We start from the raw sequence: 60,948 nt of genomic DNA, 5'->3' as shown, positions 1-60,948 counted from the left end.
GAGGAGAAACGACAGCGAGAACGCGTTGAAAAATATTCATCAAACTTGGTATGGTGGTAAATTAATAGCAGCAGAGAGGGTACCTACCAACGTTGGTCGTCAAAAAAATAAACAAGAATAAATAAACACGTAGAGTACTTTATTTTTCAGCTACTATTTCGAACTGGGGTTTCATTAGTATAATCGGTCATTACAGAAATAAAACATCTCAAGGAAACGTTAATTTGTAAAAATCTGGACCTTTTTACGAGATGATTTTATTTGTTTTTTTTTATTTGTTTTGTCGGAATTCTATGGTCTGTTCACCCTCTCTGCTGCTCAAAGAATTCAATCGAATCACCGCTTTGCTTTATTAATCTGTAGAAAATACACTGTACTACTTATTTTCTTCAGGTTGTTACCAAAAGAACGCATCAAACTATTTCAATTCCTAGCAAAATATTGTAGCTTGATTTCAGTTTCTTTCTTGTTTGTTGGTACAACACGTCCTTATGAAGCAAGCATTCGTATCTTATATGCTGTTCATAAATTGACTGAAAAGTCAAGAATATATACTCAAGCGCACAAGCAAATATGCATGTTATTATATTTAAGTCTTTAATATAACACACGGGTCATAAACAGATGCAATTAGCTATTTCGCCTATTTTTCCAAATGGCTCACCGCGACGACTGGTTCTAGAATGAAGCACTGTTCACTTGTAATTTCGCTCTTTTGTTCCATTTCATTCATTCATTCATTCATTCATTCATTCATTCATTCTCAACTTTATACACAATGTTTTACACTGTAATGTGTCGAACTTTGAATAAGTATTGAACATTAAAAATGAATACATTTTGCATTAAAAGTTTAGTACAGTCAAGCCAGCAAGGTTTTATGTTAAGGGTCACTTCGACCTTTTCCAGTGTCAGTTGTTAAATTTCGTGGGAGAAGGAGAGGCCAGCATATATGGCTAATTGGGAATTGACCCGGGCATCGCAAAGCTGTCCTGTGAAAGTAAACATTAAGATGCCAACCGTATCCACTTAATGGGAACGCCATGTCGAATAGTCATTTAACAAAAAGAAGTTGGTATGTGTCGTACTTCTCAGATTCGCTAAGCTCTCAAAATCTGAAGGAAATAATAATTACATCGGGGAACAATTAGAACGACTGATTACGATTGGTCAGTTTAACTTAAGGCGTACACCCTGGAAGAAATGCTGAATTTAAAGTAACGACTTTGGGCGAATTTCCTCTTTAACATCCTACCCAACTCTAGTGTGATAGTATGTTTTATTTTTCTTTCTGAAAAAAGTCTTCTTGTAAAATCAGAATTTGTGCATTGCGTCAGTGTCAATGTTAAATACCACTAAAATAATCAAGATCAAGAAGATTTATTTTTGTTGAACTGAAAAGAAACAACGTCAGTTTCACTAATATTAACTCTATATGTCCAAAAAATGTTCGAAATTAAATAACAAAATTTCGCTGACCTTTTGTGCTAACACAATTGAATCCGTACTGGAGAGGTGAAATTCTTGCTTGGATAACTACATTCGTCCTGGAGAAGTGTATTTCGTGCTGACAAAAATGTATCCGTATTGAGAAGTTGCTGACCTATCACGCAAACTTAATTGTATCCGTACTCAGGAGTTGCTAATTTATCTGGCGAACATAACTGTGTTGGTACTGGAGAGGTACTGACCTAGCGTGCTGACATGTATTTTAAATCTAGAGGAACAAATTACTTTGCGCAAATGAAAAGCGATGTGACCGTATTTGGTTTCCTAAATCTGTGCCAGATCGGTAAATAATTGTTCCACAATGCGTTTAGTGATATAGCTATATGTCCAAGGGATGTAACTCTTACGTTAAAATGGGCGTTGAAAGTGAAGCTGAAGTTTAAAGAAGTGAAACATCATTTTGTATGTTGATCAGTTATCTAAAAAAATAATTTCTTTATATTTTATGATGCCAACACTTCAACGTTACAGTATTTGATCTGGGATTTATAAGACTTGGAATTTAATTCACTTCCATTCGCTTTCATTCACGTCGTAGCTCTCCAAAACAATACTATAATGTGGTACGTCTTACGTTAGGTCTAATTTGAATGTAGACCAACACGAATTCCTTGGTTTTGATGCACTCGAGCTCATCTTTTCAGAAATATAATTCTTTCATAGCCATTTCTTACATTATATTAGAATTTTTTTTTTATATTTTTTTTTAAAGGAAAGAAAACAAATGATGATATATTCACTTAACGAGCTGTCGTAAAGACTGTATAGTATTCCCACACCATCCCGTTTGTTTAGTACCCCCTTACTGATTTTAGAAGCAGAAGACATCAATCATAAAAAAATGCACAAGTTTAGTCATTGCATTCACTGATTTATAAGTTCAAACTGTTTTCGCCAGGGGTCCCAAATACTGTCAACTTGTTAGCATTTCGAATCAAATGGGACTTTCTATAGCAACATGGTCACATCTTTGAAAATGTCAATAATTCTGTAAATTTTGGATTTACATCTCTTGGAACACATGTATACAAGAGTTCTTATTTCTTTATCATTATATTTTTTTGTACAAATATTAAAATTAGACGTTTGCAAATATTGGACACAGCTGGCAGTTTGTTCTGAAATAGACTATTCTAGAATCCAGAAATCAACAGTGAGCAGTCTGTTTCCTTGTTTACATTGGAAATGCCAATGCTTTGAAAGTGTTAGGGACCCCTTGGTATTAGTCAGGTTAGAAATTATAAATCAGTGAATGAAATTTCTAAGTTCTGTGCACTATTTATATTCTTGATGCCTTCTGTTTTAAAATTGGTAGGGTGTTACAAACAAATGCGAGGGTGTGCTGTCTATCTTCTTGGTAGTCTCTCGAGCTGAGGATGATAAGTGCATGATCTCATTGATGGTGGATGCGCATGTGGCTCTGGAATCCAAATTCCGATGCACACAGGTGGTTGCAGGTGGGGCATGGGACATCGGTGGTTGAGGGTGACGTCTCTGAGGGGTGTGTGCTAATACTATAGTATATCATCCATTTCGATGCACTTCACAGAAGTCTGTTTCATCCTGTCAAATTACATTAAAAAATTAATCTAGCAATCCTAAAGTTTTTCTTATATTTATGATAATCTTCACTGCTCCAGTGGCCTAAGTGATTAGAGTATCCCCCCTTGGATGTTGGAGGTAGCTGGTTTGAATCCCAGCCAGGTCATACCAAGGACATAAAAATGATAGTAGCAGCTGCTGTGCTTGGTGCTCAGCATTAAGAGGTTGGTATTAGGACTGTTCAGCCTGGTGCCAGAAGAATGTGACTGGGTGGGGCATGGTGCTATATATCTGAGGCATGATACCCCAATGTTAGACATCACTGTAAACTGCCACACTGTAGGCATCATAGCAATATGACTAAAACTAGAGCCAAATTTAAAAAAACCCACAAAGACAATCACTTATTTTGGGGAAAAATTATGTTTGTATTATGATAAAATTGTTTTAAAAAAATAGATTTAATGTATGACTTTTCTGGTGCTTAATCAGCATTGTGAATATATGCAGTGCCTCACTCTTTGTCTTGTTTCTGGAACTTTAAAACTCTTTGATCCTTTGTAACTATCATTTCTAAAAGTGCAAATAATAGACAAAAGACATAATGTTACAGGAGATGGTTTTATTTTAATTCTTACCATTATCAAATCAATGTTATAAATCATAAATTGGTCAGAGTAGGTTAAATATTGAAATTCTCTTAAAAGCTAATTGAAACTTTACTGTTAAAGTAAAATTGCTTATTTATTAGCTAAAAAATCATATTACATGTTTAATTTTTTTAATTAAGAAATATTAAACAGGATGCTGATTAATTTATGAGATTTATAATTTGATTATGTTATATACAGATGTCTACAAATTATAATATTAAACAATAAAAGCACCTCAGAATATCAATAGTGACAGATTCTTATAAAACTTTATAACATGATGTATGGTTCAAAATGGTTTTAATGATACAGTTATCAGCTCTGAGTCAAGTGGCTAACACAAGTTTAATAGCAGACTTGATGTGTATTATTGTGGGAAGTTATTTTGCCCTGCCATAATAGCTGATAAGGATTTTTATGAGCACTTACTAATTAGATAAAAAAATAGAATTAGTGAAATGTAGTTTTTTCATGGTATGTATCTTTTTTTTCATTCACAAATGATAATAACAGGATTTTTTACAAATATTTCTGTTTGCATGATGATGTTGATCTGTGTAAACAAATGTTATGGCTGTGATGTTAATGAAAGACAAATTCTCTTGAGAACTGTGCATTTATGACCCTTCATCAAAGCAGTGTAGTGTCAGAATTTAGTGGGTTTTTTCTTTCATTTTTTGCACTTGTATACATTTGCCAACTGGTCATATACTTTATACATTTATAAAATAGCCATGTACTGTATACATTTATAAAATAGCCATGTACTGGATATTTTTACCAAATAGCCATGAACTGTATACATTTACCAACTAGTCATGTACTGTATACATTTATAAAATAGCCATGTACTGTATACATTTATAAAATAGCCATGCACTGTATACATTTACCAAATAGCCATGTGCTGTATACATTTATCAACTAGTCATGTACTGTATACATTTATCAATTAGTCATGTACTGTAGACATTTATGAAATAGCCATGTACTGTATACATTTATAAAATAGCCATGTACTGGATATTTTTACCAAATAGCCATGAACTGTATACATTTACCAACTAGTCATGTACTGTATACATTTATAAAATAGCCATGTACTGTATACATTTATAAAATAGCCATGCACTGTATACATTTACCAAATAGCCATGTGCTGTATACATTTATCAACTAGTCATGTACTGTATACATTTATCAATTAGTCATGTACTGTAGACATTTATAAAATAGCCATGTACTGTAGACATTTATAAAATAGCCATGTACTGGATATTTTTTATCAACTAGTCATGTACTGTATACATTTACCAAATAGCCATGTACTGTATACATTTATAAAATAACCATGCACTGTATACATTTATCAACTAGCCATGTACTGTATACATTTACCAACTAGTCATGTACTGTATACATTTATCAACTAGTCATGTACTGTATACATTTATAAAATAGCCGTTTACTGTATACATTTATAAAATAGCCATGTACTGGATATTTTTTACCAACTAGTCATGTACTGTATACATTTACCAAATAACCATGTACTGTATACATTTACCAACTAGCCATGTACTGTATACATTTACCAACTAGTCATGTACTGTATACATTTATCAACTAGTCATGTACTGTATACATTTATAAAATAGCCGTTTACTGTATACATTTATAAAATAGCCATGTACTGGATATTTTTTACCAACTAGTCATGTACTGTATACATTTACCAAATAACCATGTACTGTATACATTTACCAACTAGTCATGTACTGTATACATTTATCAACTAGCCATGTACTGTATACATTTATCAACTATTCATGTACTGTATACATTTATAAAATAGCCATGTACTGTATACATTTATAAAATAGCCATGCACTGTATACATTTATAAAATAGCCATGTACTGTATACATTTATAAAATAACCATGTACTGTATACATTTATCAACTAGTCATGTACTGTATGCATTTATCAACTAGTCATGTACTGTATACATTTATAAAATAGTCGTTTACTGTATACATATATAAAATAGTTATGTACTGTATACATTTACCAACTAGCCATGTACTGTATACATTTACCAACTAGTCATGTACTGTATACATTTATCAACTAGTCATGTACTGTATACATTTATCAACTAGTCATGTACTGTAGACATTTATCAACTAGTCATGTACTGTATACATTTATCAACTAGTCATGTACTGTAGACATTTATCAACTAGTCATGTACTGTAGACATTTATCAACTAGCCATGTACTGTATACATTTACCAACTAGCCATGTACTGTATACATTTATCAACTAGTCATGTACTGTATACATTTACTAACTAGCCATGTACTGTATACATTTACCAGCTAGCCATGTACTGTATACATTTATCAACTGGTCATGTACTGTATACATTTATCAACTAGTCATGTACTGTATACATTTACCAGCTAGCCATGTACTGTATACATTTATCAACTAGTCATGTACTGTATACATTTATCAACTAGTCATGTACTGTATACATTTATCAACTAGTCATGCACTGTATACATTTATCAACTAGTCATGTACTATAGACATTTATCAACTAGACATGTACTGTATACATTTACCAACTAGCCATGTACTGTATACATTTATCAACTAGTCATGTACTGTATACATTTACCAACTAGTCATGTACTGTATACATTTACCAAGTAGCCATGTACTGTATACATTTATCAAGTAGTCATGTACTGTATACATTTATCAACTAGTCATGTACTGTATACATTTACCAACTAGCCATGTACTGTATACATTTATCAACTAGTCGAATACAGTATACATTTACCAACTAGTCATGTACTGTATACATTTATCAACTAGCCATGTACTATATATTTAATGGCCGTAAGGAGTTAAATTCACACGTGCACTCAAATGCATGTTCTGGGTCATGTAAAAGGACTTGATCCTGGTAATAATGTGGAAGATATCAAAATCCCCCCCCCCATTGTCATATTCTACATACACAATTACTTGGTATGAAGAGGCTAATACACATTCACTGTGTTGCTGCATTGACCCCTGTGTCAGGTCTTACCCCAAAAGTAAATTTGCCCCTTGGTCAGACCTTACCCCAAGAGTCATTTCTTGCCCCTTGGTCAGACTTTACCCCAAGAGTCATTTATTGGAAACGTATAAAATGCTTGCCATTGACTTATTTCTGGTTTTTTCTTTGGTTACCTTCATAAATGCAAACTTAGGTGATTGTGCCATCTTGTTCTTTTTTCAGAAAATTCTACTGAAGCAAGCTGCCTATCAGGTTTTCCTATTCTTAGAAATAAAGAAGAGGGAATAAAATGGAAACTACTGTTGAAACTGTTCCAAAAGAGTCATCATTTGACAATGGAGTGGTAGAATCTGGTAATGGTCTTTAATATAGCTGAACATTTATTTTCTTAGAACATGAAAATCATTGTTTTTTATGTAGTTTAAATGATGTTTAACATTGATAACCAGGTGACTGGCTGGTTTTGATTCGCTGTCATTTTATACAGGTCACAGTTAATTAAAGCTGCATATCCTACCAACCCCATTTAGAACCTTGATTATGTTGTATGTAGTTTTACATACTTTTCTTAAAAATATTACCTGCAGATTCCACCATGATTGTCTAGTATTGTTAGGTCACGTGGCTGTAAGGTCAAATGGACTTATGGTATAGTCCAGCATCCATCATCTATCCATCAACATTTGCTTGTTACCACTTTGGATACCATGTTTCTGATCCAGTGAGATCAAACATGGAATGTAGGTTTATATCATCAAGATCTCGGATACATTTGAGTAAGAGTTCCATGAATATGATAATGTTTATCATCTGTCTCATTGGCTGAGCTTGTTTCAACTCTAAAGACTATATTTCGGATCCAATTTTGATAAAACTTTAAGTTCACAGAGGAATTCAATAATGAATAAGATTTCAAACACAAGGCAATCTTGGATCAGAATATCTGACCTTGTTTTCTCTCTAAAGGCCATATTTAAAAAACCTTTGACCAAAGTTCAAACATAGGCTCATTTAATAAATAACTCATATGACATAAACAAATAACAAGATCCACAAATCTTAAATTGAGGGGATTCTCATCCAATCTTAAATTGAGGGGGTTCTCATCCAATCTTAAATTGAGGGGATTCTCATCCAATCTTAAAATGAGGGGATTCTCATCCAGTTGGATGAGGCCATTCTGATCACAACACAAAGACTTTCTCAGTCAGGCCATTCTGATCAAAACACAAAGACTTTCTCAGTCAGGCCATTCTGATCACGACACAAAGACTTTCTCAGTCAGGCCATTCTGATCACGACACAAAGACTTTCTCAGTCACATCCTTTACTTCAAGCAATAAATATCAGTAACACCAACATTAAATTCACAGTCAGTACGAAACCTAGGTGTCAATTTGGACAGTACTCTCACGTTGCACCAACATGTCATGAATATATGCAAGGCTGCCTTTCTTGAGCTGAGACGCATCAGCTCCATTTGCAAATATCTTTCAGTTGATGCCACTAAAACACTTGTGTGTTTATTAGTACTTTCAAGACTGGACTATTGTAACTCAGTTCTGTCTGGTTCATCTCAATATCTACTTAAGAAACTTCAAAAAGTTCAAAACACACCTGCTTGGATCATACTTAGATTGCCATGATCAAAGCACACCTCCCCATTGCTCTATACCCCACACTGGCTATCCATTCGATCCAGAATCAAACACAAAAGTTGGATGAGCTCTTACTACTCAAGGCACTGTATTTCTGATCGGATTGTTAGTAAATTTGGTAATATAGTCTTAAATGCTCAAACATTAGATGGGTAAAATTATGAGTGTTGATCCACACATGTTATTGAGGTCCTCTTGTGTCTGATTGGGTGATCTTGTCAACATTTGAGCAACTATTTCTGATAATGTTTTTTTTGTTGTCAAACTTGATAAGTTGGCTTATATTATCTAATTATGTGTATTTTAATTATTTTATGAGATCTTGCATCAGGTTGGCTGAGCTTCTTACAACAGTGGGATTTCTGACCATGAAACATAAGACAAATAGAGTAATAGACTAATAGATAAGTTGACTAATAGACATATAGACAAATATACTGATAGGAGGCCCTAAGCGGCAAAGTGGTCTAAAGCGCTCACTGTTATGGATCACTGTCACATCACCTCTGTCTGCGTGGGTTTGAGTCTCAGGCTCGGTCTATGTGGTACATGAGAAAGCTTGCCAGTAGCTTTTCGTGGTTCCGTGGTTCTTTCCATGGTTTTCCTGGGTTCTTCCTCCAACATTTATACTGGTCGGCTTGTATAGCCTATCTTGAGCTGAAAAATGGCATTAAACCCTATAACAACAACAACAGCAGCAACAATAGACCAATACAATGATGATCTGGATGTATCTTTCGTGTGTGTTACCTGTTGATTTTGATCAATGAGATGATCTTGAATGGCTAAGCTTGTTGCTTCTGTTGAACTAGATATTATATTTGGCATCCAGATTTTACAAGACTTGGTAAATAGGTTTTTAGCACCAAGATCATGAATGACTTTGATTGTAAGCAATTGACTATGGACATTAAAGGAAAATAAAGCTTTTATTAGACTATGTTCTTTGTAAGATATTTAAAGTCTGCAAGATATCAAGTTTGCAAGATGGCTCACACAGACTTATGTTCTTACAATATTACATAATCCTGCCTAGTGAGATGGTTAACCATTACGGTGTGCAAACTTGGTGAACCCACTTGAGTCTCTTGTTTTTTTTTTTTCCTCCTCAACATTGACTCCATAGCTATGTGAATTTTGTTATAATTGGCAATGGAAATTGCGGTGGAATTTTTCCCACAGATTGGGCATATTGATTTAGGCGATGGAAATCGCAGTGGAATTTTTCCCACAGATTGGGCATATTGATTTAGGCGTCCAGGATGTTACATTTTGTCTGTGTTAGATGTTTGAACAAATAATTTCATACATCAGTTTCATGCAGGGCCTGATATTTCATTTTTGATTCACAGGTCCAGGACTAGTTAGGTCCTACATTGCCCAGGTCTGCGTCAGCTAAGCATTTAAGCCTTATATGTGAATATATACTGCAGTGTACAGAATGCAAATGCAGGGTAAATTAATATAAATGCAAATTAAAAATTCAGAGATCTAGATATGTTTTTGATGATGGAGTCATAAATTGTTTCCTTATTTATTCGGTTACCATAAATATAAAAAAAAATGATATATTTTTCCTTATCATGATTTACTATTTTCAGAAATTCCCTAGGCATATAATGTTTGCTTTCATAACAGAAATTTAAACCTTTACTCAGAAACGTCTTACATGTTATTTTTCATAACATAATTTCCAGTGAGGAGGTAGAAATTGGGGTCAGGGCCTCACTGCAGCGGTATGTTTGCCATCCTGCCATGGGCACAGACACCAATGTGTCCTGCTGTGCAGCAAGTACTGCACTTGTTGCAGACAAATTCCCTTGTGTTTGAGTTTGCTTCCCTGATAAATCAGTACATAAACATTCTCATTTTGAATAGCTGGTAAACCAGTGGAGTAGATGATTGATTTTAGCTGAAGTTGAGAAAAGACAAACATTTTTGATTGACAAAGGTCAAGCTTAGACTGGTGTTCAAATTTGTTGATTTTTGATGATGTATAAATGCAGAATAATTATTCAGAGTTTTATATGATTCTTGGATACAGATACTTGTATATGGTAAATAGAATTGCAAAGTTCCTTGTACCCAAAAAATGTTTGGCAGTATGTAATGGTACTCCTCATATTGGGTCATAGTCAGAGCTGTGATGCTCAAGGCTTTCTGCTATACATTTTTCTTGGCATTGGAAGTAGGAAATTATACTCCAGATTTTAAAATCTTGAAATTGAAAAATAGAGCCTGTTGTTGGTTGGTAAAGTTTTATTATGAATTGGTTAAAATTTGGGCCGATCACATGCATTGCTTTTTCACACTGAACCATTGTGGTAGAGATTTTTAAAATTTGATTTTTAGGAAACATTGTAACAAGTATTTGTTATTGCTTGCACAGTTTTCAAATTATGCCATCTTCTTGGAAGTGCAGCTTTACATCACAGTAGCAAATATGAATACTGTATATGGGAACCCATTTCAAATGAACCCCAGGAATTTAAATATTGTATATGGCAACCCATGTAAAATGAACTCCCAAGGATTTAACTATTGTATATTGGAACCCATGTAAAATGAACTCCAAGTATTTAAATGCTGTATATGGAAACCCATTTAAAATGAACTCAAAGTAGTTAAATACTGTATTTGGGAACCATTTAAATGAACTCCAAGTATTAAAATGTTGTATATTAGAATCCATTTAAAATGGACTCCAAGAGTTAATAAATTTGTTCATTAAAACTAAATTTTATAATAATTTTATATTAAATAGTACTAAATTTTATAGTAATTATAGTCAAAATAGGGAAATGTAATCATTTGACTTTTTTAATACAGTGTTTCATCATAGCATTCATTATGTTAGAGTTAAAAATAAAATTTTCACTGTAAATCAACAGAAATGAAGAACTCAGCTGGCAGTATTGCATGTTGAATTTGTCCTGTCCATCTGTACATCCATCTGTGTGTACATCATGACAGGCTTGCTAGCAAGTCCATATGTACATCCATCTGTGTGTACATCATGACAAGCTTGTTAGCAAGTCCATCTGTGTGTACATCATGACAAGCGTGTTGGCAAGTCCATCTGTACATCCATCTGTGTGTACATCATGACAGGCTTGTTAGCAAGTCCATCTGTACATCCATCTGTGTGTACATCATGACAAGCTTGTTGGCAAGTCCATCTGTACATCCATCTGTGTGTACATCATGACAAGCTTGTTAGCAAGTCCATCTGTACATCCATCTGTGTGTACATCATGACAAGCTTGTTGGCAAGTCCATCTGTACATCCATCTGTGTGTACATCATGACAAGCTTGTTAGCAGGTCCATCTGTACATCCATCTGTGTGTACATCATGACAAGCTTGTTAGCAAGTCCATCTGTACATCCATCTGTGTGTACATCATGACAAGCTTGTTGGCAAGTCCATCTCTACATCCATCTGTGTGTACATCATGACAAGCTTGTTAGCAAGTCCATCTGTACATCCATCTGTGTGTACATCATGACAAGTTTGTTAGCAAGTCCATCTCTACATCCATCTGTGTGTACATCATGACAAGCTTGTTAGCAGGTCCATCTGTACATCCATCTGTGTGTACATCATGACAAGTTTGTTAGCAAGTCCATCTCTACATCCATCTGTGTGTACATCATGACAAGCTTGTTAGCAGGTCCATCTGTACATCCATCTGTGTGTACATCATGACAAGCTTGTTAGCAAGTCCATCTGTACATCCATCTGTGTGTACATCATGACAAGCTTGTTAGCAGGTCCATCTGTACATCCATCTGTGTGTACATCATGACAAGCTTGTTAGCAAGTCCATCTGTACATCCATCTGTGTGTACATCATGACAAGCTTGTTAGCAGGTCCATCTGTACATCCATCTGTGTGTACATCATGACAAGTTTGTTAGCAAGTCCATCTCTACATCCATCTGTGTGTACATCATGACAAGCTTGTTGGCAAGTCCATCTGTACATCCATCTGTGTGTACATCATGACAAGCTTGTTAGCAGGTCCATCTGTACATCCATCTGTGTGTACATCATGACAAGCTTGTTAGCAAGTCCATCTGTACATCCATCTGTGTGTACATCATGACAAGCTTGTTGGCAAGTCCATCTGTACATCCATCTGTGTGTACATCATGACAAGCTTGTTAGCAAGTCCATCTGTACATCCATCTGTGTGTACTTCTTGATCCAGTTTTCAAAATGGTTTTAGAAACATAACTTCTTAGTCAATTGTTTTTTTCATTTAAAATCTTCTATAATGTAAGAACTCCCAAAACCTCAAATCTTTCTTGTAAGTTAAAGTCATGTGATACAAGATCCTTTCAAACTTCCAAACTAAGGTGACTTGAAGTCCATTCATGGAAATATTTTACTTGATTTACAGAAAGCAGCGTTCCAGTGGATCCTAGAGTAATTGAGTGCATGGCCCATGGAGTGATGGAAATGTTTTTACCCAACTTGCAGAAGTCAAAAAGTCTATTAAATGAAGTGTTGTAAGTTTGGTTTGGTTTGATATTTTGATAATTTTGGCACAGCAATAACCTGAAGGTCATGTTATGCTGAGTCAAATAAAGTCTCTTGTACAAGGACATACCACAGTAGCCAATCCATGCTGATCTGATGGTGGAATTAAACCCACACCATTCTGGTCACGAATCTAAGCCCTTAGCCATTGATCCATCATGGCTTGTTTAGTGTTATTAGACACTTATTTACCAAATTTAATGTCCTTTTTATTTGAAACAGGAATTATAATTTCTAATGTATGCCTGTGAGTATGCATTGTCTGAAACAATATTTGTATCAGTACTATGGTTTCTTCTTTGAATTTGTTTTAAAGCTACGTTAAAATCCAAATCACATCACAGCAGCACACATCTTCTTTAAATGTGTTACCCAATCATAATACCTGAGGGAGACTACTACTACCTCACAAATCCAGCCCTCCCAGAAATTACTTTTAGCTAAAGGGAGGTAAAAGTTGTCTGCCGACCTAGGTAGTGGTCAGGCAGAGTGATCTCCACTTAGGTATAAGGATTGATGGCAAAACCCATGAACCTGTCAGTTACTACTGCTGCTTGTGCCAAGAAACATGCTCTCATCATGAGACACTTAACAAAAGCTTGAATCTATTTGGAAGATATACCATTACCAGCTGGAGGAGTTTTTCCCATCTAAGGAAAGTATTCTATATTTCTAACTTTTTCTCTTCCTATTCTGACAGAATTCTGCCTTTACAACTTGCTAACACTTTGTCAACATCACACATTAAGGTACTTTCACAGGGTACCTAAGCGACTTCACATTAAGTTCCGTCTGTAATTATTTTATGTACTTGTAAGTCTCTAGTACTTATATAAACCCCTAATATATGTGTAATTCCATTACAAATGGGTACATATCAGTGAGTTTCAATTCCAAGGCATTCATATCGTCCAGGTACCAAACATCAATGCTTTTACTTGAACAGGTGGCCTGTGGGCCTTTTTCCATGTTTGTAATTGTCTCATAATGGATATTGTCACACCTACCTTGTAAGCATCTATGACAGTGCCTCACTTTCCTTTTATGTAAAGGGTTTTGTGTGTAATGTAGATGCTTGTGTACATTTCTATATTGCTTCTGCTTTGGTTGGACAAGTACATGTAAGCTTTGTATACACGGTTTACTCAGTTGCTTCTTGCTCATGCATGTTTTTATACATTATATGTTTTGCTCTAATTGTCTAACAGAATAGAACTATGGGCAAAGAGTAGAAATGCACAGCTAAACCTTTCCTCAGTGTGAGAATGTCTGGTGAACAAGGGAGATAAATTAATCCTTACTCTTCAGACACAAAGCGCCAGACAATGGCACACTTCGAAACAGCTCTGGCACCCGAGTCACCACCACAGGACTCAGCATTATTGGCAGCTCCTATCTGCCTTGCCTCATCAGGGTTCAACTATATTTTTATTGCAGAACGGTGAGTGAAAGAGCTAAACAAACAGCCAAGTTCACTCTTGCTCAGCAGACATACAGACTGATAACATAGATCAAACATCCCTTAACCCATCTCAACATGATGATTCTGATGACATACTTCCACACAGACGGCCTTTGTCACTCTCTGCCAGCTAAGTTTTAAGCATTACAGGAGACCTTAGCCTCACCTTGTGCAACCAAGAAGATGTTGCATGTTCTTGAGTGATGTCATCAATTCTACACTGTTTTTGATGTCATGGGAAGATTCACCCTTGCAAACCTCCATTGAGGATGTTTTCCACCTTTGTCCCCTGAAGTTCTGGGCTCCTCCTCCCACTGCATGAACAACCTGGACCAGAGCTCCAGCACCTGTTGATCTTGTGATGAAATGGAAGATACCAATTTCAGTTACTTCTGCAGGTTGGGAGATTTACAGTCTGACAAGCCTTCATCATCAGTTAATAGGCACATGGCATTCATGGGAGTCCATCTCAAGAATGGCTCAAGTACTGAACAGAACCGCTCAACACACATTGGCCAATGCTGTAACCAAATCTACAATTTATAATTGGTGGAACAGGCTAAGCTGCAATAACATCCTTTACCTTCTGTTTAACAGCCAGTTTGAAGAAGTCCAAAAACAAGCCATCAAGGAGACAAATTTTCCTCCCCTGCAACTACAGCACCAATATGGTGATAGTATAGGAAATCAACAAAAGGACCCAAAGGCCACATATAGGACTCAAACCTCTGAACACCATTCTATTGGAGCTCCACCCAGTGAAAGCCACAGGTCTTGCAAACCAAAGTGGATAAAACACCAAGAGAGTCCTATCGTTTGTTCCAATGTTTCTCCTCCCAACAGTCTCCTCCTCTAAAATAAGGACATCATCTCCACTCCACTCCACTCTTTCCACACATCCTGTCAATGGAAAGCTCCAATTCCTTGCAGCTGAATGGGACAAGCTTTGCCATAATGATCCATGGACTTGAGAAGTGGTTTCCAAGGAACTCTGTATCACTTTTCACACTCCTTCTTCTGTGCTCAAAATCCCAACAGTTAAAAACATCCCAAGGGACCCATTCAAAACCACCACATTGCAGTAAGAAAATTCTTCAGGGTTTTATTCCAGACTTGTCTTGGTCTCAAAAGCAAACGGCACTCTGCATCCAGTTATCAACGTAAGTGCTCTCCGTCGGCTCATTCACGCCCCTTGATTCTCAAATGGAGACACCACAGCCCGTTTTGAATGCCATTAAAGAGGGAGACTTCAGCATCAATGTGGATGTAAAAGATGCATACCCTTATGTCCCTATTCACAAGGCTTTCAGGGTGTTCCTGTAATTCACCTGTAACATCATATGTCAATTCAGTGTACTCCCACTGGGACAACATCAGCCCATGGGTCTTCACTCATCTGATGAATGAAGTAATGGCACATGTCTGGACCATTTTATGGCAGCAACATCAAGTTACCAGGACAGTATCCTGCAGAAACATCAGATAAGTTACATCTGAACATTCCATGATAACCCTTGCTACACTGCTTACCAACCTGGGCTTTCCTTTTAAGGAAAATTCTATTTGCATGGGAATTCCTTTGCCTACAAGGCTTGCTCAACGTGGCAGTGGTCCTTATTGTCCAAGTCACCTTTCTATGTGCCTATTATGAATGGTTCTTCTGTCCCAACATAGGTCAAAAGTTTGCCAACTGGATCAACCTCTCAACCATCTGCACACAGTTGAGGCACCATCTGCACACAATTGAGGCAACATAACTTAAATCATGGCAGGTATACCTCTGCAAGTACAACATCCTGAGATTACATTCTGTACCTATGCAAGTATAGAAGGGTGGGGGATCCCACATACTACCATCCTTTTGGGAAGCCAGCGGTGCATGGTCTCCTCATGCACAAAATCTTATGGAGATGAGAGACGTTGTGAAAGCCTGGACTGTTTTAATGTGATGGGAGTTCTCATTTTGTCTGATTACTCTACGTGGTGATTTATTTCAAATGACAAGGAGGAGCGAAGTCTCAGACTCTTACATCCTGGTGTAGGACTTTCTAACGTGGTGTTGTCAACAACAAATCCAAGTACAAGCTCACCATATCCCAGGATGCCTAACATGTTAGCCAAGTCTTTGTCCTGGAACAATCAACTAATACACACAGAATGGTCCCTCCTTCTCTTAGTTTTCACTCAGATGTGTACCCGATAGGACCAACCATTGGTGGACCTGTTTGTGACAAAGTGGAATACCAAACTCCCATCCTTGTATCTCCAGTCCCAGAATCAAAAGCCTGTGCAGTCAATGCTCAATTGATAGATTGGAATGGCCTGGATGCATATGCCCACCCTCCAACACCTCTGTTGATAGATTGGAACAGCCTTGATGCATATGGCCACCCTCCAACACCTCTTTTGATAGATTGAAACAGCCTGGATGCATATGCCCACCCTCCAACACCTCTGATTCCAAAAGTGATACAGAAAGCAAGAGAATCAGAGCATTGTCTTATCCTCATTGCACCATTCAGATGGGAGAAGCCATGGATCAGTGACCTCATCAATCTCGCAACTTAAGGTCTTTGGAAATTTAAGATTTTCCCTCCTCAAACAACCGAAATAGCATTGTTTCATTCTCAACCCAGAGCTACTGAACTTGTTCATCTGGATCATATTAAACAGGCCCTCAGAAATTCTCAAAACCAGTTGTGGAGAGAATCCTTTTACCAAGAAGCCCTCTACTATGAAAGCAAATGGCACGTTTTCACCCAGTCATGTACAAACGAACACACATCTATACTGCAATAGCTAACTTTCTCTGGCTCTTTGAAGAGAGAAAGTTTGCACCAAGTGCAATAAAAGGTTACCACCCCATGATCACTGACACCTTTTTTTGTCACCATGGAAGTGAGGATCTCGGACAAAAGAATGATTTGTCCAACTTTCCCTCAATCTTTGAGTATACGTGGACAAAAACTTTAGTCCTGTGCCAAAAGTGGAACCTATCTTGGGTATTAACCTGGCTGAACAAGATACCTTTTGAACCACTCTGAACGGCATCTCTGGTGCACCTTTCATACAAAAGCTGTGTCCTTATGGCATTAGTGATGGCAGGCAATATTAGCGAGTACAGATCTGAATTACTTGCAGTTCTGAGAAGACAGGTCAGTCTTACTTAAGATGGTATCCTCTTTTATCCTCCTTCATCACCAAGAACAGGCTGCCATCCATGGGTAACCAGCCTTTCCTCATAAAAGCTCTGTCTAGTCTGGACACGTCAGCTCAAAACCACCTACAAGACCCAGTTCAGGCTTTGAAGTGGTACCTTAATAGAAAAGAGCCACTGTGTTGAGGGAGATTGCACCTATTTTTACCTCTGAAGAAGAACAGGAGGATAAATGAACACAGACTATCTTATCTACTTGTTGAGAAATAATTCCAGCTCAAATGAACTTCTTATGCATTTTGGCTCACAAGGTTAGAGCAGTTGCCACCAGCATGGCATTTGACCGGAACTGTTCTCTAGCCAGCATCTTTTAAGCCATGGGATGGAGATCGGAGTCCACATTCTCCTGCTTTTATCTCCGAGACTTGTCTTCCCAGAGGGCCCAGTTCTATCTGGTATGACCTGTATCTGCAGCTGAACAGGTCATCCTTATAAGGCCGATCGACAGTTTCTTGAGATGCAGCTTCATGACTTCCACTGGATTTGTTGTGGGGGGGGAGGGAATTTTTCTTATTTCAAGCTGTGCCCCGACAGACAGGTTACCTAGAAGCTGTCTCACATACTTTAGGGGGACTGGAGATGGTATCTTCAGGGTAAGGGGATGTACTGCCCTCCACGTCTTACTTATTTTCCTAAGGTATTATGATTAGGTAATATATTTAAAGAAGAAGCCAATTTTTCATTGTAAAATGTTTCTTTGAGAATACTTACTCAATCATAATACATATACACCCTCCCGACTTCCCCGCAGTTACATCCATAGAGAGCATGCCTTCTGCTCCAGTAGTAACTGACAGGTTCATGGGTTTTGCTGCTGATCCTTATACCTAAGGGAAGATCACTCTGCCAGACCCACCTAGGTAACCTTTAGCTCCCTTTAGCTATATGGGGGTGGGGGCTAGATTTTCAAGGTAGTAGTAGTTTCCTGAGGTATTATGATTGGGTAAGTAGTCTCTAAGAAGCATTTTACTAGGAAAAATTGGTTCCCTTTTTGTCTTACCTATTTTAGAGAAAAATGTGATATATAGCAATCATATTGTTGCCAGGCATTATAGTCTGACTATACCTCCCTGTTTGTTTGTAAACCCCCTTCTGATTTAAAAAATGAAAAGCACAAATGAGATAAAAGATGCTCAGAACTTAATCAGTTCATTTATTGATTTGTAATTTCAAATTTGATTATGCGCAGGGGGGCCCCAACACTGTTATTGTGTGTGGGTTTCACTCTAAACAGTTTTCAGTGGAAGGATAACCGTGCTTGCCAGTCATTTCCAGTTCCTGGACAAGTCCATTTTCAGTGAAGGAGTGTAAGCAAGACTACACATGAATGTACACAGAAGGAAAATACTGTGTCGTCTACTTCCAATATTTACATTGTCAAATCAAGAAAAGGAAACGTATGACAACTACAAATTTGCCTTTCCCATGGATTTAACAAGTGGTATAATTTCTATGTTCGTGTATGCAAAGAGATATAATTCCAAACTTGCAACATTATGGTAGTTTACAGAATTATCCAGCAGTTACTGAATAGGATGAACTATGTCACAATGTTGTCTGAGGAAAAGAGTCTCGCCCATAGTGTATGTGATACGGTACCGTGTTAGTATGGAAAGTCCTTTAAGCATGAAAGGTGTGGAGAATGCCAGTGTTAGGGCCACTATGGTCAGTCAGGTTATAAATCAATGAATGAATTGACTAAGTTATTTGCATTTTTTATCACATTAAAGTTTTGTGTTATTGAAATTGATAGGGGGCTACAAACAAATGGGGAGGTATAGTAAGACTAAATTAGTGTTATCTTAATGTTAAAGCAAAGAAAAAACATTCCACAGAACTCTGTTAAAATTGAACATGTTGCAGACATTGTTGTAGGGTTTAATGCCATTTTCAGCACAGGATATAATATACATGGTGGCCAGTATAAATGGTGGAGGAAGAACCCAGGAAAATCCCAAAAAGAACCACCAACCCATGAGAAGCTGCTTGCAAGCTTTCTCACATATTCACATGGGCCAAATCCAAGACTCGAACCCACATAGACAGAGGTGAGATGGCAGTGATCTGTAACAGCAGTGAGTGCTTTAGACCACTTGGCCACTTGGGGACCCCTGTTACAGATATTAAACCTGCCTTAATCAGTTACTTGCAAGAAGTCAAAGACAAAAGATGACTGTGGTTAAAAAACACTACCAAAGCAGAGTTATCTTTTTCAGGAAGTTTGGGCAATAATAAAGGTATTAAGCCTATAACAGGTAAATTATATATTGCTATGTTTGTGCTAACTGTACTAAGTCCACCTTTAAAGATTACATGAGATTCTAATGTAATCCGTTTTCAAATAAGGCTTACTGTGCCATATACAGCTATTGTACAATACGTTTTCAAATAAGACTTGCTATGCCATATACAGCTATTCTGCAATTCATTTTCAAATAAGGCTTGCTATGCCATATACAGCTATTCAACAATACGTTTTAAAATAAGGCTTGCTATGTAATATACAGCTATTCTACAATCCGTTTTCAAATAAGGCTTGCTATGCCATATACAGCTGTTCTACAATATGTTTTCAAATAAGGCTTGCTATGCCATATACAGCTATTCTACAATTCGTTTTCAAATAAGGTTTGCTATGCCATATACAGCTATTCTACAATCCGTTTTCAAATAAGGCTTGCTATGCCATATACAGCTATTCTACAATATGTTTTCAAATAAGGCTTGCTATGCCATATACAGCTATTCTACAATACATTATTCAGTGCATTCCATATTATTAGTAGCTGTTTATATTTCCAGACAAGGGAATAATGTCCTTATATGGCACACAAAAAAAACGAGGCCGAAAATTGAAGTAGTCTTAAGTTGAACTAATATGGTCAATGAAAATATTGAATATAGAAGATAAACAATATTTTACATATATTTCTAAAATGATATTCTGGTATTAAATAAGAGAAATATTTAATTTCTCTTGGTATATATAAGGAACATGTTCAAAATTTTATAGTAGACTGAAAAGTGCTGGGTGTGAATCGCACCTGACTTCTCTGTTGATTACGCATAGACTCATGTTAGTACCCTGTCCACAAAGTTGGAGTACTAATATTAGTACTATGTACAGACCATTTTTGAGTTTTAATTGCAATTTTAGAGTCTGGTAATAATTTGCTGAATTAATTAAAAGTTACCTAGCAAACATTTTGCAACAAGAACACATGGACAGATCAAGATATTTGTTTGATTTAGTTGAACCCTTTTTTCAAGTTAATATTCAGGCATGAAAGAGCTCTTAATTTTAGTGGGAATTCACTTTTCTGTGCTACAGATAACTGCTGAGATTGGAACATGTATTCCAACCTTACATAATGGTTACCTGCAATCAACAGCAATCTCTCTCATCCATCAAGTCTGATTTTTCCTAACTGTCATAGCCCACTTGTATTTTCACACTAATTAAAATCATTTTCCTATAACAGCAAAAATTGTTACATTGAAAATCTCAATCCAGAGTTAAGTGGCATGTAAGAAAAATATATGTTTTTAACACATTTGTTTTTTTTACCCTTGGGTGTTGGTTTAGGAGAGTTTTCACTTTGATATTGATGCTAGCAATAGTTCAACATAATACAGTCAGTTTCTTTTGTTTTTGTTTTAGGCAAGGTCAGGCAATATCATTAGAAACAGTTCAACAGGAAAATGCCAAATTTGCAGATACTGATACTGTCAAAGAAATTACAGCCACTGTAAGTAAATCTTTTGAGGTTCCAGAAGTGGTCTGAACGTTGTATCACATAATCCTTTATTGTTACAGTTTCTGAAGAACTTGTTTGCTTTGACTTAAGAAAATGTCTCACCCTGTGGGTTTCAGAACCACATGAAATGGTCTTTCTTTTACCCAGTTTGGAATGAAGTATGTAGTATTCTTTTTAACAGAGTGCCACATGGTCACTCTAGCATGTTGTGTTAATAGAGCATGGTACTAGCATGGTCTTGCAATATAGCATTGTCCATGAATATAGCACTGTCCTTCAATATAGCATTGTCCCTTAATATATCATTCATGAATGCATCATGGTCATTCACTATTAGCATTGTTTTTCACTAAAGCATGGTCCCTTAATATAGCATTGTCATTCACTATAGCATGGTCCCTCCATACAGCATCCTTCACTGTAGCATGGTTCCTTCATATAGGTGGCACTATTTTGCATAGGGTTAGATATTTAAAGAGAAAAGAATTTCCCTTGCTTTCCTCACTGGTTATAAATGGCTATTTAAAAAAGACCTTGTATACCTTAGGTATAGTTCAAAGAACCTTTAATTCCATTTATTTTGGTGATCGATTGATGGGTGTAATATGAGTTATAGAGTATACAGCTTGGCCTTACTCCAGATGTGCACCTTTCAAAAAAGTGCTAGCTCCACTTGGTCATTTTCACCTCCTGAACTTCAGAGGTTGATTGTATGAAAAAGAGCCAAAAACTTTTAAAAAATATTTTATATATTTGTTAATTCATTCATTGCACTTTCAGAAGCTGGTATTGTCTAGTCTGGCAAATTTCATTTTCCCTGTTTTAATAGCTGCTATGGATAGTGTACTTTTTGACTAATTCAGGCTGATTTTTTGAGCACACGGAGCAGTCATTTTAGTTAGCAGTGTGCTTACATCATGTACAGTTTCCAAAAGTACAATATCCAAAGAACTGTCAGCCACATTACATTAAAGTAGCATAGAAGTATGCCAACATTCTCTCCACTGTGTATGTTTTAAATGCAAACAACTTCACCTTACATACATCACTTTCTCAAAAGTACATAATAACTGGTGAGCACCCCCATAGCATCGTCCTTTGCTATAGCATGGTCCCTTCATATAGTATGGTCTCATATAAGGTGGGTACGGTCATGAATACCAATTTGGGATGACAGAAGAATCTGCTCAGTTTAGGACTACCTCACAACATGGCACTCATTTCTGACTCCCCTGAAGTATAACACCACCTCACAACATGGCACTCATTTCTGACCTTCCAGAAGTATAATACTACCTCACAACATTGTACTCATTTCAGACTCCCCAGAGTTACTAGACTATCACACATTATTACTGATTCCCCTCAAGAAGTTTATAGTGATTGATCATTGAATGATGTTTGTATGTTTTTGACAGACTGGTTGATGACATCCCTAAGGTGATGCAGAACAGAGTACCCTGAGCAAAGCACAAGCCTTATATTTCTTAGCTCTTGGTTAAAAACTAAAACTGCATAGGTGATAATGGAGTTTGTTACCGTCATTATACGATTCTTGTCCAGTCAAGAGATCCAAGTATTTGAACTAAAGAAAACTGTGTTAAGATAAACATTTGTATTCCAGCATGCAAAATTTAGATGTTGAGCCATCATTAACTGTAGACCTATTGCTGGATTTTTAGGCATACAAGCCAATAAAGGGTAATTTATGTAAGACAAACAATGCAAGACTATGTAGCTTTTGGTTCCAATCAGCCTATCCTAAATATTATTTACTTTTGTTCTTGCCCACAAGTAAAACTTTGTGCTTTCGTTTGTTTTCCAGTTATGTGGTCAGCTTGTTGTAATTGCATTTTGTTGAGTCTCATGAATGGGTGACAGTTATGCTGTAGGATCTCATGCTACAATGGCTGACAAGATGCCATATGGTCTTGTGCCACAATGACTGACAAGATGCCAAATGGTCTTGTGTCACAGTTAGCATGTGCATTTGGTATTTAAGCTAAATGATGTCTATTTTGGCTTGGAGGAGTTTCATTCCTTCTGTAACTAATTACATCATGTCTACAATTACCCCTCTCCTTATGCATTAGTTGCATTCCCATGCAAGCTGTGTAATTTGAAAATCAAATCAAAGTTTTTGTTTTCACTTCCATTAATTGTCATAAACAATATGCAATTCAGTTCACTTTGATACCATTAATTTTAGTATTTACAAATCCTAATATTTTTGTTTCAGACTAATTATTTCATTATAGTCTTCAAAAATATAAATAAAATTAAAAAAATTCATATCCAATCGGGTTTAGTAAAATTCACATAAGTCAGAGACCTATATTTGGATGTCATTAAATGTAGTTTATACTCTTTATGATAAAAAAATTCTATATTTAGTGGTACTGGCCATTCAAGTTTATGTCAAAAGAAATTCTAATAGGTAGAGAAACTTTCTTTGATCTTAAGAGTGGTTATCTTTCCTGATTATAGCTGTACAAGTTGAGTGTTTCTATCAATAGTAAATCACTTTCGTAGAAATGCTTCTGATAGTTACTTGCAAAAAAGATGTTTCTGTAAAAATATTCTTTGAATGTTTTAGATCTCTAATAGAAATAAGAGTTTTAGATCTCTAGTGGAAATAAGAGTTTTAGATCTCTAATGGAAATAAGAGTTTTAGATCTCTAATGAAGATAAGAGTTTTAGATCTCTAATGGAAATAAGAGTTTTAGATCTCTAATGGAAATAATAGTTTTAGATCTCTAATGAAAATAAGAGTTTTAGATCTCTAATGGAAATAAGAGTTTTAGATCGAACTATTTAGAGCAATATTGGTATTTTTTCGTGGTCATAACAATTATGAATTTTGGTATGTTTTAAGTTATCTCCCTTCAATCTTGTTTAACATCATATAACTCGACAGACTATTTTTATTCTTATTACTTGAATTAAGGATCCAAAATATAATAACTTTTGATGCATATTCAATTAAGGATTCTTTCCTTTATGATGTTTCATACAGTTATCAGTTTTTAAATGATATATTTCTAAATGCAAAAGAAACTTTGAATTTATTATATATCATAGAAGTATAAGCTGTAACAACATTTATAAAAAGTATGAAACACAGATAATTTAGCAATTTTGTATTTTTGCAGATGGAAGAAGCCAAAAGATATTATACAAAACTGGTTGCTTTGAAAAAGGAAATGCAATCCCTTGCTGACAAATCTGAAAAACTGAAGGTAAATATTTATGCATGTAAACAACAGAAACATTTTGCATTGCAAACTATTTACTGGGGAACATTTCATGATCCCCTCCAAGATCTTAAATAGGACAGTCTGTTTCAAAGGAATTCTGTTACCCACATCAAGCTGACATATAATCTTTCATTCCTTTCATACGGTAGCAGTTTGTGGAATTCATGGTTACTACAAACAACAAATATAAAGGTACAGTGAACAGTGATTGTTTTATAGAAATCCTTTTGTTAATCAGTGAATGTAACTTCTAATGTAAAGGTCATTTTTTAATGCCAGACCATGAAAATTGATACCAGAAAAAGTAGATCAGTTCATAGTATTTGCTAATTTATTCTACTATTCTGTTTAATGTACAGTATTCTGTTTAATAGTACAGTTTGCTATTTAGTAGTAGAGAATGCTGTTTAATAGTACAGTTTGCTGTTTAATAGTAGAAAATGTTGCTTAATAGTACATTTTGCTGTTTAATAGAGAATGCTGCTTAATGGTACAGTGTACTGTTTAATAGTACAGAATGCTGTTTAATAGTACTGTGTGATGTTTAATAGTAGAACATGCTGTTTTATAGTACAGTTTGCTGTTAATAGTAGAGCAAGATGTTTAATGGCAGATCATCCCATTCAACAGTACAGTATTCTGTTTGATAGTAGGCAATGCTGTTTAACAGTGCAGTTTGCTGTTAACAGTTTAATATTAGAAGATTCTGCTTGATAGTACAGTATGCTGTTTAATAGTAGAGAATGCTGTTTAATAGTACAGTTTGCTGTTTAGTAGTAGAGAATGCTGTTTAATAGTACAGTTTCCTGTTTAATGGTAGAAAATGTTGCTTAATAGTACAGTATGCTGTTTAATAGTAGAAAATGTTGCTTAATGGTACAGTGTGCTGTTTAATAGTACGTAATGCCGTTTAATAGCAGTGTGATGTTTAATAGTAGAGCATGCTGTTTTATAGTACAGTATGCTGTTTAATAGTAGAACATGCTGTTTAATGGCAGAACATCCCATTCACCTGTACAGTAATCTGCTTAATAGTAGAGAATGCTGTTTAATATTACAGTTTGCTGTTTAATAGTACTGTTTGCTGTTTAATATTAGAAAATTCTGCTTGATAGTACAGTTTGCTGTTTAATTGTAGAAACTGTTGCTTAATAGTACAGTTTGCTGTTTAGTAGTAGAGGATGCTGTTTAATAGTACAGTTTGCTGTTTAATAGTATAAAATGTTGCTGAATAGTGCAGTTTGCTGTTTAATAGTAGATAATGCTGCTTAACGGTACAGTGTGCTGTTTAATAGTACAGAATGCCTTTTAATAGTAGAGTGTGATGTTTAATAGTAGAGCATGCTGTTTTATAGTACAGTTTGCTGTTTAATAGAGAATCCTGTTTAATAGTACAGTATGCTGTTTAATAGTAGAACATGCTGTTTAATGGCAGAACATCCCATTCAGCTGTACAGTAATCTGTTTAATAGTAGAGAATGGCGTTTAATAGTACAATGTGATGTTTAATAGTAGAGCATGCTGTTTTATAGTACAGTTTGCTGTTTAATAGCAGAGAATGCTGTTTAATAGTACAGTTTGCTGTTTAATAGTAGAGAATGCTGTTTAATAGTACAGTTTGCTGTTTAATAGTATAAAATATTGCTTAATAGTATAGCTTGCTGTTGAATAGCAAAAAATGCTGTTTAACAGTACAGTGTGCTGTTTAATAGTACAGAATGCTGTTTAATAGTACAGTGTTATGTTTCATAGTAGAGCATGCTGTTTAATAGTACAGTTTGCGATTTAGTATTAGAAAATGATGCTTAATAGTACAGTATGCTGTTTAATAGTAGAGAATGCTGTTTAATAGTACAGTTTGCTGTTTAATAGTAGAGAATGCTGTTTAATGGCAGAACATCCCATTCAACAGTACAGTATTCTTTTTAATTTGTAGAGAATGCTGTTTAATAGTACAGTTTGCTGTTTAACAGTAGAGAATGCTGTTTAATAGTACAGTTTGCTGTTTAATAGTATAAAATGTTGCTTAATAGTATAGTTTGCTGTTTAATAGTAGAGAATGCTGCTTAACGGTACAGTGTTCTGTTTAAAAGTACAGAATGCCGTTTAATAGTATAGTGTGATGTTTAATAGTAGAACATGCTGTTTTACAGTATAGTTTGCTGTTTAGTAGTAGAGCATGCCTTTTAATGGCAGAACATCCCATTCAGCAGTACAGTTTACTGTTTAATATTAGAAAATGCTGTTCACTGTTACTGTATGTTGTTTAATAGTATAGCATGTTATTTAGTAGTAGACAATGTCCGTAGCAGACCTTGAAAAGCCTTGAAAAATGAATTTGTCCCTCGAGGCCTTGAAAACACCTCGAAAATTCAAAATATTGTCTGAGTACCTTGACAAGTCTTGATTTTCTTGAAACCAAAAGGAATTAATAAATAGTTTTCATTTTACAGATTTAAAGAAAAAGGAAAAGAAAAATACCCACCCCAAAGCAAAACAATCTCGCTAAGTTTGTGCCGGAATGGAAATTTTCACATCTGGTCACTGCACAGTTGTACATTTTGAACTTTGGGTTGTATGAAGCCCAGATGTAGCTGTGGTTTAAGTTCGAATCATATGTACTCTTTGAAATGTCTGGCAGCCGATTCCATGCACTTTAATAACATCTGAGTCAGTTAATTTTTGAAGTTGGACAGTGGTGTTAGTTCAGTATGATTAGTTATCAGAGTTTTAAATGACACTTTTTTGTTTACCCAACCAGATACAAGTAGATCACCCACTGACTGTACTTGAGAGTCAGGACAATGAAATTATTTGAAGTCATTTTTACTGGCGTTAGTGATGGATTCCTTTATGAATTGATTAAATAGCAGTAATGGTTCTAAATTTGTATTTGATTAAGGCAAGGATTAGGCTAATTATGGATCTGTCTGTGTTGATAATTAAATGTCAGAATGTATACTAAAGAGGTGATTTTTACTACATGGATAAAAGTGAGTTTACAAAGTTATTTCCTCAAGTAAAATAATAAGGACAATTCATAAGAGGAAATTTCACACAAATGTGGAGGAATAAAACAAAATCTGAGGTAACTTTTACACTAATGAGACATAAACCACACTTGGGCAGCAAAATAATGATAAATATGACAAAACTAACAGATAAATTTTTCAGCCACAATCGTTGATAATTACACTTGGCTTGGTTCTGGTCCAGGTGGCAGGCACATCTGCCAACTGCTGGCTTAGTGCTGGTCCAGGTGGCAGGTACACCTGCCAACTGCTGGCTTAGTGCTGGTCGAGGTGGCAGGCACACCTGCCAACTGCTGGCTTAGTGCTGGTCGAGGTGGCAGGCACATCTGCCAACTGCTGGCTTAGTGCTGGTCCAGGTGGCAGGCACATCTGCCAACTGCTGGCTTAATGCTTGTCCAGTTGGCAAACAGATATATGGACATTCTTTCAAATCCAGCTTCTAAAACAAATTTGAATTAAGTAACAAAATTTATAATCTCGAAATATGGTTTGTACAATTAAGACGTTTGAAGAAATAAATATATTATACATGTATTTATTTTAAACTTTCTGTGGATTAAAGAGCATACATCTCCAATTTAGGCAGGTGAACAAAATTTTGGGGACAAGCAAATTTTCTGATACTACTTGTATGCAACAGGTGCATGAAAGCAAATTTGATCAGCTGTGGTATGCTGTTTAATAGTAAATTGTAGGTAAGTGATGAAACTGGTCCTGAAGTACATTGATACAGTATCCAAGATGTGACAGAGTATGCATACAGTACCAAAGATGTGACAGAGTATGCATACAGTACCAAAGATATTAAACTGCATTTTTAGACATGCTTTGTTTGTCTCAAAGGTTATTGACTGGAAATTTATTACTGGGGAAACATTAAGTGTCAGCTGTCCCTTTTAGATGTGCTTTGTTTGTCTTAAAGGTTATTGACTGGAAATTTATTACTGGGGAATCATTAAGTGTCAGCTGTCCCTGTTAGATGTGCTTTGTTTGTCTTAAAGGTTATTGACTGGAAATTTATTACCGGGGAATCATTAAGTGTTAGCTGTCCCTTTTATATATGCTTTGTTTGTCTCAAAGGTTATTAGTTTTAATTCTTTACTGGGGCATCATCAAATTGTCCTCTGTCCTATTTAGACAGGCATCATTGTTTTCGCTATTGGTTATTAGTTGGAATTCTTTACTGGGTTGTCCTCATAGTGTTCTCTGTACAATTTAGACTGGCATCACAGGTTTCTAAGGTTATTAGTTAGAATTAATTACTGGGGAATCCTCAAAGTGTCCTTTGTCCTGCTTAAAGAGGCATCATGTGCCGCAAAGGTCATCAGATAGAATTCATTGCAGGGGACTCCTAATATTGCCCTTTATTGGGTTTTGACAGGCATAATGTATCTCATAGATTATTAGTTTTCTTTACTGGGTTGCCCTCAATTGTTCTCTGTCGTATATATCAGGTATCAAGGGTTTCAAAGGTTATTGATAAGAAATAAATTACTGGGCAGTCTTCAGAGTGTCCTTTGTTCTTTATTGATTGGCATTGTGTGTTTACAAGGTTCTTAGTTACAAGTTCTTTACTGGGGATTCCTCAAAGTGTCCTCTATTCATTTTAGATGGACTTTCGTGCCATCGCAAAAGTTATTACAAATTCTTTACTGGGAATCCAGAAAATGCCCTTTGTCCTGTTGAGACAGACATTAAGGGTTTCAAAGGTTATTGATTAGAAATAAATTATTTGGTAGTCCTCAGACTATCATTTGGTAGTCCTCAGACTGTCATTTGGTAGTCCTCAAACTCATTTGGTAGTCCTCAGACTGTCATTTGGTTGTCCTCAGACTGTTATTTGGTAGTCCTCTGACTATTATTTGTTCTCTATAGATTCTTTACTGGTGAATCCTCAGTGTCTTTTATTGACAAATGTTCATCTTAATGATGTCCTTCAAGGCAGATTTAAATATTTCCAGAGGCAAGCTGTAAAACTTCAGCAGCAGAAGCAGAGGGAGGAGATACAGTTGGCTCAGCAGCATGAACGAGAAATGGAGAGAGAACGAATGCTTGAGGCAAAGATTGCCAAGAGGCAAACTTCTAAAGAGGACAAACCAGCACCTACTTGAACTGGATTGGAAATTTCCATTGTTACCATGACTGAGTTATAAACTTTATTTTAGTGGATTTACCAGTGTGTAATGCACATACACATAAACATGTACCCCATTCTGCCATTTTGAAATGTCAAATACACATACAAATAAGCATGTCCACCAGTGTACCATTTTGAGAATAAGCATGTCTCCATAGTCTACCATTTTAAAATGTCATACACATACAAAGAAGCATGTACACCAGTCTGCCATTTTCAAATGTATAATACACATACAAATAAACATGTATCCCAGTCTGCCATTTTGAAATGTGCTGGTAGATCAGGGTCTACTGGTATTGCTTTAAATAATAGTTCTAACAAATATCACATTATGCAGTAGAAGGTCTCGGTTTGCAGCTTTTGTACACTATCAGTTATTGTACATTTACATGTCAGTTATGGTACATTTACATGTCAGTTATGGTACATTTACACATGTCAGTTATGGTACATTTACACATGTCAGTTATGGTAAATTTATGCTGTTTGCAGATATGTGCAGCTTGTTCATGGTCACTTATGGTTCATTTACTTGTTTTGAAAGTCCTATGGACAGGAATTTCATTCTCACAAGAGGATGGATCCAAGCTTTTGAAATATTATTGCAGCTTTAACTGTGTATAAATTATTAAAATGTATGCTTTAGTTTAATATGTATTGTTATGAACTAAAATGTGCCATCATGCATTTGTTACTGTGTTTAGTAATGCAACTACATTCCTTAAGATGCAAGTTAATGGTTCATTTAATGGTTCATTTTATTATCATAGAAATTTGTACATATGTTTTTCATTATAGTTTGAAATAAATATTGTTAAATGTATTGCTCTGTTCTTGTGCTTATTACTTTTGTTGTAAATAACATACCATTAACATACCATTGTAAGTGTGGTATATAGCCATTAAATATATCAGCACAGTTGGTGTATCCAATTGTGATTCACCCAGAAAGTTTAAATGAGCATATAATTATTGTTTCTGCAGTAGACATTTGCTTCTATGCTCTCTAAACCCAGTGATGGGTTTGCAATTTATTAGTTGTTAACAAAATGGGAAAATAGCAAAGAAAATGACCTAAATTTACCATTTTTGTCTAGATTTACTGAATGAATAAAACTCAAAGTTCATCAAACTGCCATTTACTTTCCTGTTCTCTCTTTCTTTCTTACTATAGGTCAAGGAAAGATATGTTGAAATTTTGTTTGGGAGAAAGAAAAGAATGAGCTGGATGAAAATCCATGAACTGACACCAGAGAACTTAAATGAATCCCAAGTAATTATAAAAGCATAAGTATGCCTTGCATGTGATTTTTCTAGAGTCCATGATACTAATGATACAGAATTGCATGAGTATGCCTTCCATGTGATTTTTGTAAGAGTCCATGATACTAATGATACAGAATTGCATGAGTATGCCTTGCATGTGATTTTCTAGAGTCCATGATACTAATGATACAGAATTGCATGAGTATGCCTTCCATGTGATTTTTGTAAGAGTCCATGATACTAATGATACAAAATTGCAAAATTCGATGAGACAAGGAACATTCTGTACTTTTTGTGCTAGGTGGCCTACACATAGCCTATTTAATGCTGTTTTTAATGTTATTTTATACAAGAAGGCTTTAAAATAAAGCACTGAGTTGCCACTAAAGGCACTTCTCTCTCTCTCTGTCTCTCTCTCTCTCTCTCTCTCTCTCAGTGTTGGTATAATGATATGGATCAACCATAAAGTTATTAAAATGTTCAAATTACTTCACCTGCTTTATCTTTATTTCCCATGGCGTCTACCCCACTTGTTTTAGTGTACTCACTGGAAATTGATTGATACACATGGTTGCACTGTTCTCTCTTTTCAGGATACTGGCCATGCAGTGTTTGTAATGTTTTCATTCAAACCAACTCTCTTGCTTGAATTTCAACAGCATGTCTGAATTACCTTAATGTCATGCAGAAAGGTCTCTTTATTTTCGTACAAACTTTATTTCCATACAAACTGTCCTATAAGATGTATCAAAACAATGCTGTGACTATCAGACACAACAACACAAACACAACTACGCACAAATGATCTCAAAACAAAGTTGTACATCTTTATGATTTTCTTTCTGACACAAAAGACATTGGTACAACAAACCTACTTATCACAGATTTCTGCAAGAATGGATAGCATTTTATCAAAACATTTACTTCATGTAGAAAAATGAGTGTATGTAAAAAATATATTGAGACAACAAAATTTTACAACAGCTGTGCAGCATAACCTTTTAATTGAAACTGATTACATTTAGAGAAAGGACCACTTCAGTGGCCTAAGTGGCTAGAGCATCCACCTCAGATGTGGGAGGTTACGTGTTTGAACCCCGGCCAAGTCATTTCAAACACTTATAAAAAATAATACTAAGAGCTGCCTCGCTTGGCGCTCAGCATGAAGAGGTTTGTGTCAGGACTGATCGGCCTGGTGCCTTGATAATGTGACTAGGTGGGGCATTAAGTAACATATTTGTTAAATGATACCCCAGAGCTAGATGTCACTATAAACTACCACAATGCAGACATCATAGTGATACGACTGAAAAATTGTTAAAGCTATGCTAAAAATACAAATCACACACACACAATTTAGAGCAAACATGAAATAAAATATTTTTATCCTCAAAAATATAGTGTATACTTAGAGAATGTCAGACAATAGTAACAATTAAAATAGTAAAAAGTAGTTAAGTAAATACATACAGAAGTTTAGATAAAATATAATTCCTGGGTTTGGTTTATACCTTTGGTGTATTCCTTACTAAGTTATCTGAAATTATACTGATGGAATAAATGGAGTTGGTAAAATGCTACAGTTGTGGTATTGAAATTGAATTACAGTAATATAATAAATGGAAGTGATAAATGCTATAATTGTGGCATTAAAAATTCAAATGAAATGGAGCAGAGGAATACAAAATACCAACATTGTAGATATTGCTCATTTAGGAACCATCTTGACTGGTGTCATTTGTCATATTTCATTTGTCTTTTGATACTCTATGGATATATCGATTCACTGCTTTATATGTAGAGGGACACAACTGATCACATCTTGATGACGAATGACAGTATAGAACCCCAGTAAACCGAAAACCCTTAAAAACTGGCATTTTAATTTTGGTCCTGGTTTTGGTCTTGAGTAGTTACTTTGTATATTATTTACTAAATACAGTTGAATTTTTATGGATCCTGGAGCCTGTTAGTAGTGTAGTGGGATACTATAGCATCAAGAGTTCTTTAACGTTAAAATAGGTGGTTTGTACCCTGGCGTCAAGGGAAATTTAACATGGGAATACATCGTTTGTACCTGGTGTCAAGGGGAATTTAACATGGGAATATATCGTGGGATTGTATAGCGTCAAGGGAAAATGAACATGGAAATTTAACATGGTGGGACTGTATAGCGTCAAGGGAAAAATTAACATGGGAATATATCGTGGGATTATAAACACATATACAACATTACAAAAAAAATTTTTGAGGCAAGAAAGTCAATTTCTTTTCGAGATCAATGAGGGGCCCAGAAAAGGGCCTTTGGGTTTATGCTAATCTTATTCCATGTTAACACAGAGGGTATCGTATAGGCCTCCTTCTTTTCCTTAAACTTTGTCTCACTTCTGGTCTGTAAAGTAAAACTCTCTTTAAACAGCCTTGCCTTTCCACGTTGATTCTTCTTTTCCAAATACTTGTATCCGTCATCCTGACAATGGTCCATGATGATCGGACATACATGGGTAAGTCTGTACAGAACAGCATTGAAAAGACTGGAGTAGAGGATTCCACATTGGTCCATATCTTGGTGACGAGAACAGGTGAACTGTGGTTATTTATAGGGGAAGGGAGGATCGAAACGGATTGAGTTCATTGACCAATCCAAACATGCGTTACAAAATTCAGTCACCACACGTCCAATCCGAAGACAGCAGTCTGTCACATCACATTCCCTATATAGAGGCGCTAGCGTCAGTGCGCAGTCAATCCATACGATAGTTTTCAATCATGATGGAAACTCAGAAGATGATGAATTGGGGTGCACTGGCGGTGGAAACAAAAAGCAATGGAATAGCATCGACTACCAAGTTAACCCGGACTTACTTCCAGAAGAGGTGAATTTCAGTTGGGATTTTGTGGATTTTCTTACCTTGCAAGAATTTGTTCCAGAACCAGTACCTTCGCCACCTTCTCCTTCATTAACACACATGGAGAATTTTAAATAGAGACAGAAAGAAGAACTGGAGAAATTTATACAGCAGCGAAAAGGAAGCAGAACAAGCTTTTCTCCTTCAGCAATAGCAGCAAGAAGAAGAAGAGGTAAGAAAGAAACAAGAAGAAGAAGCAGCAAAGAAACAAGGGTGTGAAAGTCAAATGGTCGCGGTACAGTTAGACATTTTAGCAGAGTTAAGAAGTCTGAAACAAATGCATCAGACTTCTTTATTACGACCAAAGAGAAAAAGACCTTCTCGAGCTAAACAACCCAACCCTGTGACTACACCTACCATTCCACCCTTAGTTATTTCTACCAAATCATCATCGACAGTACGCAGTCCAGAAGTAGGCCTTGGCCATGGCAAAGGCTTAAGGCAGTTGATTGTTTAAACCAACAGATATCCCAAAGGCCCTTTTCAGGGCCACCCATTTCTCTCGAAAAGAGATAATATTTAAATTGCCAACATCAATTAAAACTCAAAAAAGCCCCTTTTACCCCTATGGTATGTGTGTGTGTATGTGTGAGTGTAGATTCTTATTCTAAAAATCAAAACCAAGAGACACTTACGTTTTATAGACTGTCTATTCTGGTACAAATTTTACAATCCAATTCACAACATAACACATTAAAAAGTTCATAGGCTTCTTCTTTGTCTGTCTTCACTCTCTGTGTTTTTTAAATTTTTTCCCTTTCACAGCTTTTTCCTCCTCTTCATCCTCACTTTCTTCCCTTCTTTTTTTCTCCTGTTTCTGTTTCTTCATCTGTCTGGTTTCTTCCTCTTCTTCCTCTCCATAACTTCCCTCTTCTTCTTCTTGCTCCTGTTGTTTCTTAGGGCAATCTGGAGACCAATGTCCTTTTTCTTGACAATGATAACAGGTATCTTGACTTTTGTCTCTTCTAGCCCCTGTTTTGATTTTTTGACGGTCTGGACACTCTGAAGACCAGTGCCCTTTATTCTTACAGATATAGCAAGTATCTTGACTTTTATCTCGAAAGGAGGGTGATTAGTCCGTTGGCTTGTCTGAAGAAAATTTTCTGATGACCCTTCACAAAGCTCAGATCAAAAGTTTGATCTGTGTAGATTCCTCCATCGTTCTGCTCAGTTTGAGAGTGAAATGAATAGTGGAAGGCAATTCACACACCCTTTATATATACACTGGTCTGTCATGGACATAAAGTGACCCATGGTGTTTAACATGTAGTCATTTGACTTTTTACAGTCAAGATGAAACGATCGAATCAATTCGAGAAGAAAGAAGAAAGTAAGAGGCAGAAATGTGATCTATCGCCTCGTACCATAGCTGAAGTCTTGGCACAAATTCATGCCAGTGATTTTGAAGATGACATGAGTGAACCAGAATCCAAACACAGCGATTCTACACCCAGTTCAAGTTCACCAATAAACCCTGAAAATTACTATCACATTTGAGAGACAGAAAAACGCTCCTCTAGAAAATTTAGAACCACGGCTTACACCTACAGGTGAAGTTTAAAGATTTCAAGTCTGACGTACCATTGGAGAAAGCAGAGGGCTTCATCACCGAGATGTGGAATTCTTTGTTAACCACACTAAAGCGACAAAGTCAAGCCAAAGAAGACGATCGCTTGAGACTTTCCATACATCACGATAATTTAAAGACCCCTGTTTGGATCTAGTTTAGCAGCCCAGCAGAACTGACACCTTCCAAAGTCATAGACAAGATACAACACGTGCAACAATCCAATGATCAGTTTCACATCACCGATGGAAAAGCCACACTGTCCATGACCCACGTCTCTCTTCCCAAAGGGACTGGACACAAAAAGGCGTTATTGGTGGATGACCTCCGCAGCATTAAGCGTAGCCTCGTCCAAATTAACAACCCTCAAGACCAGATGTACTTAGCCCGAGCCATCGTGGTGGGACAAACGTATGCCAACAAGAACGACACGGTAGAATGGAAAAGAGCCTGGAAAACTATTCAACAATCGGACCGAGCCAAACAACGAAATGAAGCAAAACTCCTGTTACAACAAGCGGTCCTGTCCAAAGATACACCCTGTGGCATTCCTGAAATGCAAAAATTGCAAGATGTCCTAGCTCCACACTACACCTTGAAAGTGCATCCTCAAGAAGTGCGCGGACCTCTGTTGTTTCGAGGCCAAGACTTTAAGGATGGAAAATACATTCATGTATATCATCACGATGAGCATTTCGATAACATTACCAGTATCACTGCATTCCTGGGATACGGTTATTACTGTGAGAAATGTGACTATGGCTATAACAATCGAGAGCAACACAAACATTGTGGATTAAAATGTGAAGGATGTTTGGCCTCTCAATCCTGTCTGGACAAAGGACAAGAACGAGTACATTGCCCTGCTTGTCTGCGCACTTTTGGCAGCCCTGACTGTTACCAACAACATCTAATGACACAAGGTTCACAGCAGAAATGTGTTTGTCAACTGCTGAGATTGTGTCCTACCTGTGGACAAGGCATACTTACCAATAATGCCAAGGCACAATTATGTCCAGGAAAGAAACGATGTCACATTTGTCACCAAATCGTGGACTTGGAACATCAATGCTACATGCAAAAATATCAACCCCAACAAGAGAAAGATGATGACCACAAGAAGAAAGGCAATTTCATCATTTTTGATTTCGAATGCATGCAAGAGACTGGCATTCACATTCCTAATTTCTGTGTGGCTCATCGAGCGTGTGAAAAGTGCATTCAAGAACCTATCTTTAGTCATTGCCCTCACTGCAGCAAGATTCCTGGAGGACGTGAAAAAATCTTTCGGGGACCGAACACGTTAGCCGATTTTGCCTGATGAGTCTTAGACCCCATCGACAAGACGTGGAGCCAAGAGGACATCGAACGTTACGGAGATTGTCATCGCCATGCCACGGTGATGGCCCACAAGTTTTCAGGATACGATGGACAGTTTCTTTTGAGATACTATACGGAACAAGGCACCGAACGTCCTAAAGTCACTTTGAACGGGCCAAAATCATTTCCATGCAAGTGGGACAAGTACAGTTTAAAGATTCGATGAGCTATTTGGCCATGCCTTTGAGTCGAATGCCAAAAACGTTTGGAATGACAGAAATGGCCAAAGGCTACTTTCCACACTTTTTCAATACCGAAGCCAATCAACATGCCGTTCTACCCCATTTGCCTGAGGCTCACGATTACGACCCCGACAACATGCGTACCGAACAATGAGACGCTTTCTACGCTTGGTACCAGGCCCATGCCTCTGACCCTTTCGACTTTCAGGAAGAAATGTTAAAGGATTGTCGTTCCGACGTGGACATTTTACGGCGTTGCTGTGGAAAATTTTGAGAACTGTTCATGGAACACGGAAGGGTCGATCCTTTGAAAGAAGCTTGCACATTGCCAAAGCGTGTTCCTTAGTGTACCGACAACGATTCATGCCCGAAAACACCCTAGCTGTCATCAGTCCTCAAACGACCAACTTTGTCAAACATCAATACTCAGTCAATGCCCTACGCTGGTTACATTACTTGTGTGACAAGGAAGACAAATGGATTCAGCACGCCCGCAACGGAGGAGGCGAAAATACCATTGGAACGTATTCGGTAGATGGCTGGGACTTAGAAAACCCCAAGATCGTGTACGAGTTTAACGGTTGCTTATTTCATGGATGTCCTGTCTGTTGCCCTGATCGTGGCACTAAAAATCAGTTTTTACAACGAACCATGGAAGACTTGTACCAGGCCACTTGTTAGCGACGTTTGAAGTTAGAACAGCAAGGATACCAAGTGGTGGAAATGTGGGAACACGAGTACGACCACTGTTTGGGGACAAATGCCACCTGTTTGCTGTACCAAGACAACGAAGAGAAAGAAGAAATCAAATACTTGGACATGTGCTCACTGTATCCTTACTTGTGCAAATATTGTCGCTTTCCTGCAGGGCACCCACAGTTGCTGACGAAACACATCGACCTGGACAACATTCGACAATACGAAGGTTTGATCAAGTGCAAAGTTTTGCCTCCCACGGACTTGTACCATCCCGTGTTACCTCACCATTGCCAAGGCAAACTGATGTTTCCCTTGTGCCGTACATGTGCCAAAACGTGTTACCAAGATCAACCTTGTCAGCACACTCAGGAAGAACGTACCTTGACAGGAACGTGTGTCAGCGTGGAATTGTTCAAAGCTCTGGACATGGAATACCATCTGTTAGAAGTGTACGAAATTTACCACTTTCCCAAGACACAACAATACCGCAAGGGCAACCCCACTCAGAAAGGCATTTTCACAGAATACGTGGATGCCTTTTCGAAACTGAAGCAAGAGGCCAGTGGCTATCCTTCCTGGTATCACACTCCCGAAAACGAAAAGACATTCAAAGACAAATACTGGGCACAAGAAGGCATCACTTTAGATCACATCGAGAAAAACGAAGGCAGGCGATCGTTTGCCAAAGTGATGTTAAATTGCTTGTGGGGTAAAATGGCACAACGACAGTGTTTACCCAAGATGGAATATTTGACAGAACGTTCTCGCTACTTCCAGATGATTCACGACAAAACCAAATACATGAAACACGTGGACGTCATTCGCGAGAATTTGATCTTAGTCAATTACGAAGAAGATCTGGACTTTGTAGAAGCCGACGAATTTGGAAATGTTATCATCGCGGCTTATGTGACAGCTCATGCTCGCTTAAAATTGTACGAAGCTTTAGAACTGTTAAGGGAACGCGTCCTGTACTTTGACAAGGACAGTTGCATCTACATCGATCGCCTGGGTCAACATCACCCTGACATCGAAGGAGACCGTTTAGGAGCCTGGACAGACGAGCACCCCAACGAGAAGATTCTAAGTTTCGCTAGTGGCGGTCCCAAAAATTACGGCTACGAATACCGGGACAAACAAGGAGAAGTGTACACCGAGTCTAAAGTGAAAGGATTGACTCTGAGTTATCGTACCAGTCGAGTGGTGAACTTTGGTGTATTGAAAGAAGCTTAGCAGTCTGGAGAGGATGCAAACTTTAAAGTGACCACCCGTGAACCGCATAAGATTGTACGTTTACCCACTCACCAAATCATCAGTCGACCCTTGGAAAAAGTCTATCAAATCGTGTACCAGAAGCGAGTGCAACTTCCCAACCACTTCACTTTGCCGTATGGACATGTCGGTATAAAACATTGGTTGTAAGAGGATAGCCACCCACCAGAAGGATGACATCGCCACAGCAAGAATCGAGTGAGAAACCCAATGAGAACTCCAAGTTCAAACCTTACCATTTTCCTGTCTTCTAACCTGACTATTGTGATTGTGTTCGTCGATTGGAAACGTTTCAAAAATGGCCTGCATATAGGGAAGGATTACCTACTTCGAATGTTTTAGATGGAACATGATTTGTCTACTTGGGATCTGAGACTGGATTGGGATACGAAGTACAGTGTTTCAGTTGTGGCCTGAAGTTACGAATGGATCTATGTATCTATAAAGATTCAGCTATTCTGGAACATACTCGATGGTCTCCGCACTGTCCTTACCTTTCTATGGCCTTTCCACCCATTTCACTACGGTACAATGATGACGGTACCTTAGAGACGGTACCTTCCAAAACTAGACATAAAAAAGGAACGATGTACAAGCTTGAGACTTCATTGCGACTAGTATAAAAAGGGACATTATGCAAGATCGATAGTTCATTGTGACTACCAAGACCAAGCGAACAAGATGAATTCTTTGAAAGAGACATCATTCAAGTTTGGGGATTGTAAACAAAATGTACCTTCCCATAGTGTGACTAATATTGGATGGATAAGACCCATGCATTGCGACGGAAAATGTCCGGAAGGAAACTGTAAGTGTCCATGTGGTTACCATTGTAATTGCGTAACGGAGTTAGCAGACGAGTGCGATGCTGAGCTTTGCGATGTGAGCGATGCTGTACTCTGTGACCTCAGTGATGCAGTAAAGCATCATGGGAACTTTGAAGAAAATCGGTTACAACAGCTCCTCATGAAACTTTCATTACAGTATTCTGAACAGTGTTACTGATGTAGGTGTCCACTGTCTATCACATTGCCAACACATGTTTAGTAGCTGACTGTTTTAGGCAGAGGTTGGTTTGCCTCATCGAAATAGTTTCTAAGGACTTTGATGAGAACTTTCCTAATTCAAAACAGGATAATTAGTGTAATATATTTTTTATGGCAAATAACTTTTTGTCATTGAGAGATTCATTCTCATGAGAACTGAGAGTTGTGTGTGATTTGGATTTTTTTAACATAGCTTTGACAATTTTTCAGTCATATTGCTGGAACTGGGAGTTCATGACTTTGAGTCAAAACAGTGCATCATCAAAATGGGATAGGATGAAACTGCCATTGTATCTGCTGCTTTAGACCACGATGTTTTGTGTATAAAGCACATTAATAAAGCTGCAATATCGAAACTTATACAGTATAGTGTTAGGAATGCTTTAAATTACAACTTTTGAGAAGACATATAATAAAGAGCCCTTGAGATTTTGGAATTAATTGTCAATTGACTCTTTAGTTTGGAAATCTGTTGAGAACCTTGCCTCTGTGTGTAAAGAGGGCATACCTGTCAAAACAGTCTCATGATTGTTTCTATCTTGAGATTCCTTATCAATGCTTTCTACAAAATCAAATTAATAGTGCATAGCTTTTATTACATATGCAGTATTTAATGTGTTTTTATGTTTAGCTTTATTTGAATCTTAAATGATGTTTATGAATTAAGTAGTTGTCTCATTGAAGGCCCCGTTAAGTTGTTAGTAAAGAATTGAATTTTAAAAGCACTGGCTGCGTTACTGTTTCCAAAATTAGAAATTAATGCTTGAATGATGGACTACTATAGCATTAAGGTTGCTAACTGAGCAACATAACACTGTTACCATAGTCTTACTGTGTAAGCTTTCGCCCCTGATAAGTATAGTGTGATTAGGGCTGGTAATTGCCTTAATTCCTGAGCAAACCATGCTGGTAGCCTAGTAGTTAAAGTGTCTGCCTCGGATGAGATAAATTATGGGTTCGCACCAAGGTAGGGTCATATGAAAGACTTATAAAAATGGTACTTGCAGCTGCCTCGCTTAGCACTCAGCATTGCGAGGTTAGTGCTAGAACTGGATGGCCAGGTGTGAGGAAAATGTGACTGCAGGGTCGGTCTTAGTCCGATGGGACCGATTTTTAGTTCAATATCATTAAAACATTTAAGTTCAACATCATGTAAAACTTGTTTCAAAGATTATTTTTAAATACCTTGTTCACAAGGGGTCGCGTGAATAAATCCAGAGGGCCCCACCAAAATGATCCGAATCGGGCCTCACATTTGCTAAGGCCAGTGATGTGTGCGTAAGTGGGACAAGATGCTACATGTCTGTAGCCTAATGCCTATTGCTAGACATCACTATAAATTTTCTCACTGCAGACATCATTGCGAAATGACTGAAAATATTTTAAAGCTGCATTAAAAATTAAAATCACACACACATTTCCTAAATAATATCTGCTGCATACATGTTCCGTTGTCTAATTGCTTTGTCATACTGAAACTACCATTATGCCTTTTTATAGAATCAAGTAGTTTATTTTTTATTTTATTTTTGGACCACCATGTAGTTTATTTATTTTTTTAATTATTGGACCACCAAGAGTTATTAATCACTTTGTTAAAAGAAAATTTACACTTAGTTCACACATATTAAGCATGTTTCTGCTTCCATAACTCTTCAATCTACTGAAATGATGGTCAACACATTTTGAAGAAAAAAATACCTGATTTTATCTGTATACACTTAAGTAAGGAGAAAGGTATCAGAGTAAATTTTGTTTGATTAACACAGTTAGAAGCGAATCTGAGCACTTTTTTCAATATGGAGTGTATGAGAGAGATTCTTGAAAACTAGTCCTTGCTGTTGACTACTGATAGGTTATGCTATAGATCAGTGATTGTTCAGGCAGTACATGGACCCTCCACCAGTATATATCAGGGGTGATGCCCTACATGGTATGACTGACTGGTATCCTAGTAGCAGCTTCTTATAATGCTTTTTACGTCTGTTGCTTAGGAAAAACTTGAATGGGTTGTTGATGCAACCAAATACTGATTATTCTGATTCCTTGGAAGATATCAACATTGGGCTTGATAAATGGTCCTATAAATAATGAAATGATGTAAAGCACAAAGTTTAGATATAAATGACATTCAGCTTGAATAAATGGCATTCCAGTTAATTGGTTTAAATATAATCACTTTGATTTTAATGACCTCATTTTACATATTGATAATTTTTTTACTTCGCATTGCAATCCAATATGTCTCATTATTGTTAAAAATAGCTGGAAGGATGATGTTGTCATTGGGCTATCCAAAGTCTGTCTGATTATTCTGTAGTTTTGTTTTATACATTCGTATGTCCTTTTTGCTGACATTTAACCCAGATATGTATCATAAATAGTTAGAGTGTCATGCACAGCGAAACATTTTCTGTCTGATGTGTTTTAGTATCCGATATGTAGTTTTTCTAGCTTCTTGAAATATGATGATGAAACTACATGTAAATATACCTTATAGCTCACTATCTTCACATATTTGATATGTCCCAATTTTAAAGGTCAGATCATAGCAAGATATAAGATATATGCTCTTAAAAAAAGCAATAAGCTTTTCAAAATTCAACAAATAATTTATTTGCCTAGAATGCAAAGTGAAAATGTAATTAAACGGAACTTACGGTACTATGAATTTAATCCCATATAATCCGGGAATTACAGACACAAGTCCTAATCATTTAAAGGCCCGAATAAGTTCAATCCAAAACTGAGGTCGTTGCTGTGTCTATAGTAGCTTGTAGAGTGTTCACATTCCAGCAGTCTTTTGTTGAATCACAGTAGTATAATTCCAGGTTTGAATACAATATGTATTCCAGTGACTGTCTCTATCTAAAATTTTTGTCACAGCACTTTTGTATTTCCAGAGAAAATAATCACTTGAATTCAATAATTTGAAGAAAAAGATGCCAGCCCAGAATAAAATACTGAACACAAACCTGTAATTCAAATTGATAGTGCTAGATCTTAATGCATGACTGAAAAATCCTCTCAGTTACAAGATTACTTATTACTCTTCTTGACCTCAGGTCACTATTAGCATTTTCTAAAACAAAACCTAATACCTAATTGACAATAACCTTCTAGAATGATCCTGATGCTTACAAAATAAAAATGTTAGTTATTATTAGAAAGCAGAACCTGGACTATGTGAATTAAACTAAGTGAATTTAAAAACCTAGACCCAGACCCAAACAAAGATGTTTACTTCTTCTATTAATAATGATCCTGATATTAAGCCTATATACAAAGAGAATATGTTAGCTATGTATTATTTGTTTACAAAATAAAATTTAAAAAATATCATTTCAGGTCAACCAGAAGATGACCTCAGTTTTGGACATGGTCAAGTCCAACATGCAATGTTACATTACCATACCATGTAATGAAATACAAAATTGAAAACAAAAGCTAACAAGCATTGCAAATTAAATTTACATAACAGCAGAATTTTGTGAAGATAATATATTAAACTTCTTGCCCCTGGAGTTTAGCACTTGAAATAAATTAATCAGAAAACCACTAAGGCTGTGAATTCTTTTCTTGACGGTTACCACAAACAACTAATTGCAAGAACTCGTGATAATCTGTATTGGAAGACGAGCTCATGTATTAAGGATATTCACTTAGTAACATCTACAAGTTGAAATAACGTGATTATAACATGTTATTTAAATGTATCATACTAGATTGCTTGGACCTTTAGTTGTATCAAAATAATTATATTTCAGAACATTATAGCACCAGCAGAAATATATTTATTACATACTACAAGCTTTCACATGAAAATAAAGAAATCACTGTTAATGCTAACATCTGTACTTTAAAGATTGTTTAACAAAAATTGGTGATGACCATATCTCACAAAATTAAACTGAGTTCATCTTATGTCAAAACTAATTGTTTCAGTATATCTAAATCATATTTAGTTAATGGTGCATTATTCCATTTTTGATTTGATATGTTACTAGAGATGTTAACAATTAAACTTGTTTACTGTTTTTTTACTAGCTACAACTCATAAACTTTATGACTGTGATACTGAGGTTAAAACTTTTACATTTACTGTTGTAGATGATATTCACTGTGGTCTTAAAACAAATTAATAGTATGTTACAATAATATATTTGTCAGGGTGCACTCAATCACCCTAATGTTGATGTTTCCTATTGTCAGTATTGGATTCTTTACATTGCTTAGAGTTGTTCCATTTAAACATACATGGTACCCAGGGAAGGCAGTGTTATAAAACTATATGCCATGGTACTTTGATTTCACAGAGTACATATTGAAATGATAAGAAATTTCTAAATTGTATCTTTGGGTGAGTAACCACTTTAAAAGTGCCTTCCCTGGGTTCCATGTATGTTCTAATGGAACAGCTCTTACATGGTAATCAGTTGAACAATTCCTATTTCAAATGGTATCAATGTTTGGGGAATGTAAGATCTGAAAGTAAAAGGGAATATTTTGTTTTAGGTAAAACTGCAAGTCAAGTGTGAAAGCAAAAAGGAAGAAAATGACTAGAATACCATGGTCTATGGAGGAAAAGGCAGCTGTAGAAGACAACTGGACAATTTATAAGACCTGATTCACTACCAGAAAAAGCAACATGTGAAGAGGCAAAGATGAAGGAACCTATTATAGCAAGCTGTCCATGGATCCAGATTAATGGGACATTGCATACCTTAAATGCAAGTAAAGTCTAGTACAATTTTATTGCTCCAACCTAAGTTTGTCTGAATATTCTGAAGGCAAAACTTATTAAACATCTTTCACAGATGAATCTGTTTATGCAACTGTTCTGTTTGTCAGATGTTTAAAATGTTAATCGACGAGATTATGTCACATCCATATTCTTGACTTGTATTATGCACCTGTTTTAAGTGTGTTCAAAGGTCTGCTGCCCGCGTCTCATTTTTATCATTCTTTTGGACTTAGGGAAAAATCTAATTGGAATTATAGCGTAGATAGCTTAAACTTTGTTTGCTTCTTTCTCTGAATATGTAAGGATTAAATTATTTTAATTACTCAAATACATTTACACTTTACAAAGGAAATTGTCTTGCTTTTTGATGTTCCTTCCAAAAACAAATTGACAGTGTGATGATTTATCAAGTTTGGAAGGAACTACCTTATCTGATTATAATATTGTCCATGCAGACAGTAATGATAAATAATATGACATTTCCATGTAACAGTGCAGCAGTACTGCATATGTCTTCCTGTGATGCCATTTTTAGATGGCAATTGATGTCCTTTCGTTCATCTGTTAACACCCTTTGATTACCCTCAATGGTACAGTTTTTTTTTTACTTTCTTTCACTTTAATACCATTGTAACCAACATTTTGAATGTTGTTCATGAGTGTGCTCAATATACAGGCTTTGGCCATATTCTTGTATTTATTCAATAATGACATACGTATTGACTGAAATGACTTTATTTGGGATGCATCTTTTATATTAAACATTTTTTGTGGAGATGAACATTTACTATATGCAGTGAAATATGTGTCATATTTATACATGCTTATCTGGATCAATTAAATTATAATGCAATTTAACCATTTCATGTTTTTCTTTTTCTTCTCAACTTCCTACTGTTATTTATTTTTAATTCTTTGGTTTAAAACAGTATTGGGTAGGTGGCCATAGCAGCTCAGTAGGTGGATCACTGCATTTCGTAATCCAATGGCCATGAGTTCACTACACTGGAGAGGAAAAACAAAGCCTGACTTTACATCCTGAATAAGAACACTCTGACCAGACTGTTTCTCAGATACGGGCAATGTACCTGATAATAATAGACTCTAAGAAGCTCCTGTGTCCCTTAATATTTTAATCGGGATAGGTTTGGTAGAATTGCCCATTGGTGATATAGAACCTTTCAACATAAATGGCTTATAATTCTCAATAATAAAATCAGACTGATTTGTTTGATCAAACAAATTTATTGCTTTCAGTACAGGACTGTGACCATGGCCTCCTAAAATAGGAGCCTTTGGAAAGTCTGTCTTTATTATGTTGCTTATTTTTCAATCTTTAGCAATCAGACATAGCATGCACTTTCTTGTTGCAATATTGGTCTAACCAGTTTCCATTTTGAAATTCCTAACCTGTGTTGATATATGTCAGGTACCAACTCATCACCCCTCAAGATACATTCCTTAACCACGTCATAATTAATACTTTGTTGCAATGACAATGAAATGTAGATTTTATTAGTTTTGCCAGTAAGTACACTTTGTACAAATATATTTCAATGCTCTCTTGGCCATATTGATCTACTTCCTCTTCTCTAACAATTGATACTAACCATTTATTTATGATAACATCAAAACACAAGCGTGCATGTAAAGGAACGGCCGCTTTTCACTTTTCAGTCCTAATTTTTTAATCTAAATTGCATTTCCCCTTTTTCTTTTTCTCTCTGTATTTTCATCTCTTCTTTTTTATTTCGATTTGCCTATAGACCACTCCGTTGGCCTAGTGGCTAGAGCATCAGTCCTGGATGGGGGAGGTTGCTGGTTCAAACACTGGCCAAGTCATACCAAATACATAAAAATGGTAGCTTCTTCGCTAGGTGCTCAGCATTAAGAGTTTAATGTTGGCACTTGCTATCCTGGTGTTAGGATAATGTGTCTTGGTAGGACAGCAGTGAGAAACCCCAGTGCTAGACATCACTATATACAGGGTTCCCACGCAACCGCGAAGTCGGGATAAATAATATTTTTTTTCCCGATCGTGAAAAGTCCTGGAATTGTGCAAATATTGATGAAAGTCGGGAAAACCCCGGGAATTTTCGCCACCAATTGACGCCCGAAGCAATCTCGTAATTGAGTCGTAACTAAACTGATCGTGAGTTAAATTTATCGAGTTCTAGCCAGAATATTCGTAGGGTGCAGAATGGATTATTTGTTTGCTTGCAATAAACATGTATGCTGAGTCAGTCCAAATGACCAGTGGATTAGATTCGTCAAGTAGACTTTTATTTTCAAAGTCAGCTCGATTTCCGTATCTTTCCTTACATGGAAGTTAGAAAAACCAATCTAGCATCAAAATAGGCCAACATGGTGGTGGCAATGCTTAGCCGCTTACCAGATAGCCTAGCAAACTTTAAACGTTTCTAGATCGAGTGATACATGCATGAAATCGATATGAAAATTACTTATTTTCTCAGCAATTGTGAGTATTAAAATCGTTATGTCTTTAATCTGCTGAAAGACGATAAAACAACGCCGTTGATGGAATGTGACCTGGTGCTCGCGATTTGCATTGCTAGTCACATGAGTACTGTACACAAATCTAACAACCCAACTCTTCAAATGTTGTAGAGAAAAAAATACAAAAAATATTAAATGAAAGTCGTATACTGGTTGTAATAAGAATACAAAAATGAAAGAACACAAAATTCTCCATATTTATATAATCCGAGAACAACTTTTGGAGTATTTTTGTATCACGTGACTACCACGTTGACATGTGATCTCTGCTTGATAAATCAGACTGGCGTGATTGTTGTTTTTTTTACAAAAAGTACCTGACTTTCATTTAATATGATTGAATTCCTGCACAACAACATTATAAAGGAGTTTGTTGTTGATATCACGTGACTACTGGACTTCCAGTGTCCTCATTCGAGATTTGTGAAGTCATGTGACTAGTAATGCAAATGGCGAGTACTGGGTCAGGTTTCATCTACGCCGTAGTTTAGTCTTGCTTGACTGCGGATTGATGACATTAACGATTATAATACGTGACATTTCTGAGAAAATAAATAATTTTCCAATCGATTTCGTGCAGGTATGAGTCTATATAACAAAAGTTTAAATTTTCTAGGCCCGCAGGTCAGCGTTTATTTCGCTAACGCACGGTGGCGGCAAATTCCAAAAAACTTCGATATGCATTTGCAATGACCCACACCCCATCCTAAATGTCCAAATATGAAAAGTGGGGTGGGAATATTCGAAGGAAACTCGGATTACAAAACGGACTGCTAATCGTTTTAAGCCAAATTTGTAGTCCAAATTGTTGAATCTCAGAGACGAAATGAGAAATTGTCGTCCCTTGTATTACCACCATGTCGGCCAGTTCTGCGCGTCGGGTAATTCTGCGCAACGATACGTTATTGCTGTAAACATTGAATCACGTGTTATTTGTTGCCATAAATTCATTTCGTATCAAGAAAGAAAGATCTTACTTTAATTAAGAAACGTGATACTCATAAAGTGTACAAAAATATCCCACATTTCGACTCGAAATGCGTATGAAAATGTGATTTCTAAATGTCAATATGAAGACCCACTCTGTGACCTTCTTGAACCAGTAACCCAGAAAATCCTGTTTACTATGTGTCTGTTAGAATCATACAAATAAATACATTTTATAAAAGATGGAAATGTATACCTTAAAAAAATTATGCATATTAATCAAAATTCCCAATTTTGCAAGAAGTTGTCGCATACGTACAAAATTGTCTGCTACGAAACATGTCAGCTTGCCGCTAGATCGGGATTCTCACAAAATTTCCCGGCTTATAGTCTGTTTCCAAATTCTTTAGTATTTGTTCCCATAAACAAGACGTCCTAAATACATTACACCCTATTCATTGTTGTTTCTCTTCCACATAATAGCTTACTTTTTATTATTATTAAATACTGAATTTTACTAATTTTTTTACAAGATCGGTTTGCTTGGCTTAATATCGCTTGCTATTTATTGGCATTGTTACGTTTAATTTTGTAAAACTAGCTATAAACCTGATCAAATTACTCGACTGAACTGCTGACAGAAACAGTCAAAAGTAATGCATTTCATTTCTATAGCCAGGTGGATAAACATTACATCTTTTCAAAGCTGTGCGCAGAATTGGCCGTCATATCGTGAGTCATGAAAACACGGTGGCGGTTTCCCGTGTGTCCAAAATTAATATTATTTTGAAAAGAATATTGTGGTGACAATTGCCTCCTTTCAAATGATAAGCATTGCAGTATTTTATTTTCGTCAATCAGTCGAATTTGGTATGCATTTTGCTTCAGTATTAGAGACGGAAACCTTAGGTGCGCAGAAATGTCCGACAGTATTTAGTATTCATATTAGTACCCTTACTCCTACCTCGTGGACAGGGTACTAACATGAACATATACGTGTCAATGGAGCAAGCCGGGTGTGATTCACAACCAGCGCTCTTTTGGCCTAATATCAACAATTTGAACATATTCCTTGCATATAATCCAATAATTTGAGTAGTCCTCTTATTTAATAAGTATCGAACATCATTGTAGAAATAGTTGTAAAATCTCGTTTGCTTTTTTTGTCCGGTATTTTTGTTTAGATCGTCCGCCATATTAGTTCAAATAGTGATTAATTCCGTTCCCAGACTCGTTTGTTTGTGTGCCATATAAGGACATTGAGGCCTTATTTGGAAACGTAAACAAATCGTAGTTAAAATATGGCGCGATTTGAGTCAGAAATTCTGCGCATTAAAAGTAAATACAGTTTTTCGGCAACTTTGAAATTCCACCAAGAAGCCATTATTGCCACTTGATTGATAATAAGATAGCGTAGAATATCCAAGTATGGTCTGGCAAGCCTTACGTATAAAAGGGATCACGGCAAGAGTCTCGAGTTATCTGTCATGGCGGACACGGTAAGGTTAGTGTAACCATGCCAATTTATTTTATCGTGTTAGGGTTTAATAACTTTAAAATAAGCCAAACTTCTTTCACAAGTTTATACTTATGTAGTAGATTTCTACACTGTTTGTTTTTCTGACTTAATGATATTTTTTTTGCTCCATTACATGATATGGGATCAGTTCGTTACTTCAACCGTAATAAATCAAGTTGAGGCTACGACATCGTAGCTAGACAGCATTGTATATATTAACAATACGATACGAGCTCCTGTATCAATACATGTTTGGGGACTGGTTTAAGGAATTACAAGAAGACAAGTTGATTTTACTGAAAATTCAGTCCTTGTTTATACAACAGTATATAATTTTGAAGGTCTTTTGTCAAAATTCAAATCAACCCTTTTGAATTTTTTTAAGTGATGGATTTTTACAATGCAGACATTGTAGTGATATGACAGAAAAATTGTTAAAGCTATGATCAAAATCGCACACACATACATACTCCATTTGCATATTTTCTCTCTGTCTCTCTCCTCTTTCTGAAATTGCGGTTGTCTTTCTCTTCTTCAAATGAATTCCAGTAGTGATGCAAATAAATTCCAAGATTGAACTTGATATGTCATTAGCCTCGAATGTACTAATGTGCCAACAGTCTTCCTGTATCGGGGTGATATAATCCAAAACATCTTAAATCAATTCATTACATTTCCAAAATAGTGATTTAGTCTAAGGAGTAAGAATGAGTACCTTGAAATTCCAGTGAATTATTTAAATAAATGAATCCTCTGAAATATTAACTGAAATGCAACCTAAATCAAATCCTCAAAAACTGATGATAAGACATGCAATAAAGAAGTTCTGTCACTTCTCCCATTGTAAACAACCCCCAAAATTTAATAACAGAACCAGGATGAAGGTTATTTTGAGAATATTTTAAGTTTTAAATAAGGTCAGGTCTCTTACTAAAACTTCAGTTAAGAACATGTAATGCAGCAAGTACACTTGGAATTCCCAAGAGGAACACCATTGTCCTAAATTCAAACTCAAGTAGTCGTTTATCTCGACTAATATTGATCTTAATATATAATCTAAAATCGTAGATTAATATTAGTTATGCATTATATTGTTTACACAATAATAAGAGTTTTGTGCGGTAGGTATTAAACTCAATTACTGACCAAAGTCAATATCACAGTTTAGAGATACGTAACAAATAATCATAAAGGCCAACAAATACAAATTAAATATACTTCACAAGCATTGTTACATGTTTTTAAAGTTGCGTTTTTATATGTCAGCTGTATCTAGAGTCTTGGCTACTTCCCACATTTGTATTGAGAGAAAAAATCATTGCATTGTACCACCTGTATAATATGTACAAAGACAAACCACCACCAATTTTGCTTTTATTGCGAAATACCGTTGTAACAATGGATCTTTTGAGAACAGTGAAAAGGAACCTGAAGTTTACGGCATTATGGGGTTCCCCTGCTACCATTGGTCTAAAAATGTATTTCAAACTGAAATAGAGTATGTCTTTAATCAAGGATAGCTGAGAAAGTGAATGAAAATTTACAACTGTACAGAACTCCGCTCCCATCCTTAGTCCAAAAATGATTGGTACATAATTTAGAACAATGAGGAGGGGAATCTCTAGCTTTTGTCATATTCTTCTCAGGTAATGCCTTGTTTCCGCGGAAGTATTTTACAATAAAATTCAATGAAATTGTTCAGATATTCACATGCACGATCACTTTAAGTGAACTATGCTCATTGGATTTATCATGCAAACATAAAAATGTGAAGATCACACATTATAAAGAAGCATTGTCTGCTGGTACGACTCAACCTTGAAGATTGCCATGAAAGTTTACCACACGTAGTCTAATTGGTTCTAAATGAAAATGATGCCACTTAAATATTCACCATGCCCAACAATGCACCCATCTTGACAATATTGTTCTCGCTACTTCTGACTGGATAGTGGCACCACTATGAGGTTCTCACCAACAGACTTCTTGTAATGTCTTGGTCCTAAATTAAAATGGTGCCGATCTGATGTTAAGTTTGGCCACCATGGTAGGCATCTTGAAAATCGTTTTTCTACCCCATAATGGAAAGCTATATAGCCATCGGGTCTTCATCTAAAAACGTATGATGTCTGGTCTGTTCTAAACATAAGTGGTGCTGATCTGATATCTAATATGGACACAACAGTGTTGCTTTGGTCCTATTAGTTTGATCTTCTTGGAGGAGAGGTCATGAACTTGTTACGATATGTGATCTGAAACTGTTTCAATGCAATATATTACATGTAAACAATTAAATATTGATTATGTCAGATGTTCAAAAAGTAGGAATAAAAAATAACTGAATTTGATTTTATGCTCTCCCCATCACCTATCTCGTACAATTGTTATAGTTGTAAATCTCGTCATCAGTTACTAGCACATGTCATCAGTTTGATGCAGAATATAATAAACACTCATATTATTGTCATTAGGACTTTGAGAATCTACTTGAACGATGCCAGGAAGAAGTTCATATTAGTCTTGGGCATTATTCCGTGGGAAAGGCAAAAAAATTAAGAGAGTTCGTGTACAGTTAGTAATTCTTTATGATTTGCAATTTTCATATTTTGCGATCTCCCCAAAGTACATATATCATCGCCTTTGTGTATGATTACACATATCGCAATCTTATTTTACATAATGGTCCCTAGTTTCTATAATCAGTCTATCCCTGTTAAAGTGTATAATTTCGATTTTGTAATCCGTCACATAACATGAATATTTGTAGCAAGTTTTGACAACAGGTACGGGGCCCCGAGTGGCCGAGTGGTCTAAAGCGCTCTCCGTTACGGAGCACTTCCATCTCACCTCTGTCTGCGGGGGTTCGAGTCTCGGATTCAGCCAATGTAGGTATGTGAGAAAGCATTCCAGTAGCTTCTCGTGGGTCGGTGGTTCTTTCTGGGGTTTTCCCGGGTTCTTCCTCCACCATTAATACTGGCCGCCATGTATAGCCTATCATGTGCTGAAAAATGGCGTTAATCCCCACAACAACAACAACGACAACAGGTACTATATATTTATAATATTTATATTTTATTTTGTCACTTACATATATATATATATATATATATATATATATATATATATATATATATATATATATATATATATATATATATATATATATATATATTAAAAATAACATGGCTTTTAGTGTTGGTATAAAGCAATTTGATATACAAATACTGTTGGTATATCAGTTTCTGATCCGAACATGAACCAATAACATGCACATTCTTGCAACGGCGCCTTTGCCTCTGTCCACTTATTAATCACTAGTGACGCATGTACATACCGATGAAAATATTAATAATCCCCGTTTTCTAAATGAGTACACAATTTCATTGCAATCCTTTCTGCTTTCCGTACTCATGAACCTGGAGCGAGGGATGCATGAAAACCTTGAAATTGAACTTAAACCAAGTAACATACAAGAATATGGTTCGTTGTAACGGTATGTGTGCACTTGCCTTGGGATTTATGTAATCAAAGGTAGAAAGTTACAAACCCTGTCGACATTATGCGGCAAATTTCTTGGTTACGTGGTACTCATGCATGTACTATGATGTGTGTTTGTGATCTGAATTTTTAACGTAGCTTTAGCAAGTTTTCAGTCATATTCCTATGATATCTGCAATGATGTCTTGCACTGGGGAACCATGTCGCAGACATGTAGCACAATGTCCCCCGCCAGTCATATTATCCTGACAACAGGCCGACCAGTCCTAACACTAACCTCTTAATGATGAGCGCCTAGCGAGGCAGCAGCACCATTTTTATCAGTCTTTGTTATGATTCGTCTGGGGATCGATCGGGCGAAAATCTATGAAAAGACAAGCTAACAGGAGGATTTTCGTTTGTGTCATCCAAAGATTCCTCTGGACTTATGAATGATGGTAAAAGTTAATTCAAGCCGACCAAAGGAAGAGAGAGAGAGAGAGAGAGAGAGAGAGAGAGAGAGAGAGAGAGAGAGAGAGAGAGAGAGAGAGTATGGTCGTTCGTACTGTTATTAAAGCAGAATAATGATTTAAATCAACTGTAAATATATTAAAATATTTTAATTACCTCTTGTTTGTTCATCATTTTGCTTGGTGTCTATTCCACACTAATTTCCATACGCTGGTCCGTGAAGGGGTGATCGTTCATGTCAATGATTGAGCGAATCATGTGTTTGTAGTGCTCTACTTTCTTCATTAATACCATCTTTCAATTTTAAATCATAAATGTGTCTTATGTTGATTTTATCAATGTAAAAAGTACAAACTCAAAAAGAAAACAATCAGCTTATAAAATTGCGAAGGTGATTTTAAATAGCTACAAAAGGCACATATGCATTTTGTAGTGGATACACTTGGTAGGGATGTGAGTAGTTCATTCACTCGGTCAATACACAGTTGCCTTTAGTCAGTCTTAAACTCCATTCAAAGTGCAAACACATGCATTTCCATGTGATATAAATATAATATATGCACAGTATGTACGCTGTATCAATTATAAACCATTCGTATACATTTTACATTAAAAGGATGTTCAACAAGCCTCTTTTTCTTTTAATGAAAAAGGTATACCTTTCGTGAGTAGTGAATGGGGGCACTTTAGCCTCAATGGGAATTAGCAGTAAAAACACCCCTGGGTCACTTTAGCCTCAATGGGAAATTTAACATTACGAAAACACCTGGGTCACTTTAGCCTCAAGGGGAATTTAACATGGGAAAAAGTCTTGGGCCACTCTAGCCTCAAGGGGAATTTAGCATGGGGAATTTTAACATGGATGGAACTGTAGAGCTTCAAGGGGAATTGAACATGGTGGGATTGTTTAGGGACAATGATGGTAGAGGGTCAAACACAACAGAGACAGAGACATACATACACTAGTACAAGCGTGAGATTTGTATATAAAGTATTACCAAGACCTGAAATCTTGATGGGTTTTCAAAAATTTGCATAATTGTAATGATGCTATAAATAGCTATAATCAAGGAAATGCTCAACGATAAAATGGATGTGACTAAAAGTAACGCTAAAATGACGAAATTGTCCCAGAATTTAAAGGAAAATAAACATATCCCCGAAAAGTAAATTACAATGGTTTAGACTAAAATGGATAAAATTAGTAACTACTTACAATATCAACTTGTGTGACGATCGTGGATAAACACCCATGTATCTATTTATAGCAATAATCAGCTGAAATTGCTATGAAATCTCACTATCTATTTATACTACAACTTGTGGGTTATTCTTTTGGAAAATCCCACTATCTTTTTATAGCCTCAGCTTGAGTGACGTTCCTGTTTATGAACTCTAGTACATATGTATAGCTACAACCTGTGGAAATCCCCAAGTCCATATTTATATTCTCGAAATTTCCAGCGTCAGTGACGTCACTGTACTGAACACTAGGCGATAACTGTCAACAGTGTTGCAAGTGGCTGACCTGAATACACGCTACTGCAGGCAGGTATTTAGAGTGTATCTGATAGGGATAAAGTGAGTTTTATAGGGACAAACAGACACCAATACACACACACACACAACGTACGCGCGCAGACATGCGCGCACACACACACACATACACACACACACACAGAGGGAAGAGGAAAACACAAACCCCAAATATACTATCAACACAGAAGGGAGATAATACAAACCCCAAATAAACTATCCACACAAACGTACGCGAACGCGTACAAATCCCAAATATGCTATCCACACAAACGTACGCGAACGCATACAAACCCCAAATATACTATCCACACAAACGTACGCAAAAGCATACAAACCCCAAAATATACTATCCATACAAACGTACGCGAACGCATACAAACCCCAAATATACTATCAACACAGAAGGGAGATAATACAAACCCCAAATATACTATCCACACAAACATACGCGAACGCATACAAACCCCAAATATACTATCCACACAAACGTACGCGAACGCATACAAACCCCAAATATACTATCCATACAAACGTACGCGAACGCATACAAACCCCAAATATACTATCTACACAAACGTCACTAACGCGTATAAACCCCAAATATACTATCCACACAACGTCCCTAACGCATACAAACCCCAAATATACTATCCACACAACGTTGTGTGTTGTGTGACACAGATCGCCATTGTCGCTTGGTGTCTGCTTTCTTCTTCGAAAAGAGATCGTTTCGTCTTGACTATAAAAATTTAATTTGACTAAGTTTTACGCACTACTTGAACTCATACATTTCACGTTGTAGGTGTAAGCCGTCGTTCTCAGTTTTCTGGAAGTTCGTTTTTGCGTTTCTCAGATGTGATACTATTTTTTATGGACCAAACGAAATTTCTTTTGTCGTGAATCAGGACTCGTGGTTTTGTGGCATAAATGGAGAGCATTGATTAAAGCTCAGTTATGTCGTCTTCGAAATCGCTGAGACTGATCTGAGCTAACACTTCAGGTCTTGTGTAAGGCGACACGGCACGTCATTGCCTTTTACTTTCTCAATGAAATCGTTTCATCTTATTGCAAAATTACATTTGACTAGGTTTCATACGCAGCAGGTCCCTGTATATAAGGAGAGTGTCTTAGCGTCAGAGTATTCATTCCACTCTCAAACGATCAAGAAGATGGAAGAGTCAGCACAGATCGACCTGCTGGTCAAATATATGCTAAAAGTCATACGAAAGCATAATTCACAGGCGAAAGTGGCAAACAAACTTGCTCTTTTGGTCGTTGACTTGATGAGAGTCATACGAAAGTGTGTAAGTGCTGATGAAGTTTCTATATCTGCAAAGGTAAATGGGTATTTGTCTCCAGAATACCTGCTTCGTCTAAGAAAGAGAGACAAAAGTCAAGATACCTAATATCGTTGTCAGGAGAAAGGACACTGGGATTCAGAGTGCCCTAAGAGAAAAGAGAAGAAACAGAAACAAGACGAAAAAGAGAAGAGGGATTCAGAAGAAGAAGAAATTGAAGATGAGGAAGAACTTGTGCCAGTGAAGACATGGAAATTGAAAAATTGACAATGTGAGCCGATGCGTTGGCCCTGATGTGAAATTTCATACTACCTTCTAAAAGAGAATAGACCAGAAAGAAAACGTAAGTATCTCTTAGTCTTGACATTGTATAATAAGGATGGCGTGTTTTGTTTTTACTCACACTTTATGAAATTGTGCTCTTTCACCTCTCTCTATCCCTCTGGATCATGTTTTAGTTAGAATTGAAATGGAAGGATGTTTTCCTTCACGCACGCTCTTTAGGCATGCAAGTCGGTAAACAATAGTCAGTCTATTCATCCATCATTTTGTGTCTTGATGTTTCCCAAATCACACACTGATGCCATAAGATAACGGGTTAAATGGGTTTTGTAGTGTTGGGGTGGGGGGTGGGGTGGGGTGGGGTGTAGGTGTTTGGTAGAGTTGGTCATTGCAGGTGAGGGCTTAGGTGCTTTCAAAAAACTTTTTCTTCTTCACTCTGTGTTGATGGAATATAATGGGTTATTTTCTTCACTCTCTGTTGATAGTATATATAAAGGGTTATTTCTTCACTCCGTGTGGATAGTGTATAATGGTTTTCTTCTTCTTCCATCTGTGGTGTGCGTGTGCGTGTGTGTGTGTGTGTGTGTTCGGGTACGTTTTGTAGATCGTATATTCTTCCTCCCGAGTGTGGATAGTATATTTGGTGTTTGTATGCGTTAGCGACGTTGTGTGGATAGTATATTTGGGGTTTGTATGCGTTCGCGTACGTTTGTGTGGATAGTATATTTGGGGTTTGTATGCGTTCGCGTACGTTTGTGTGGATAGTATATTTGGGGTTTGTATTATCTCCCTTCTGTGTTGATAGTATATTTGGGGTTTGTATGCGTTCGCGTACGTTTGTATGGATAGTATATTTTGGGGGTTGGTATGCGTTTGCGTACGTTTGTGTGGATAGTATATTTGGGATTTGTACGCGTTAGCGACGTTGTGTGGATAGTATATTTGGGGTTTGTATGCGTTAGCGGCGTTGTGTGGATAGTGTATTTGGGGTTTTTATGCGTTCGCGTACGTTTGTGTGGATAGTATATTTCGGGTTTGTACGTGTTAGCGACGTTGTGTGGATAGTATATTTGGGGTTTGTATGCGTTAGCGACGTTGTGTGGATATTATATTTGGGAATTGTATGCGTTCGGGTACGTTTGTATGGAAAGTATATTTGGGGTTTGTATGCGTTCGCGTACGTTTGTATGGATAGTATATTTGGGGTTTGTATGCGTTCGCGTACGTTTGTATGGATTGTATATTTTAGGGTTTGTATGCGTTTGCGTACGTTTGTGTGGATAGCATATTTGGGGTTTGTATGCGTTCGCGTATGTTTGTGTGGATAGTTTATTCGGGGTTTGTATTATCTCCCTTCTGTGTTGGTAGTATATTTGGGGTTTGTTTTTTCCTCTTCCCTCTGTGTGTGTGTGTGTGTGTGTGTATGTGTGTGTGTGTGCGTATGTCTTCGCGCGTACGTTGTGTGTGTGTGTGTGTATTGGTGTCTGTTTGTCCCTATAAAACTCACTTTATCCCTATCAGATACACTCTAAATACCTGCCTGCAGTAGCGTGTATTCAGGTCAGCCACTTGCAACACTGTTGACAGTTATCGCCTAGTGTTCAGTACAGTGACGTCACTGACGCTGGAAATTTCGAGACTATAAACATGGACAGGTTGTAGCTACACATATGTACTAGAGTTCATAAACAGGAACGTCACTCAAGCTGAGGCTATAAAAAGATAGTGGGATTTTCCAAAGGAATAACCCACAAGTTGTAGTATAAATAGATAGTGAGATTTCATAGGAATTTCAGCTGATTATAGCTATAAATAGATACATGGGTGTTTATCCACGATCGTCACACAAGTTGATATTGTAAGTAGTTACTAATTTTATCCATTTTAGTCTAAACCATTGTACTTACTTTTCGGGGATATGTTTATTTTCCTTTAAGTTCTGGGACAATTTCGTCATTTTAGCGTTACTTTTAGTCACATCCATTTTATCGTTGAGCATTTCCTTGATTATAGCTATTTATAGCATCATTACAATTATGCAATTTTTTGAACACCCCATCAAGATTTCAGGTCTTGGTAATGCTTTATATATAAATCTCACGCTTGTACTAGTGTATGTATGTCTCTGTCTCTGTTGTGTTTGACCCTCTACCATCATTGTCCCTAAACAATCCCACCATGTTCAATTCCCCTTGACGCTCTACAGTTCCATCCATGTTAAAATTTCCCATGTTAAATTTCCGTTGAGGCTAGAGTGACCCAAGACTTTTGCCCCATGTTAAATTCCCCTTGAGGCTAGAGTGGCCCAAGACTTTTTCCCATGTTAAATTCCCCTTGAGGCTAAAGTGACCCAGGTGTTTTCGTAATGTTAAATTTCCCATTGAGGCTAAAGTGACCCAGGGGTGTTTTTACTGCTAATTCCCATTGAGGCTAAAGTGCCCCCATTCACTACTTTCGTGGTACGCGGACTTCAAGCCCTAACACAATGATGGAAAGATTGCGGGCTGCATTATATGCCGAGATTCCCGACCCTAAACAATCTTCTTCTCAAAGATTATGTTGATGCATGTCGCCTATTTTATGGTAATTAGATAATACTTGTACATGTTAATAATGTAACTCGTGTGAGATTTATTTCACAGGCATTCTTAATAAAGCACGTACCCATAATTATTATAGCCATTTCTATTTCTTTAAATGCTTACTCAATCAGCCTGAACACTAGCAACCCAATAGGTGTTTATCATTTATTGTATGTTTGTTTATGTGAAAATTACAGAAGGCTGACAACTCTTTATTATTTGAAAAAGAAGAAAACGAATTAAAATAAGTGATGGTAACTCCTTCTCAAACGTCAGCTCGTCAGTTAGAGTTTAAATGCATGTCGCCGACTTCATGGTGATACATGATTATTGTTAAGCAAATGGATAAGTCAGTGTTCTCAAATCATTTAGTTTTAAGAACAAAATATTATTCCATAAAGTCTAGCTTTCATTACTGTACATGTTGATCCGGTAGCATATCTAGGCATAGTAAAGTGAATTTAATAACGGTTCCAAAAGCAAATCAGATGAAACCTTTAGAATTTTTTTTTTTAATGTTTCAGTTCAATGTATTTTACCTTCCCCCCACATCTATATCCTCTTAATTCTAAATATTTCAAAACCATGATATATATATATATATATATATATATATATATATATATATATATATATATATATATATATATATATATATATATATATATATATATATATATATATATATATATCTGCATTCTAACCCTTCCTTTCCCTCTCGCGTGCATATTTATCTCCATTTATTATTTATTTGCTAACTTTAATTATGGGCATATGATTTTAAGGCATAAACAAAATTAAAATTAACTGTAAAATGAATGGAACGCAATTAACTTCCCGTTTTATTCTGATTAATATTTAAACTTTAGTTGTGATATATTGTCATCTAATGAGTCAAGCGCAGATTTCCCAATGGCAACTTCAGTTCCAGTGAATTTGCAATGGGCAAAGTGACTTATAACATTAGTGTTGCTTTGGTGTCATCCTACATTTTTTGAAATCACATTTTTTATTTTAATAGATGAATTGACAATTTAGATATGTTTTATATTCTTAAGTTTTTATTTTGCACTATCTAGACTTGATGCATATTTTTGCTATAATGCTATTTCACATTTACCAACTGGATGGTAATTTTTGATTGTGTCAGTAAAAGAGGTTGCAAAGTTGCAAAACAGTGCCTGAGGTTTTGTTTTTGGCAAAATAACTTAAACTTATATTTTAATAAGATTTGAACATTTAACCTCGTGTATCTGTCTGTATGTAGTTTTAACTGTAGATAAATTGGTTCCTAAGCTTTTAAATAAATACCTTCTCATGTTTTTGCAGGACAGGTGCAAAAAAAATATTCCGTTTCTCAGGTCGATGTAGTCTTTGATTGTGTGTAATTAGTCCTCACAATGACGTCCTCACAATGATG

At 36.4% G+C, this 60,948-nt stretch overlaps 1 protein-coding gene across 3 annotated transcripts; it reads left to right on the top strand.

Annotated features, from left to right (window-relative positions):
• Positions 1 to 1,825: 1,825 nt before the first annotated feature.
• Positions 1,826 to 30,674, top strand: LOC149793086 (biogenesis of lysosome-related organelles complex 1 subunit 6-like). Of its 3 annotated transcripts, none has more exons than XM_089966984.1 (6): positions 1,826 to 1,911; positions 7,005 to 7,135; positions 12,846 to 12,954; positions 21,326 to 21,413; positions 24,575 to 24,661; positions 29,673 to 30,674. In XM_089966984.1, exons 2-6 carry the CDS (start codon positions 7,072 to 7,074, stop codon positions 29,820 to 29,822), a joined length of 498 nt encoding a protein of 165 aa, XP_089823110.1. In that variant the 5' UTR covers positions 1,826 to 1,911; positions 7,005 to 7,071; the 3' UTR covers positions 29,823 to 30,674. The 3 variants fall into 3 exon arrangements, with proteins under 3 accessions (XP_089823110.1, XP_089823112.1, XP_089823111.1); XM_089966986.1 differs by lacking the exon at positions 1,826 to 1,911 and adding an exon at positions 1,935 to 2,072; XM_089966985.1 differs by lacking the exon at positions 1,826 to 1,911 and adding an exon at positions 3,144 to 3,275.
• The last annotated feature ends 30,274 nt before the right edge of the window (positions 30,675 to 60,948 follow it).

This window comes from Sinohyriopsis cumingii, chromosome 8, assembly GCF_028554795.1.
Source record: "Sinohyriopsis cumingii isolate HCF-2022 chromosome 8, ASM2855479v2, whole genome shotgun sequence".
NCBI classification, from domain to species: domain Eukaryota; kingdom Metazoa; phylum Mollusca; class Bivalvia; order Unionida; family Unionidae; genus Sinohyriopsis; species Sinohyriopsis cumingii.
This window is presented reverse-complemented; position numbering and strand designations above follow the sequence as displayed.

What these genes read in the sequence shown, in the direction of transcription:
- LOC149793086 (XM_089966984.1), top strand. Translation starts at nt 7,072, where the DNA reads ATGGAAACTACTGTTGAAACTGTTCCAAAAGAGTCATCATTTGACAAT. An exon ending in AGTCTATTAAATGAAGTGTT is followed by an intron (nt 12,955 to 21,325) that starts GTAAGTTTGGTT and finishes TTTTTGTTTTAG; the next exon opens with GCAAGGTCAGGCAATATCAT. An exon ending in ACAAATCTGAAAAACTGAAG is followed by an intron (nt 24,662 to 29,672) that starts GTAAATATTTAT and finishes AAATATTTCCAG; the next exon opens with AGGCAAGCTGTAAAACTTCA.